Source organism: Nylanderia fulva, unplaced genomic scaffold (assembly GCF_048542155.1).
Source record: "Nylanderia fulva isolate GAGA-0341 unplaced genomic scaffold, ASM4854215v1 Scaffold226, whole genome shotgun sequence".
Taxonomy (NCBI): Eukaryota; Metazoa; Arthropoda; class Insecta; order Hymenoptera; family Formicidae; genus Nylanderia; species Nylanderia fulva.
In genome coordinates, this window is record NW_028190290.1 from 73117 (window position 1) to 145205 (window position 72089).

Sequence of the window (72089 nt, forward strand, 5' to 3'; positions counted from 1 at the left end):
ACGAAACGAGAGGGAACCGCGCGGCCAACACACTAGAGGCGTGCGCGCCACATAAGAGCCATTCGGTCTTGCGACACCGACTCGTGGCAATGCTGTGTTCGTAATAAATAAGTGTGCGTTAATTTTACGCGCGTTCGGCGACGAACGAAAAGAGCCGCACCGTAATCCCGGCGAAGAGGAATACGAGACGACGCGAGAGTCGACGTACGTTCTCGCGAGACACGCAACCTCCAAGCATGAGAGATTTGGCGGCGGCGCGTTCTGCGACAATCGTATATTATTTTATATATTCGTGTTTTCCATCAAACATTTTATATAAATGTTCTCTCCGTGTCAGAGTCGCGACTCGACAAAGTCCGTTCTCGACCCGTTCGGGGCGATTCTTCGTTTGTCAACGTCGAGAGCGCGACACGTATAATATCTCCTCCTTTTATAGTACCCAACCGACCGGCCAACCAAGCGGTCGGCGACGGTACGGAGAGCGGTCGAAACACGCTCGAGAGGCAGTTTCAACACGCCGAATTTTAAAAGATAAAGAGCCAGTATATCAAAAAGCTCGACGTTTATCTCCAAAAAAGAAAGAAAAAGTAAATGAACACAAACACATGGGTTCAAGAGGGTATTGCGCAACCTTCCCTCTCCGATTACGCGAGTCCAGTAGTACTAGTCAAATAAAAAGATGGATGTACTAGACTCTGTGTCGATTATCGACGATTAAATAAAAAAATTGTACGAGATAGATACCCGCTTCCACTCATTAAAGACCAATTAAATCTTTTGCAAAACGCAATCTTTTTTAGTACACTTGACCTTAAGAACGGATTTTTTCCAATTGATAAAAACAGTCGAAAATATACAGCCTTTATCGTTCCTGATGGCCACTACGAATTTTTAAAAGTACCCTTTGGTCTATGTAATTCCCCATCAATTTTTTTTTTCAAAGATTCATAAATATAACTTTTAAAGATGCAATACGCGATAAAAGAGTATTAACTTACTTGGATGATTTAATAATACCTTCCAGAGATATAGATACTGGAATACAAAATCTCGAAATAATACTGAAAACCGCGAGCGAAGCAGGATTAATAATAAATAGGAAAAAATGCTATTTTCTGCAAGAAAAAGTAGAATTTCTTGGTCACGTGGTAGAGAATTGTCAAGTATACCCATCCCAAAATAAAATCGAAGCAGTACGTAAATTTCCAGAGCCAACTAATATAAAACAAATACAAAGTTTTCTCGGATTAAGGGCTACTTCAGAAAATTTGTATTTAAATATTCAGTCATAGCACGCCCATTGAGTAATTTACTGAAATCTAATACAAAATTCCAATTTACAGAAAAAGAGAAAAAAGCGTTTATCCATCTCAAAGAAATATTATGTAACAAACCCGTCTTACATTTATATAAACTAAACTAGGCGCACAGACAGAATTACACACCGACGCGTCAGCTGATGGATATGGTGCAATCTTAATGCAAAAAAGCGACAAAGATAATAAATTTCACCCGATATACTATTCTAGTGGTAAAACTTCTCCAGCAGAACAGCGTTATACGAGTTATGAGCTAGAGGTACTTGCAATTGTCAGAGCATTACTTAATTTTCGTGTTTACTTGTTAGGAATATCATTTAAAATAATAACAGATTGCCGCGCATTTACTCTAATCATGCACAAAAAAGATTTATGTGTACGTGTAGCCAGATGGGCTTTACTCCTCGAAGAATTTAATTACACTATTGAGCACCGACCAGGAAAAAACATGTTACATGTAGATGCGTTAAGCCGCAATCCTCTTCCAAAATGTATGGTAATAAACACTAGTGATAGTTTAACTATAAAATTTAAACGAGCGCAACAAGAAGATAACGATATAAAAAAAATATATGATAGCGTCAAAGAAAATAATATAGAAGGCTATACTATCAGAAATAATTTGCTTTTTAAAACACATAATGGAGATATTCTACTAGTTGTTCCAAAGTCGATGCACACACAAATCATTAAGCAAGTACATGATAGAGGTAATTTTCCCATTGCAAAAACTGAAGCATTATTATTAAAAGATTACTGGATGCCCAATATAAAATCAAAAATACAAAAAACATTAAAAAACTGCGTAGCTTGTATCTTAGCTGAGAAAAAACAAGGTAAACAAGAAGGATATCTAAATACGATAGAAAAAGGTGAATTACTATTAGACACTTATCATATTGACCACTTAGGACCCTTACCTCTCACAAAAAAGAGTTACAAAAATATCCTTGCAATAGTCGACGCGTTTACAAAGTTCTTATGGCCATATGCTACAAAATCGACTAACGCGAGCGAAGTCATAGATAAACTTAAAAAACAATCAGATATCTTTGGAAATCCAAGACGAATAATTTCAGATCGAGGCGCAGCTTTCACATCAAAAGAATTCGCAGAATATTGTGTAAAAGAAAATATCACTCATGTATTAATCACCACCGGAGTTCCACGAGCAAATGGGCAAATAGAGCGCGTAAATAGAACTTTGATACCATTATTAACTAAGCTTACAGACTCTAAACGCGAAGAATGGTTTAAATTCATTAAGTTAACTCAATTATATTTAAATTGTATCCCACATAGGAGTATCGATACGACATTATTCCATTTATTTTTCGGAACTCATGCGCGTATACGAGATGATCCTCAAATTCGAGAACTTATTGAAAAAGAGTGGATCGAAGATTTTCAAGATAACCGAGACAATTTACGTAAACATGCAAAAGAATGTATTTTAAAAATTCAACGTGAAAATTAAGCAACTTTCAATAAAAAGCGTAAATCAGCAACAAAATACAATGAAAATAATGTAGTAGCAATAAAGCGTACGCAATTAGGACCTGGTCTTAAGTTAGCAAATAAATATCTTGGTCCATACTCTGTAACAAAAGTATTGCGAAATGATCGATACACTGTACAAAAAATAGGGGAACATGAAGGACCTCTTACAACATCTACATCTGCGGATCATATGAAACCGTGGGTAGATTATGCGAGCAATAATTCAGAAAAATAAAATAATTAACATTTGAGGACAAATGTTCGTGCAGAATGGCCAAGTGTGGGAATGTATAAAGTACATATGTAGTATGCGTGAGTGAGTGTGTGCACGTGATGGATGAGTGATAGAAGAGAGCGACAAGAAAAGAACGCGAAGACAATTTTCAAAACAAGATTCCAAACTTGAAAATAAGCCAAATAATGGATATGTATGTGTATGCGTGATGAATGCGTGTATGAGAAGCGAGCTCGAATATAAAAGGCCGATGCCGATCAAGCAAGCATTGATTCGCGAGTCGAACAGAACACTTCGCAAGCGATCTGTATTATTTGCTGTCCTTCAATAAATCGTTATAAATTCAACATCCTACATATATTTTGTCTTACAGATACAACAGAAAACGATATTACAAATGAAGAATGTGATATTACAAATAAAGAATGCACAAACGAAGAAATTAAAGAAAAAGTGTTAGAAATGACAAACAAAGATAGTAAGCATCTTTATAATACATACATGTATATACAATAATACAATTAAATAATAATAATAATAATAATGTTTTAATACTTGTAGAATTTACTAATGAGATGACATCAGGAGACGCGGTAGTGTCGCCGGCCATGTTCAAACCCTAAAAGACCTTAAAAGACACTACAAGTCTCTTATCCTGCACCATCAAAGTCCATTTTTTGGGGGTGCAGAACTACTAAAATATAAAAAATTTTGAATTGGACGTAACATAACCTGAAAGACGGCATCGACACGAGTAATTTGAGCCAAGAAGAAATAAAATCGGTCAAGCCGTTCTGGACATACAAGCGGTCAAAAAGTGACGTTTTTCATGAAAAATTAAGAAACGTTTTCTTCTTCTCTGTCCGCGTCCGATGACGTCATCAGGATTATATATATAAATCTCTTCTCACCTTTCACTCACACCTTCCTCAACTTCCACGTACCCCTTTCCTTCCCACATCTCGTCCCCCCGCCCTCACACCCACCCCCACTCCCACCCCTCTTTCGCCCTAACTCACCCTCTTTTGTCCTATTTCAGTCTTTTCGTTCTCTCTCACCCTCTTTTGTCCTCTTTCACCCTCTTTCGTCCTCTTTCACCCTCTTTCGTCCTTTTTCACCATCTTTTGCCTCTTTCACCCTCTTTCGCTCTCTCTCACCCTCTTTTGTCCTCTAACCCTTTTTCACCCTCTTTCGTCCTCTTTCACCCTCTTTCGTCCTTTTTCACCATCTTTCGCCTCTTTCACCCTCTTTCGCTCTCTCTCACCCTTTTTTGTCCTCTAACCCTTTTTCACCCTCTTTCGCCCTCTTTCACCCTCTTTCGTCCTCTTTCACTCTCTTTTGTCCTCTCTCACCCTCTTTCATTTTCTCTCACCCTCTTTCACCTTCTTTCGTCCTCTTTCACTCTCTTTCATTCCCTCTCACCCTCTTTCGTCCTCTTTCACCCTTTTTCGTCCTCTTTCACCCTCTTTCACCCTCTTCCGCTCTCTTTCACTCTCTTTTGTCCTCTTCTACCCTCTTTTGTCCTCTTTCACACTCTTTTGTCCTCTTTCACACTCTTTCGTCCTCTTTCACCCTCTTTCGTCCTCTTTCACCTTCTTTCGTTCTCTGACCCTCTTTCATTTTTTTTCACTTTATTTCATTCTCTTTCACCCTCTTTCGTCCTCTTTCACTCTCCTTTGTTCTCTCACCCTCTTTTATTCTCTTTCACCCTATTTCGTCCTATCTCACCCTCTTTCGTTCTCTCTCACCCTCTCTCACCTCTTTCACCCTTGTATGACCTTTCTCACCCTCTTTCGTTCTCTTTTACCCTCTTTCGCCTATCGAATTGTTATTCAAGGTCAAACACAATGGGTATAAAAATATTACGGCAGCCTTTATACAGCGCCAGAGCAGCCGATGTTTTATTTCGGCGCTTACGGCAGCCTTTATACAGCGCCATTATTTAATCTCTTCTAAGGACAATATGTATGCCTCTTGTGCTCCTTTGGGCCATTTTTTCTTGAACACTTCCATATCATTAGAGTAATACCATTCCGATTTTGTGTCAGCTCTCAACATACACGTGTAGTGACCACGATTCATTTCTTTACTTTCGTGAAATATAGCGCTTATTACCTTGTACTTTTTTTTATTAATCGTGATATTACTCGTCGGCACGGCGTTAATCCGATTGTTGATAATTTTTTTAGAAGCACTGTTTACAAAAGTATATAAATTGAGCTGTATTACTACGACGGATAAAGTTGATTCGATTACGGTTTTTTTTTCAACACGGTACCCTTACATTCGTTACAATTGCCGTTTATCGTTTCCCATTTAGAAAATTCTACATTAATCAAACTTTAGTAGAGTGACACCTTTTTTCCTTTTTAATGTCGAATGTATAGGTAATATTAACAAACTACTGCTTTCCAGCTTAGTTACATTGTAATTACATTTGACATTCAAACAACATGTTACGTGCTTTAATTCGAAAAATGTAAGACACGTGTCTTACATCGAGAACATTGCATTTGCCTCTGCCTTTACAAGAAACATTGGATAAGGTATGTCCTCCGGAAGATCCAATAAATTTGAATCACGAGTTGCACATTCTCGTTTGAGGTATACCCAAGAAATCTAAAGTCGTTTGGGAAAATTTGGTAGATATTAATAAAGTGTATAAGGCTTTACAATGGTTGAAAGAAAATAATCCTCATTACTCGAAAATTCGTCTTCCGGCGTCATCTGATGATCTAATAAATGATAAGTTGCAGGTAACAGAATATCGGATTGTCGATGACGAAAGCGACAATGACGAAATAAATAAGGTGGTTGAGAAATTACCATCATTGAATTTGTACAATGTACAGCAAAACAAAGATAATAATGATCAAATTGTTTTAAAACGTAGGGTTTTCCTCACACAAATCACTGAAGATTCGGATATTAACAATCAGTATACAATATACCCAATACACGCTAAAAGAATCGATAACGAATCTGCATTGAAGCTTTATCAAATGATGAAAATTGAAGATTTTCCAATGGATAATTGTTATAAATATCTGGATGTCATGTGTTTCCCTGATTTATATCCTGATGGTGTCAATGGACAACGAGAAGATAAAAACTTTGCATTGCCGGAATATTTATTTATTAGAATACAATTGATGTCGAAACATAGTAGATTTAGGTTGAATCTGCAGTATCTGTTCTTCCTTCTCAATGATGCTAATTACCGACAGTTGAAAAGTGGTATCTATTATACGATGATGGTTACTAACCCACGAGAGAGATACACTGCTGGTAGATACTGAACGAATTGAAAGGTTACCAATTAGAATCGAATTTAATGAGTATTTTCGCAAAATTGAGAAATACGGATCAATTTTGGCGACAACCGTCCAATAATGTAAAATGCATGACTTTGCATTACGGTCCAACGACGTGGTTTTTGACTTTGAGTCCTAGTGAATAGAAATGGTCCGATTTGGGTGAATATTTACGAGATATGAATCCCGATAAAGAGAAGTTAGGCATCAGCGAACTAGTCGCATACGATCCTGTAAGTACTTCTAGATTCATGTGCATAAAATTCAAAGCCATGATTGATTTTATTTGTTCGTCCGATAATCCAATAGGAAAAGTTATTCATTACTTCTGGCGACTGGAATATCAAAGTAGAGATATCCAGCACATGCATTGTATGATTTGAACAAAAGATGCTCCAGTATTAGGAAAATCGCCGGATGAAGAAGTTGCTACGTTTATTCAAAAATACGTAACGTGTGAAATTCGTCAAAGAATACGTCAAAGAAAGAGAAAGATAATTTAAAAATTTTTAATATTTTTGAAAATGTTAAAAAAACAGTAAGACCAAAGAAAGATAATTTAAGCATTGTTTTGAAAGAGTTACACGAACAAGATACACAAATTGAAAATCAACGCTTCGAAAAGTTTCAGAGATCATTTTGCTAATAGAGCAAAATGAATTAAAAAAGAAAACATTAGAACAGGGTAAAGAATACATAAAGATTATGAAAAGTCTTATTAATTTAGAAGCACACAAGAAATCTAAAAAAAGGAAATATTCCTCTGATTCTGACTCTGCTTAATGTTTAAAACTTAATGCAATACAATTTTTTGATTACATTGATTATTTTGGTTAAGAAAAATATTGGATTTTATTTTTATTTCATTTTATTTTGCCTTGTTCAATATATCAATTTTTTGTTACTTAAACTTTGCAACACACACTTGAAATTTCGAGAAGAACTTGTTAAAACGAAAATCATGATCAAATGTCGCAAAACTTGGAATCTCAGACCAATCGTCTTACTCATTCATTGTTCATCAGCGAAAAATCGTTAACTTTGTATTTTAATATTTGAGTTTTATGTATTGAAGAAGACTGTAGTACAGTCGAAACGTTTACGTTGCATATTGTTTCTCTAATGGAATGAGAATTTAATTATTAATAAATCTTTAGATCTTATGTAATTTTGCTCGTTTAGTTGGCCTACAATATTTATTTCTTTTAATTTCGTCAATTTTATTAAGTTTAAGACTAAATTAGTTTTTAAGAAAAGAGAATTTTAAGTTCAAATAACTAATCTATACAATATAAAAATATAATAATATAAGACAATAATATTAAGTAAACGAGAATAATATATTTAAAAGCGCATTTTCTTTTACAATGTTTAATGCAATAATGTAATATTACATAGTTACTTTAGGCATAACAAAGATATAATAAAAAAATAATTATACAGTTGAATGTAAAAATAAATTTATTTTTTTTTCATTATTGCATTTTCTTTCTTTCTATTTTTACCTTTCTGACAATTGCATCATTATAGTATTTCTTTTATCAATTGCAATTTTTCTTCCATTATCTCTTCTATTATTTCTATATATTAAAAACTTGTGTTTTATCAATTCTTTCAATATCAATATCTACTAATGATTCAGCAAAATCATCATTTATGAGACAAAAATTATGTAAAGCACAATATGACATCACAATGTTTGAAGTTTTTCCTATTTTATACACTATTATATATTTGAGCCTTCGCCATCGTCCTTTCAATAAGTCAAAAATATTTTCAATTTTTACTCTAATCTTGCTTTAAATTTTATTATATGTTGTCTGCATACGTGTAACATTGCCATAATCTTTAAAGAGAGGTAAAAGCCATTCTTTTATGGGATATATTTTGTCACCTAATAAAGGTTGACCTGATGAGAAGTACTGAGAATATACATTTGCTTCAATTTTATTATATAAGTTTGAGTTACTTAATACTCTACAATCATTAGCTGATCCAGAATGACCCACATATACATTTGTAAATATATTATTTGCTGTACATATTCCTTGCAAAATTATTGAATGTGTACAATATCTTTTTTGATAACATCTTTGATGTATACTTGGTGCTAACATTTATATGGCAACCGTCAATTGCTCCAATTACACCTTAAATATATAAATTATATATAATTAGCAATATTTAATTAATTATACACGGGGTGAAATGGTAGACCAGTAGGTTAAGTCGTAAGACAATACACCTAAGGTCCCAGGTTCGAATCCAAGTAGGGCCAATCACCCCACATGCCGGCCAGGAAAAAGGTGAAGAAGGAGGAGAAGGAGAAGAGAGGAAAAGGAGGGAAGCAAACTCGACGGAAAGTAGAAGGAGAAAATGGAAAAGAGGAAGGAGAATTGGAGACAGGAAGTAAGGAGATGGAAAAAGGAGGAAGGGAGAAGATGCGAGTGGAATGAAAAGGGAGCATAGAGGTTTGGGAACGCTCCTATCAGAAAAAAGCGCCAGGGGGAATGGATATGGAATTGGAGAAGGTGCGAGTGGTTTAAAAGAAAACGTAGAGGTTTGGGAACGCTCCTATTAGAAAAAAGCGCCAGGGGGAATGGATATGGAATTGTAATGAGTAGTTAGAGGAGGATTGTAAAGGTTCGGGACGCTCCTATCAGAAAAAAGCGCCAAATATGTAACATATTGTAACAGATAGCTAGAGAAATGGAGGATGTAAAGGGTTTGGCGGTCCCTTGAAAACGCCCCGGCAACCTCTAGGGGAGTCCGGAATAAACTTGAATGAATGAATGAAATAATTAATTAATTATACACTTTATGTTAAATGCAATAACATTAATAAGTCGCACCTGAAAAACTAGCAATATTTCTAAATTTTTCTTCAATATTAATTCGCTGACTTATAGTGGACCACTGTATTAATATTGGTATCAATTCTAAAATACATTTTATCCAAATATTAATGCAATTAGAAACAGTCGATGTTGCAATATTAAATTTGTCCCCAATTTGTGCCATAGCTATTTGATGTGCCAAATAATATAAAGCTACTTGTTGAATTTTTTGTGGCTCTTCACAGGTTCAAATCTTCCAGTAAAATCCTAATACAATTGCATTACATATATTGCTTTAGAGTAAATTCTAAATTACTAATAATATTATAGGTTATAATTATTTATACTTTTTGCATTTCTGATTGCTGCATTAGTGTTTCCAATAAATGTTGAAACGTCAACCGTTTTATTCTAAAAGTAAGAAAAAAGTCATTTTCGGTGTATAAATCAATCCACATTTTAGAATACTAGAACAACACAGGCGCGCGCTACGCGCGCGCTACTGAGCTTTTTACGTGTTATATATGATTTTATGTTATACCAAGATAAATATACAATTTAAGAACATAAGTTTTATTTTATTTTATTTTAAAATTTATTATATAATATAAATAAAGATATAATATAAAATAAAGTAAGTATTTATTATTTAATATTTAAAAACATTTTTTCTAAGATTTATTTTTATTTTATAAAATGTTTTATTCTGTGATATTATAAATATACTTCTTTATATACATAATTTTTGACTTGTCTATTATCGCGTTGGCTACCAAGATAAACTTTTAATGCTTGCCAAAAACGTACTCGTGAGAAAGCAACATAAAGTTGTCCATGATTAAAAATATCTTTACAAAGATCTATTCCTACTTTGTCAAATGTTTGTCCTTGTGACTTATTAATTGTCATAGCAAATGCTAATTTTAATGGAAATTGTCTTCTTTTAAATGTAAAAGGATATATATTTTCACAATATAATGTTATCCTAAAAAAATCATAAAAATGAAAAGGTCAGGCCATGTTCAAAAGAAGGTACACAAAAATTTAAACCTTTCAAAATTTAAACGATCTAATAATAAATTATCACGAAAAGTAACTGATATGTTATTCAAGGTGCCAGTTCAAAGTAAACATACGTAAAGTGTATATTATCTAAATTTAGTAATAATATATTACCATCAAAAGTAACTGTGATATTTTATTCAAGGTGCAAGTTCACATTGAACATACATACATATAAGTAAAACTGATTACAATTTGATTCTAGAAAATAAGTGCGATATGTTATTCTTAGTGCACAAAATATAATAGTCGTTTATAGAGATTTGATTTGAAATTCATACTAGCCCGTACAATGAAAAATAATTGCTCGTAATTCCAGAGTACCAATTTGTTAATGACTCAGAAAAATAACATGGCGGCCTGCTCTCGAAAAACTATAATGTTTTTCGATGTCCATTTAGAAATAATGTCGAAGCTCTTACAGAATAATTACTACAACATTAGAAGTACGAAAAGTAATTACATTAGAAGAAGATTAGATTAGAATAAGGATTCAACGTATTTTTAAAAGCTTTACACACAACAAAGTAAATATACAAATACCTTTTTCTTCTGTGTTTCTGAAGAAAATTGTAAGTCAAATGAAACCTTGCTATTCAAAACCTATTCTTCATGATCGCAAGACACTATTTTCTATTTAAAAGACGTCTGCTAAAATTTTAATAAATAGATATTATTTATGATAGAAATGAAAAATTTGTGCTTTACAGTATATGGATAGTACATGGTTATTTCAAACACTGAATCGATGCATACAACAAAACTTTTCTCTGTCTATTCAATAAATTACTGATAATGTTAAATCCCAATCACATATGCCACCTTGCCTAGGTTAATGATGGTCATTAACGGGAAATTTTACTAAAGAAAGATTGGAGATTTTTAATTTATACAATTTTCACAACTCTTATTTCAATTATTTATTCTATCCATCGAAAGTTTTTTGAGAGCAGGCCGCCATGTTATTTTTCTGAGTCATTAACAAATTGGTACTCTGGAATTACGAGCAATTATTTTTCATTGTACGGGCTAGTATGAATTTCAAATCAAATCTCTATAAACGACTATTATATTTTGTGCACTAAGAATAACATATCGCACTTATTTTCTAGAATCAAATTGTAATCAGTTTTACTTATATGTATGTATATTCAATGTAAACTTGCACCTTGAATAAAATATTACAGTTACTTTTCATGATAATATATTATTACTAAATTTAGATAATATACACTTTACGTATGTTCACTTTGAACTGGCACCTTGAATAACATATCAGTTACTTTTCGTGATAATTTATTATTAGATCGTTTAAATTTTTGAGTACCTTTTTTTGAACATGGCCTGACCTTTTTATTTTTATGATTTTTTTAGGATTTAAATATTCTGGTAGTAAAACTTCATTAAAGTCACCGTTATCACAATTTTCAGTACTGTCTATACTTGTGTAAATTCGTTCTTCAAACATATCTAATAATTCAACAACTCGTTTATTAATTTCATCAACATCAATATTTCTTGCAGAAAGTATTGCACATTTCGCCATTTTATTGAATTTTTTATTTCGTATTAAATCACCATATATATCTTCTACAATATCGGCATTAATGTTTGTAATACAATAATCTGGAAGTTGTATATTATCATTAGAATCATTTAATATACCATCTCCCATATTTAATAAAAATTTTGCAAATTCAGTTTCTTCTGGAAGAACTCGCATGTTTTCTATTAAAGAGAAACTTAAAAAATGTTTCCATGTAGAACTAAACTTAATCGAAAGATTCACGACTTCACTCCGAGTACCATGTATCTTAATAGGTAGAAGTTGTCTAAAATCACCACCTATCACGATGATTTTTCCACCAAAAGGTAAATCATTATTCATGATGTCACGTAATGTTTGATCCATAATTTCTAAAGCATATCGTGGTGCCACTGGCGCTTCATCCCAAATAAAAACATCTATTTCTTTTAAATATTGAGCTTCCTTTGATTGAATTTTAATGCTAGATGATGAATCAGCAAATAATGGAACTGGCAATCCAAATGTTTTATGAACCGTTTTTCCTGCCGGCAATAAGGTTGCTGCAATGCCTGTAAATGCCATCGTACATACTCGTTTATTACGAATTTTAGCTAAATGATAAATAGTTGTATATGTAAAAGTTTTACCTGAACCACCTGGTCCATCGATATAAAAACAATTATTGTGATTATTATTGTCTAATCTACTTAATACAAGATCTACTATTTCTTTCTGCTTGTTATTTAATTGTTGATATTGTTTGGTACCAACTTCCATAGCTTCTTCAAATGTTACATAATCTTCTAGTTCATAATTTTGTGTTAATTGTTCCATTTGTGGAAAATCAGCAAAACTTTTACCTTCAATAGAAAGCATAACGCCAATTTGTGTATAAGCTTTCTTTTGTCCTTCTATTATACCAAAATATCGAACATAATCTTCAGACATTGCTACTTTAAAATTTTCCCAAAGTTCTTCAGGATGTAATGGTTGACAATGTAATAATATACGTACAAATAATTTTCGAAGTTGTCGGGGCATCATCCATTTAACAGCTTCAATCATAGCTCGTTTCCATTCATTATCATCTTCAATTAAACTAAAGCTAAACATGCTGTTGAAAATGATTGACATATTTCGCCATTTACAGTTCTTATATCATCAAAACTCTTAGCTCCTTTTACGGTGAGTAATAATAATCGTAAATGAAATAATTTTGTTTGTGTTGGACTAACAGAATACATTCGTCCTATACAATTATAATGACTTTTGCGTTTGATCCAACGCGATATATTTTTTCCATTGATTTTTTTCTTTTTTAAAGGTATAATAACGTGGAATTTCTATGTATAAATATTGTCTACGTCATCTTAAAAATTGGGTATATATACAGCGCGCCGACATTGTAAGATACAGATATCGATTTGTTTTTTAAAAAAGTACACATTGTGATTATGTTAAGTAAAAAGAAATAATTTTTTTAAAAAAGTGTTATGTTCGTTGACAAAAAAGTAAGTTAATACTATTTATTAAAAATCTAAATGTAATATTTGAGCGGATATATTAATTTGTTCACAGTGTCGTTACATAATATAACAGCATCTGACGCTCTAACTCATGCCAACAAACATGAATTTTGTACTGCGTTCGTCATATAATCTCATAATTGTTGTATTTATAATAAGGTCGAAATGACTAAATTAATTTTTTAACATATTATTAGGATATTGAGAAAGACTGTCATACAATCGAAACGTTTATCTTAACTTTTGTATAGTATGACGTAAATTAATAAATAAATTTTTCAATTAATAGCATATAAGCTCGTTAAGTTGGCCTTTTATTATATCACATATTATAAATATTGTTTTGCTTCTTCGTCGCGAGAATTTAAAGAAAAATAATCAATTAACATTGTAACTTGATTTAAAACCTCAGTCATTGCTTCTTCAATATTTTCATTTTCAATTATAATATTTTGTTCATTAGGAAGATGGACTGGTAAACGTACTATAGTATGACTTTTATCTTGTAATTTTTTTCAAGAATACGCCAACTGGCTTCTACAGGTCCAACATAACGAGTTTCTATAAAATTGCGTATCTCATTATGATCAATAATTACATTTTCTGTTATTGGTTCAATTGTTATAGCAGCAACATCATGTTCCTTATAAATATATTTATATAAATATTTAACTGATTTAATACTTGAAACTACTTCCACATTTATGTGACAATTAAAAATAATTGATAAAATAGGACAATACTAAACTACATATCGATTATCAACTATATATCCTCCAGGACGTTCAAAATTCCTGTCATTATTTCGTCGGCGATAATAAGGATAAGCACCGTCATCTATTCTAGTCTCGTCAAGATATGGTTTAGGGTAATTTTTTGAACATTTTCCATTTACCAAACACCAATCGCCACAAGGTCCATGAATCATATGTCTCATAATTATGTCATGTAAAGTACGATTTTCACATGGATCAGGAATTTCAGCAGAAATATATTTATCAACGATTTGTGGAGTTGTTATTTTACAATTATATTTTAAAGTTACTAACAAATGGACATGTGGTAAACCACGTTTTTGAAATTCAATAACATATACAAAAGTTGCTACTTCTCCAAAAAATTGTTGTTTAAGGGGATGCCGGAGGTCTACTATTATCGGCCGAACCGATTATATTTTCCAACACCAAGAAGTTTTTATTGCGTTAATAGAATAACAAATGCTTTTCCACGATTAAAGTTAATACAATAATAAACTGCGAAGCTGTCTCAATTTGTGATAAAAAGACAAAAAATTTTTAAATACGAGTTTTTTTTCTGGCTTCTCGCGTCACGTCATAACAATATTTGCTTGTATAAAAGTTTCACAATTTATACGTACAAAATAAGACCACTTCGCGGAAAAGATTGCATAAAGGAATATTAGTGAGCTTGCAGCAATAAGTTTAGAAGTCTAATAAAAAAGATCTTGGTTATGGAATATTTCATTCACATGTGTATGTGCGAAATGACATTTGGGAATAATACAGAGCACAAAATTAGTTGCGCAATGTCGCGATAGATGGAGCTGCAATCGTGCAGTTAGACAAGGACAGACAGTCATATTATCTTCGTCTCTCTCATGCTGTCTTGTCTTCTGACCACGGTGTGTATACGACCGTGCTTCTGACACTCTCTCTCTCTCTCTCTCTCTCTCTCTCTCTCTTTCAAATTGCTCGTTCATAATTGTATGCGAGTGATTTGAAAGAGAGAAAATATGCTTTCTAAAAGTATTTAGATATAATATGCCAATATTATATATATGTGTATATATATATATATATAATATATATATGTGTATATATATATATATATATATATATATATATATATATATATATATATATATGTCTAAAGGCAGTTTTGACGACATTTTGCAGTATAATTTGGCAGTTTTGACGACTATTGGCAGTTTTCACGACCGTCGTCAAAGGCACCGCGATATAAAGGCAGTTTTAACGACAGTCGTCAAATCTACCTTTATATGGCTGTATGCCTATATATATATATATATACATTCAGTAAACAATGTAGAAAAATGCTTGGTTAAAATATTTTCATATTTAAATGTTGTTATATTATGTATATCTGTGTTTTACATGTTGTACTGTTTAAAGCAATTAATAATTATATATGGTGTTTTTTTGCACGTAAAATCTCACTGCCGTGGCATGAAATTTTAAGCGCCAAAGAATATAGTACAGTTATTAAATGTTTACGTACAGTATATTATACGTAAAACAACTATACAACAAAATAAAACTGCTTATAAATAATAGTTATTTCAACAAAACGTTTTTCTACGTTGTTTACTATGCATATAGTATATATATATGTCTAAAGGCAGTTTTGACGACATTTTGAAGTATAATTTGGCAGTTTTGACGACTATTGGCAGTTTTCACGACCGTCGTCAAAGGCACTGCGATATAAAGGCAGTTTTAACGACAGTCGTCAAATCTACCTTTATATGGCTGTATGCCTATATATATATATATTTGTCTAAAGGTAGTTTTGACGACATCTTGAAGTATAAGTTGGCAGTTTTGACGACTATTGGCAGTTTTCACGACTGTCGTCAAAGACATCGCGGTATATATAAAGGCATTCTTAATGATCATATGCACTTTTTTAAATATGCATGTAGCTGCATTTAATTTAAAAAATAGTAATATTTTTTTTTCTATTATAAATATATATAGAGAGGAGTAAAAATGTTTATATTACCATTCAAAGCTTTAATATTTATTTCAATGCTTTTCCTTACAAAAGATTAATTTAAAGCTTAGTCTACAATAGAGTCGTAAATCATAATGGCTCCTGCACACCAGCGCGATGACGCGACACGCGATGCGCGATATCCAATGAGCGTGCAGCTTTTCCGCATGTCTAGTCTATATCGTCTATATACGATTTCCGCAAACTCGTTTAGAACATCAATATCATCATGTAGATGAGCAATACATATATTGCAATCGAGTTATTTTATATTAATAGATCGTATTTTTATGTAAGTGTATAATTGATTATGATTATGTAAGTGTATAGCCATTATCTTTTGATATTCGCATTCACACTCTTTTTGTGATATATCATTAGGTTAAAAATAAAATAATATGTTAACCTCATAACCTAACCATACGGATGGCTCGATGACGGAATAAATATTATATTCTCGATTTTGTTTCTGCGCATATTTGCATTTGTTGCAGTTGTTTATACACACACACAAAATGTTTATATTAATATTTGCTAAAAGACGTTATACTGTGTGTTCAAAAAAGAAAAAAGTAAAAAAATCTCACATTATCGCAGTTCATAGTGAGTATATGTATTAATATATAATATCTATAATAACCTTTTCCAGAATTATAAAAAAATTATTCAGAGAATATGATTTGATATTGTCTTGCATATCTTTTGCATTTTTTATATACATTTGTGTACATTTTTATAAACAGATTTTTTTTATTTTGCAATATTTATGTACAGTATTGTGGTATCTAAAATTTTATAAAATTATATTTATTTTTAAATATATTTATACACATGTATGTTATTCACTGTCATTCTACAGATATATTGTAATATTATTTATGCAAAAATAATATTGAAAAATATCTATGCAATAATATTGCATAGCAATATATGTGTATAATGTGTCCATTTTTTATTTTCTTTTTTATGTATAAATTTCAGCAAATAAATCTGTTTTACAAGAAATTGCAGACAATTTGAATAAAGCAATTCCAGCTATAGAATTATTAAATATTTCATCAGGTAATGTTAGAATATATGCATTATTTATATATATACATATATATTAATTTAAAAAATTTATTCAAAATTATACTTATTTAATATATGTACAATAAAATATTATTCAAATTTCATTTCTTAGATGTATCGCTAACTTCTGATACTAATAACACATCAAATGATATATCAAATATGCCAAATTCGAATAAGAGTGAAGATATTTGCGCATCATCGAATGATTCCAATAATATTGAACAATGCACTAAAAGTGACAAAATTGGTAACAGTTTACCGCTGTTTGATATAACACACAGCAATGATAAAAATCCTACATTTTCGTCTAAAAATGTTCCTACTCTCTCTAGTGATGGCAGTCCCAATAAAGTAGTTAATAATAAAATAGCTAATGATAACATGATAAATGGTAAGTCTTTGATATGTTTAATCTATTTGTATACATAATATGTATTGTGCAATTATGTAAATATTTTTTAAATTATAGTTATATTTATTTTTTATAAATTACAAAACTAAATTAAAAATTAATAAAAATAATCTAGTAAATTTTGTTTTTCTATAAATTATGTTTGCGATACAATATTTTATATACATATTTTTTAACTTATTTAATTATTTTTCAAATGCATTATTAACTACAGATACAAATGTCACATTAAATATTAATACATCGGATATGAATACATTGGATATGAATACAAAAAATATTTGTACATTAGTTGATAAAAACTGTGATATATAATGCAACGTGTGTGATAAAAGTGAATAATACAATGCTTTGTGATGATGCAAGTGCGAATAATGAAATTAAAGATCGTGCATATTTGCATAACGATAATCCTATTACCAATAAAAATTCTAATGAATTAACTAATAATATCAATATAATGAATGGTAAGATTTCTGCATATATCTAATTGTATATGTAAGACATTTTAAATACATTCAATGTATATTTATTAGACATTTTCTTTTTTATGATAATTGTACGCATTACTTTTTATAAAATATTTACAAAATGAGTATTATGTACGTACTTTTAATAAATTGTTATCAGAATAAATAATAAATTGTTATCAAAAACAGATAAAGGGGTTAAGGATATGGAATCTTAATTGTGAAAAGAATAGATATTTTTAAATGTTGGTGTATGATTTTGAAGAATTTATTTATTTAAAACCAAAACGCCAAACGTTTTGATTCAATTCTGATTCTTTTCTTTATCAATAGCAGTACAAGAAACTAAAATACACAAATATCATAAAGCCGATTAAATGTACAAATATTAAAGTTGCAGTGGATACAGCATGTCAGAAATATAAAAAGGTGTCATAAAATCAAATCAGCAATGATTTATGCAATAGCAGATATAAAATGGCTGTAAAAATATATAATAACTAAAAAGGTTAATTATTTTAAAATTAATAAAGATAAACTATTTTAAAACTAATAAAGAGAGCAAACAAAGTCAACATGTGCAGGTATTCAAGCAAGAAAAATCAGCTCTTAGTCGTTTCATTTTACAAGTTATTAGTTTGATATTACAATCTTTTTTTAGCTTTCTAATTTGCATATTGCATAGACTTAATTATTACGTAACTGCTTTTAGTATTAATTCTCTATTGTGCTCTTTGTTATTAATAACTTAGTTATATGAGATATTGATTTTATGGATCTGTGTGTGAATTGCACAGAGTTGAAATATTTGGCATTTTATTTATAAATAAAAGTAAATTATATACAATTGATACCAATATCTGCATTAGTCTTTTTTTTTAATTATACATTTTTCTTTTTAGATTCATCATTCATTGATACTGATGCTATATTAGATATTAATACAATATTAAACATTGATACATTAAATGTAAATTCGAATATAGAAAATGTTTGCACGTTTTTTGTTATGGAGCAATGCAGCATGGATGATAAAAATGATAATATAAGATCTTGCGATGCAAATAAAATTAAAGACCTTGCGCATTTACCTAAAGATATTTCTACTATTGACAAAAATTGCAATAAATTACTTAATACTAACAACATAATAAATGGTAAGATTTCAGCATATGTATACTGAATATGACTATATACTATTTAAAACAACATTTTAAATATATTTTGCATATTACTTATATTTACAATAAAAATATACATACTCTATAAATTTTTATCAAAAATGAATATAAAAAAAATTCAAAGATGTAGTATCTAAATAAAGTAAAAATATCAATTGAAAGCAATAGTTATTGGTACATTAAGTTTTGAAAATCTTATTTTTATTTTTATTTCTAGATTCATCATTAATTAATGCTGCTGTATTACCCATTGATACTACATTAAATGTTAATGCATCAAATATAAATTCGAATATAGATGATATTTGTTCATTATATGACAAAAACGATATTGAACAATGCAACATATGTGATAGAAATGATATTTTATATGACAAAAACGCCTGTGATATTGAGCAATGCAATATAACTGATAGAAATGATATTGTATATGACAAAAATGCCTGTGATATTAAGATATGCAACATAAGTGATAAAAATGATATTAATATAACGCTTTGTGATGCAAATATAAAGGCAATCGATAAGATTAAGACTATAAAAATTATATCCAATGTAGAATTTAATAATACTTATAAAATTATTGACGAAGGAAATATTTTAAATAAGACTTGCGTCATGGATAATAACAGTTTAAATACTATGTTGGTAGATTTTGCTCCACTTGCAGAATCTACATTAACAAAAGAAAAATCAACATCAGAATGTATGAGTATTAATGCTAATATTGAGTCTGATAATTCTCTTACATCTGAGCGTAATATGGATGACAGTTTCCACACATCAGATTGTTCTGTATCAGAAGATTCAGATGAAGATGAACTTAGCGATAATACAAATCATACAAGTATAAATAAAAGTAAATTAAATAAAAGTAAATTAAATTTAACAAGTTCATTAAATTTATCTAAAGTAAATATATGTGACGATAAAGATATGTACGTTGAAACATCTGATAATCGCAAATTAAAGTTGAGTATGTGTCCATACTGTAAAAAATTGCAATCACAATTTGCAAGGCATTTAGAATCAATACACAATACTGAAGAAGATGTAAAAAAGTTTTGTTTCTTACCTAAAGGTAAATAATTATATATTTTTAATATCTAAATTTTATCATTTTTAATAATCTAAATTTTATCAAAGTAGTAGATTAAGGACTAATCGGAGCTAGGAAACGTAAGAATAAGCGTCGAAATTTCTAGAAATGCTAGAATTTCGACGCTTATTACGTTGCGTTTCTTAGCTTCAATTGGCCCTCAATCTGTTACTTTTATATTTACTATTGAAGCCCTTTGCAATTTCCTAAATTTTATCATTTTTATTTTTTTACAAATTTTAGGTAACCCAGAACGGAAAAAAATTATTGCTATAATTAGACGAACAGGAAATTTTGTATATAATACAGATCCTAACGTTAATAAAGGAAATTTAATTGTATGTCGTCGTCCGGCAAAAAAATTAAACAAGCAAGCGGTCGATTTTATTCCATGTGCAAAATGTAAAGGATACTTTTCTAAGAATAACATTCGACATCATTTTAAGTTATGTACACAAAAGACTGAGTCTCGTCAAAGAAATGTAAAAGTATTAGGACGCACAGTAGCTTGCCGTATACATTATAGTGCAAGTACAGTATTAAAAAGACTAGTATTTCCAGTGACGAGAGAAGATACTATAACTCAGCTTATTAGATATGATGAGTTATTAATTGCTTATGGAAATAAAATGTGTCTAAAGTATCGTCTTCAACACCAACATGACATGATTAGAGCACGATTAAGACTACTAGGACGATTTCTGGCTACTATGAAGGAAATTGATAATACTGTGGTAGATTTTACTTCAATATATAATCCAAAGAGATATGATTATTGTGTGAAAGCTGTTAATAATCTTGCACAATTTGATGAAACAACATGGACATACAAGGTATCTTCTGTAGCATCATCGTTAGGAACTCTCATAAAGCAAGTTGGACAAATTTTAAGGAGCATATGCATAAAAAGACAAGAACTCGAGAATCAAGTTATAGTAGAAAATTTTTTAAAATTATTTGAAGAAGATTATCCTATCAGCGTAAACAAAGTTGTACATGAAACTTAAGGCGTCGAATGAGACAAAGAAACATAGTTTTACCGTCTATAGATGATATTAAAATATTGAATTCTTATTTGAAAGATGAACGTACGAATGCTCTAAAATTATTACAAAACGATGGATTTTCAATTCAAACGTGGCGAAGACTAGCTGAAACGACATTAGTGTCTACCATGATGTTCAATAGAAGACGTGCTGGCGAATTAGAACGCATTTTAATAGAAGATTTAAAAAATCCTGCGGCAATTTCAAAAGACGAAGCACCTGAGTTACAAAAATCCTTATCGAAATATGTGCGTGTAACAATACGTGGAAAATTAGCAAGAACAGTTCCCGTTTTACTTCATGAGGAATTATTGTCATGTATACAAATGATCGTCAAGTATCGTAAACAAGCTAGTGTTCCCGTAGAAAATCCTTATGTGTTTGGTATAAACTCAACTGATAAAAGAAGACACAAATATTTAAGAGCATGTGTCCTAATGCGCAAATTTTCTGTAGCCTCTGGAGCAGAGATACCAACTTCTCTACGAGGTACAACATTACGAAAACACATTGCTACAATGTGCATTACATTAGATGTATCTGATAATCAAGTTAGTGATTTGGCAAACTTCATGGGCCATCATGAAAAAATACATAGATCACATTATAGGCAATCTGTTATCACAAAAGATTTGGCTATATCACGATTGTTAAAATACGCTCAAGGAGAAGAGACATCCGATGAAAGCAATGAAAGTCAAGAAGATGATAACATAGAATCAGATAATGAACTTAACACAAATATATGTTTAAAAACTACTAATACGTTACCTATATCAAAAAATATTAAAAAATTTCAACAATTTAGAAATGGCGATCAAATGAATAATATATTAGAAAAAAAGAAGAGAAAAGGTATGTTTAAATATATATTTACATTTAATACAGATTCCAAATGTATGTATACATATATATAACCTTTGAAATATATTTATACTGCTTATTAATACAAGTATATAATGAGATAAATAATTAATTAATGAAAGGCTCGTATAATTTAACAAAATTAAACAAATCATATATAGTAGGCCAACTGAACGAGCAAATAAATAAGGTGTAAAAATTTTTATTAATAGTTAAATAATTAAATTAACATTCCGTTACAGAATCGATATAAATTGTAAACGTTTCGACTGCACTACAGTCTTTATCAATACATAAAAGTTAAATATTAAAATACAAAGTTAAATGTTAAAAATACAAAGTTAGTTAAATATTAAAATATAAAATTGAAACGATTCTTCGCTGTTGACCAATAGATATGCAAGGCGATTGGTCTGAGATGCCAAGTTATGCGACATTTGAGCATGATTATCGTTTTAACAAGTCCTTTTCCCCGATATTTCAAGTGTGTGTTGCGAAGTCTGAATACCAAATGGTAAGAGATAAATAATAATATGGAATCTATAATTAACATAAAAAGCATTGGATATAGGCATATGTTATAATATTGATATTTTATAGTGCATTCCTTCGATTCTACAAAGAAAATTTTAAAAAAATCAAAAAAGGAAACAGTTTATGATAATAAAAATGTGATAGAATCTAACGATGAATATGAAGATGACGATGAATATACAGATTTAAGTAAAAATAGTTTAAGTAATCAATCTACAAGAATATTAAAAAAACCGGAGAAATGCTTAGCAGGAAAGATAGTATAAATAGTAGTACAGAAAAAAGAAAGAAGAGAAGTATGTTTAAATAATGTTTATATATAATACATTGGTATAATTTATTCTTGATATAATTGTATATAAAATTTGCTTATAAGTATATTAGTACTTATAAGCAAATTTACTAACATAATCTTCATATTTCAGTATCTCCTTTTGGTCCTAAAAGAAGACAAGCTAATAAAATCCGATGGACTGATAATGAACGCGAAGCGGTCTTATCCTCATTTTCAGTCAATATAAAAAATAATAAATTGCCATCTTTTAGTCAAATAAATGAAATAAAAGTCAAGTATCCTATATTGAAAAACCGCACAAACGCTCAAATAAAATCTTGGATTAGTAATCAAATAAAAACAAAAAGTTAATTATTTTAAAGGTATTATTATATATATTTAAAAGTATAACTATTCTAAAAATTTTATACGTTCAATACAAAAAGACAAAACAATATTGAATGTTTTGTTTTTTTTTTATTTTATTATATTAAAGAAGAAAATTACTATATTTAAGTTCTGATATATTTTACTTAGATACAAATTTAAAATATATTACAAAAATTCTTTGAAAATGATGAAGAGTAGATTCATATTAAGACATATGTATTATTTAAAAGAAAGAAATTATATAGAAATTAAGATTTCAGTAATTATATAAATATATTGGATTGGATGTTTCGTTTTGTTTCTTTAATTTTTTATATTCAGGAAGAGAATTACTATATTTGAGTTTTGTTTTGCTTAGATACATTTTATTATATTCAAGAAGAAAATTACTATAAATTTTGTTATATTTTGCTTAGATATAAATCTAAGATGTATCACAAGAATTCTCTAAAAAAGATAAAGATTGATTTAATATTAAGACATGTATTCATTAAAATAAAGAACTTATATAGAAATTAAGATCTCGGTAATTATAAAATACATATAAAGCAATATATTCAGTGCATTATTAACTATAAACGTTATGCGTATTTGTGATTATATATGTTATATAATGTGATTTATATGTATACCATTCAGAATTAAATTAAAAAGATTATTACTCAATATAATACTAGAAATGTTCTCAATAAATTAAGAAATAATAATAAATATGATATTTTTTATTCCAAGCAATCTAATCGCCCATTAGTGAATAGAACATGCAATACTAAATTAGTATCGCATATACGTATAATTCAAAAACAGGACGTATATGAACGTAGCCTATAATTGGGTCCTTAAAAAATTTTAAATCTTTATATCTCAAAAATTACTACTTTCCTTAAAAACATCTAAATCCTTACATCTCAAAAACTACTGCACAAATTCGTTGTAAAGTATAATTGTAAATACTTTTATTTTTTAATTTTACAAAAACCTTTTTCCTATGGTGTTTTGAGTCGCAAGTTTCAACATACACTGGAATATGTTAATAATTTAAGACACATTTTCCTAATTATATATTTAACAAAAATTATTAAATTATTATAGTTTAATTAATTAACTTCAGATTCTTTATAATAAAATAGTTACTTAAAAAAAAATAAAAATTATATACATATATCATAAACTAATATGTGAAAATATCCAATGCATAAAGAAATTAAAAATTTTTCTGTCACGTAAAACAATCAAATTAAGTAAAAATATTAAATTTTGCTTATATACTAAAAATTCTCTATTGTGAATTTTTCTTTATACTACTATTTCGCATATAAGTCTGATTTAATTTTTCCTACATAGGACATTAGTTGGTATAATATAAATCCGATTTAATTGTCTTATTACATATATTGTAGTAACAGATGTAATGTTCACATTCCTGTAATTTGTGCAGAGTATATTGTATATGTATATAATATGTATACATGTGTATATATGTATAATATAATATAATATATATATACATATATATATATATATATATTTTTTCATCATATATTTTATATATATATTTTTTTATCAAATATTATCAAAATATTTTTATTATGTACGTAAAAATGCGCGTCAGATCTTTCGTATTCGCGCGGTATCAGTAGTATGTATGTACCACAGTAATCCGCGCGTATTATACGTTGATATGATCTACTGTGCGACGCCTCACTCACGTCGCGCGGTGCTATGCACGTTCATACGCGTAAAATGCAGCGTATACTTGAGTTTGTGTGTTGTCCACACCATGGGACGAAAATATGACGCCAAACATTTGCCGCTTTCGAAACGTAGAGTTTCCTTCAAGAAGGGCTGGATGTACAGGTTAGTTTATTTATATACATTTTCTATATATGCATACATACACATACATATATATATATATATAAATATAAATATATACATATATATAATATATACACATACCTATTGATTTATTTAGCAATCTGTCTATCTATCGAACTATCTATCATCTATCGATCAACCTATCTATCTATCTATCTATCGATCTATCTGTCTCTTTTCTCTTTTCTACATTGCATTCTTTTATATATGCACACGTATATAATAATTTTTTAAAAATATTGTACATTACAAAAGTAAAAATAATTAAATTTATAATCTAAAAATATATAAAAATCTTTTATGAATATAATAATTACAAAGTTTTAGTAGATAATTTTTTGTAATAAATAAATGATTTATATAATTTATTCTTATCTAACTACTGCTCTGTTTTGATAATAATAGTATTATTATGTATTCAATCTCTAAAATACTTTTATATAAATCATTTATTACAAAGAATTATTTACTTTATAATCAATTATAATTATTATAGATAGGCCTGTTTATACACATACACATATATATTGTGTGTAAGTGTGTGTATGTGTATAAACAGGCCTATCTATAATAATTATAATTGATTATAAAGTAAATAATTCTTTGTAATAAATGATTTATATAAAAGTATTTTAGAGATTGAATACATAATAATGCTATTATTATCAAAACAGAGCAGTAGTTAGATACAACTAAATCATATAAATAATTTATTAATTACAAAAAATTATCTACTAAATCTTTGTAATCATTATATTCATAAAAAATTTTTATATATTTTTAGATTATAAATTTAATTATTTTTACTTTTGTAATGTACAATATTTTTAAAAAATTATTATATACGTGTGCATATATAAAAGAATGCAATGTAGAAAAGAGAGAAGAAACAGATAGATCGATAGATAGATAGATAGATAGGTTAATCGATAGATGATAGATAGTTCGATAGATAGATTGCTAAATAAATCAATAGGTATGTGTATATATTATATATATATATATATATATATATATATATATATATATGTATACAGGGTAATAATTCAAAAACAAATAAAAAATAGCAAAAGATGCAATTAAAAAAAAAGAAATTATAAGAATTATAGACGATATACACATATAGAAATAAGGGGAATAATAAAAAGAATAAAAATATCGCGTAAAAGTGAAATATAATTATTAAAACAATAAGTTGTAAGAATAAGATAATTACAAAGAGAATATTTAACAGGGTATTTTACATCTTTAACACATTACTTTGCATGAACGTAAGTATCTCATAAAATATTAATTTTTCGTCGATCTTGTTTTAAAAATTTTGTTTATAAAATATTGAGAAAAATCAAAATTTTTGAAAAAAACTATATAGTTTATAAATTTATATATCAATATAGTTAGAAGCAAAATCGTCTCCCAATTATCTCAAGAATCTTCCATTAACAGGTTTACTACTAATTCTGTGATATCCTGCATATATATTCTGCATATGTACAATATAAATTTAAATATTAATTAAAGAATATAGATATATACGTATCAACACACGGACATAAGCGCGCGTGAGTGTGTGTGTGTGTGTGTGTGTGTGTGTGTGTGTCTGTACTATTATAAAATTAATATTTAATTATAAATCCAAATATATAAAGAATTAATTATCTTATAACTTTACACATTAACTTCATCAACATATTCACAAATTTATTTATACTAAATATTTTGATACGTACAATATAAAATCATTACCTGATTAAAGCAGCGATTATTTCGTCGCACCGAAAATTGTCGAAAACATCGATGATATGAACACGCGGCCAAGAACAACACGTGTGAAACGCGTGGCATCGAACATATCATTCTAAATACCAGCCGCACGATTACGCACCCCTGTCGCGCAGCCTGCGGTCTAATCAGTTTGTGGTCGTGAGAAGAAAGACTAACATCTCAGCAACTAACTTCGGTAAGTCATATACATATAAGATTCTGTAAACTATCGTTCTAACATCATCATCGTCTTTAATGAAATGTAGAATCAGTTAATTAGTAGTCAGCATGTAGCATTCATCATCCACACCTTTCATTTACACTCTACACTTTTATTACACCTTACACTTTTCACTGCACTTTTACACTTTTTTACATCTTTATACATTTGTAATAACTTCAATTCATTAATATACATAATGTTTTTAAGAAAAATCAATATTTCCATAACAACACATTCATTCATTTATTTGTTACATATTAATTCTTTTTGTTCTTTCGCTTTATACTTTCAATGAATAAACATTACTTTTTCAAAGATCTGGTGAATTTATTTATAAGTCGCTACATTTTTGGTGACCTCGACGTGATATTAAAGCCGACGTGATATTAAAGCCGACGCATTTTAAAGGCTGATGCGGAATAAGTGCCAAGTGATCGTCGTATTTGAAGTCTGCGAAATATTATCATCGCTTGGAAGAATTGCTGGATATTCTGATTTTAAGAGATTCATTCTCCGGATCTTTGAAACATCAGAGGCGGATTAGTCCTTCACGGAAATTCTCAAATCATTTTATCGGATTCCTGAAACAAGAGGAAAATGCCAATCGATAGATCACCAGTTAGACCCTGTTCGGATACACAGATTGATATGGATTTGGCGAGCGGATCAAATCAGGTTGGATCAGAAAATATTAATATTTTACCTTCTCAAACTGGACATCAGGTGAGTGATCCTATGTTACAAATTCACTCAAATGAGTTTCGTTTATTAAAACTACCGACTTTCTGGCATAAACAACCTAAACTCTGGTTTGCTTCTATTGAAAGTGAGTTTACGGTTTATCGAATTCGATCAGATGATATTAAATATAGTTCTGTCATTCGTCATCTTGATGAACAAGCCTTAGTAAACATTTCTGAAGTCATTGAAAATCCACCTAAAACAGATAAATATAATTATTTAAAGAAAATATTAATAAATCGCTTTACGGATTCAGAGGAAAAACGTTTGAGACAAATATTAGCTGGAATTGAACTTAATGATAAAAAGCCTTCGGAATTACTTCGAGAAATTCGTCATTTATCTGGAGGATCTTTAGCAGATAGTGTTTTGCAAATGATTTGGCTTCAACGCTTACCACATAGAATTCAAACGACTTTAGCCGTAGTAGAGGATGTTCCTCTTGTTAAACTTGCGGAATTAGCCGATAAAATTGCTGATCGGGACGGCGGTTTGCAAGTCGCGGAAGTTTCCAATAATACAAGTAATAAATCTTCGGATTTCGCGGATTTGCTACGAAGAATCGAAGCTCTTGAAGTTTCTCGTCGTCGAGATCGTTCCAAAAGCCGGTCTAGAGAGAATAGAAGATTTAGATCGTTATCGCGTAAGAAAGACAAATCAAATAAAGATATTAAAGATACATCAATTTGTTTTTACCATAAGAAGTTTGGTGATAAGGCCAAACGATGTACTTTACCTTGTTCTATGTCCAAAACATTCTTGGCTTCACAGGAAAACTAAAAACGCCGCTTAAGACTGAGGCTGCTTACGACGGTGTTTCTAACAATCGCCTCATTATTTTCGACAGACATTCAAATTTGAATTTTCTTGTTGATACGGGCGCTGATATATCGTTGTTACCTAAAAAGGTTTTATTGAAGCCGTGGCATACTAATTTAAAACTTTTTGCCGCAAATGGTACTCAAATTAATACTTACGGTTCTAAAACTTTAATTTTGAACCTCGGTTTAAGGAGAGAATTCAAATGGAAATTTTGTGTCGCGGATATTCAACGTCCTATTTTAGGCGCCGATTTCCTTTGTCATTTTAATCTCCTAATTGACATTAAAAACAAGAAATTGATTGATAATGTTACCGGTCTTACGAATACTGGAAAAATTCAAGAAGTTGCACATTTGTCAATTTTTACCACATCTCCTGATTTTGTGTACCACAAATTTTTAACCGAATTTCCAGGACTCACCCGTTTTTCTCCAATTTCCTCGGTAAAAACACATGGTGTTGAACATCATATCGTTACGGAAGGTTCTCCTAAATTTTCGACTCCCAGAAGACTTACTCCTGAGAAACTTAAATGTGCCAAGGAAGAATTCAAGTCTATGTTGGAGCAAGGAATTTGCAGGCCTTCAAGCAGCTCCTGGGCAGCCCCTCTACATACAGGGTTTGTCCGGAAAGTAATGCGTCGCATTTTTTTGTGACGCGACTATACATCGCAGAGCGATGGGACCGGTTGGGGAGGAAGGGGGGTACCCTTAGCTTTCCAACGGTAGGTCGCTCAATTGTTTCCATGCGCTTGGAGGGTTAGGACGGCTTATTCTGTGAACCTCTGCTTAGTGGTCGCGTCGAACTTGTGATGGAGAGAACGATAGAGCAACGCTATGCGATAAAGTTTTGCGTGAAGCTGGACAAGACGCCGCTGGAAACTTTTGAAATGCTCAAGAAAGTTTTCGGGGACGATTGCCTTTCCAAATCGCAGTCAAACAGATGGCACAAGATGTTTAGAGAAGGTCGGAAGGAGGTCGCCGACGAGGCCCGCGCAGGACGCCCGTCAACATCGCGAACGGACGACAATGTGACTCGTGTGCGCCAATTATTGAATTCAGACCGTCGAATGAATGTTCGCTTAATGTCGGAATTATTGAACTTGCCGAAAACGATTGTTCACGAGATTGTATCGGAAGACTTGGCCATGCGGAAGATTTGCGCAAAACTTGTGCCCAGAGTGTTGACCGATGCGCAAAAGCAACACCGAGTGGAAGTTTGTGAAGAACTCAAGCAGCCGCCCTACAGTCCCGACTTGGCCCCGGCGGACTTTTTTTTATTTCCTCGGCTGAAAAGGGAGCTCAAAGGACAACAGCTCGAGTCGGTTGACAACGTACAAGCTACTTCGACGGCCTCCCTGAACAGCATCCCAGTCAAGGAGTTCCAGAAATCTTATGACGCATGGAAATCGCGTTGGCAAAAATGTATTGACGCAGAAGGGTCATACTTCGAACAATTTTAAGTTGTTTTACATATGCGATCAATAAATTCTTTTTTAAAAAAATGCGACGCATTACTTTCCGGACAAACCCTGTATGGTACCTAAAAAGGAACAAAATTCTTGGAGACTGTGTGGTGATTATCGTGCACTCAATTCAGTGACTATCCCGGATCGTTATCCCTTACCTCATATTCAAGATTTTTCTTCTTCACTTTTTGGTAAGAATATCTTTTCTAAAATCGACTTAGTTAAAGCGTACTATCAAGTACCCGTCGCTAAAAAAGATATTCACAAAACAGCTGTCACTACTCCATTTGGGCTTTTTGAATTTGTCGTAATGCCTTTCGGTTTACGAAACGCAGCCCAAACTTTTCAACGGCTCATGAACTCTTTACTTAATGATTTGAGTTTTGCCTTTTGTTATCTTGATGACATTCTTATTGCTTCTAAAGATGAGAAAGAACATATTGCTCACTTACGCATTATTTTTGATCGTCTTCAACAAGCTGGAATGACAATCAATGTCGCTAAATGTCTTTTCGGTCAAAGCGAGATTTCTTTTCTTGGTTACTTAGTTTCTAACCAAGGAGTTAAACCTACATCCGAAAAAGTGAAATCAATTATTGATTATCCTAAACTTAAGACACTTCATGAATTATGCAGATTCTTAGGAATTATCAATTATTATCGTCGCTGTCTCAAGGATGCTGCAAATCATCAAGCTCTGTTAACAGAATATTTAAAGGACAGTCGCAAGAGGGATAGAAGAATTATTTCTTGGACTAAAGAAGCGGAATTAGCTTTCGAGTCATGTAAAGAAGAACTTTTACAAGTTACTACCCTTTCTCATCCTGCTCCTCATGCTCCTCTTATTTTAACTTGTGATGCTTCTGACTTTGCTGTTGGTGCATCACTTGAACAGTCTATTGACGACGATATCAAACCAATAGCATTTTTCTCAAAGAAACTAGACAAAGCTCAAAGAAATTATAGCACTTATGATAGAGAACTTCTTAGCATTTATTTGGCTATTAAACATTTCAGGCATTTTGTTGAAGGAAGACAACTGTTTATCAGAACTGATCATAAACCTTTGATTTTTGCTTTCCGTCAGAAATTGGATAAAGCGTCACCAAGACAGATCAGACAATTGGACTTTATTGCTCAATTCTCTACAAATATTACCTATATTTCTGGAAAAATGAATTCAGTTGCTGATGCTCTGTCAAGAATTGAATCTATTTCAATGCCTATTATAGTTTCTTTAGAAGAACTTGCTAATTATCAGAAAGAAGATGAAGAACTTCAAGTTTTACTTTCTTCAAATTCTTCACTTCTGTTGAAGAAACTTATTCTTTCAGGATCAACCATACCTATTTATTGTGATTGCTCTTCGGAATTAATTCGTCCATATGTTCCTAAACTCTTACGCAAGAGAATTTTTGATGTTGTTCATGGACTCGCTCACCCCAGCGGCAGATTGACATGTAAACAATTACTACTGAAATTCATTTGGCCTTCTTTGAAGAAAGATGTGAAGGAATGGACTCGAACTTGTCTTCCATGTCAACGTGCGAAGATTTCAAGACACACCAAGAATTCTCCAATTAAGATTGCAATTCCTGATCAACGCTTTCAGCATGTGCATTTAGACATTGTTGGACCACTTCCTATTTGTCAAAATTACCGTTATTGTCTTACTATGATTGATCGTTTTTCCAGATGGCCTGAAGCTGTTCCTATTTCTGAGATTTCTGCTGAAACTATTTCTACAACATTTTATTCACATTGGGTAGCACGTTTTGGTTCTCCTATCAGCATTACAACAGATCAAGGTCCTCAGTTTGAAGCAGCTTTATTCAAAGCTTTAACAAACCTAATTGGATGTCAAAGGATTAGAACTTCTGCTTATCATCCTGCTTCAAATGGAATTCTGGAAAGATGGCATAGAACTTTGAAAGCAGCGATTATGTGCCACGAAACAACCAACTGGGTAGAATCTTTACCTTCAGTTCTTTTGGGATTACGTTCGTGTTTCAAAGAAGATTTAAAAGCTTCACCTGCAGAACTTCTTTATGGATCCACTCTTCGTATTCCTGGAGAATTTTTCATTGAAGAAGATTTTCCTGCAGATCCTGAAATCTTTCTTGAAAAACACAGGATTCATATGAGGAATATCAGATCATCTCCTACAAGTCATCATTGCAAAAGATCACCTTTTGTTCACAAGAATCTTTTTGATTGTACTCATGTTTGGATTAGAGAAGATACTGTTAGGAAGTCACTACAACCTCCTTATTCTGGCCCTTTTCCTATTGAGAAACGTATCTCTGATCATTTATTTGCAGTTAATGTTTCAGGAAGAGTTGTCAATATTTCGACAGAACGTCTCAAGCCAGCCTTCATTCCTAGAACTTCAGATTCTACTGAACTTTCTACCAGATCTTCAGCTCCTGTTCCTGCTATTTCAACTCCTGTTCCTGCTATTTCAACTCCTGTTCCTGCTACTTCAGCTCCTGTTCCTGCTACTTCAGCTCCTGTTTCTGCTACTTCAAATCCTTCTTCTTCTTCTACTGTTGGAAAAGCTTTACGCACCTACCCACCAAAGAAGAAGAAAGTCCATTTCGCAACGAATATCGTCACTTGGGGGGGAGTACTGTAGCATTCATCATCCACACCTTTCATTTACACTCTACACTTTTATTACACCTTACACTTTTCACTGCACTTTTACACTTTTTTACATCTTTATACATTTGTAATAACTTCAATTCATTAATATACATAATGTTTTTAAGAAAAATCAATATTTCCATAACAACACATTCATTCATTTATTTGTTACATATTAATTCTTTTTGTTCTTTCGCTTTATACTTTCAATGAATAAACATTACTTTTTCAAAGATCTGGTGAATTTATTTATAAGTCGCTACAAGCAATTAAGTTCGTTTATTATTAATAATTTATTTCGCGAGAACGACTAGCATTAAGCGACGGAACATTGTCATTTTTATGAACTTTTCGGGATCTTTTCGTGAATTTTTGAGATATTCGCATCTTATTTATTGGTTCCGTGATTATAATTATGATTTTACATATAGTTTTGCAATAGATATATTTCGGACGTACTTTAATGTTACTCTTGTCGTTCGCGCATAAAAACTTGTTTACGCGCATCGACTCGTTATATCAGGTGTTCGAAATATCCAGATCTTATTTCATTTTATTATAATTCCAGATGTACTCAAACACCGAAATGGCAGATGTAAGTATATTATTTTTCATTATAAAATACTATTATTTTTTATTATAAAAAACTAATACTCTTTATACATTTCAGATACCGATGAATGAAGCCGAGCCCGTCGCCGCCGGCCCCGTCGCCGCCGGCCCCGTTGCCGCCGACTATCGTAGAGGTTAGTTAAATTTTAATTTAATTAAATTGATATAAGCTAGATTAATCGAAGATCGTTTAATTAACAATTAATATGATCGAAATCAATTAAAGATTATTTAATTGACAATTGATATAAACGAAATTAATCGGAGAACGATCGATTAACAATTAATACAAGCTAATTTAATTAAAAGTTTTTTAATTAACGATTAATATGAGTTAATTTTAATTAGAAGTTCTTTAATTGACGATTGAAAAAAACAGATTCAATCGAAGACAATTCAATTGACAATTGATTTGAGCAGAAACAATTAAAAAATATTTAATTGACGATTAAATATAGCAAATTTAATGCGAATCTCTTCCATTAATGATTGACTTAAGAAAATCGATATAATTTCTCTATTTCCATTAATTAACAATGTGTAACGATTAATACAATTTAAATTTTAATCGAAGATGTTTGATTGATGATATTAATATGACTGAATTTAAAGAAATAATATATATCTTTTCCTTGATTCTAGCAAAGTTATTGTACGTAATAGTTACAATATAAATAATAAATAATTTACGTTTTTTAAACCATATTTTTATTCAGAACATTTTCAATTCATTATACATTTTATTATATTTAATTTATTTATATTTAATGTTAATATACAGGGTGATTCAAAACAACCGTTTGTCCTTAAAATGTCGTATTCCTGACTCAATTCTAAGACGATTTTTCCTTTGCCAAAATTTTATCCGAAGCTTAGTTTTTGAAATATAAAAAGAAATAATTAGCGAATTACAGCACGAGTACGGGCGGTAATCAGGAGCGGCGCAACACATTATCCGACGCGGGCAATTACGTGGGCGCTCGAAACGATCAGCTGTTTGTTACACGCGGCGTTTTGTGTGTGTGTGTGTGTGTGTGTGTGTGCGTGTGTGTGTACGCGTATACACACACACACACACACTCTCTCTCTCTCTCTCACTGATTCTTACCTTGTAGAGATGTTTGATGTCTTTTGACGAATAATTGTTGCCTGACTGGATACAATCCGATATTGACACACTGTGACACACTGCATAATGAAATCATTTTTTTGTAATAAATTCTATTGACACTTTGACTCACGCACTTGATTAAAAATTATTGTAATAAATAACTGATTACAAATTACAACACATAATCACAATCTGAGAGAATTTTCTCTTAGAATTTGCTCTGAAAATTGTGGTAATCGTAGGATAATATTGTATGGAAAAAATTTTATTAGAATTCCTCTAATTAATATTTATCACATTCAAAATAATAATATCTATCACAATAAAATATGAAACATGTTTTATTAAATATAAATTTAACATATATAAGATAGGCAATAAGAGCCAAATCGCGGATGACAGTGCGTTATTCTAAACGAAACTAAATTTTTTCGTTAGAATTAAATACCTGTGCACAAGGCACCAAATTTTTACTTGGACACGGCCAAGATATAAAATTGGAATAATCTCTACAAGAGATTTTTAATTCCATGTATCCCCTATTCCCCCTAAAGAAATAAAGTGCGAGAGAAAAATATAGATCCGAAAGTCGCAGAATCGGGAATCGAACCCGAGACCTTTCGCTTGCCGGGCGACTGCTCTTCCAACTGAGCTATTCAGATCCTTTCGATTCTATACTTTTCTCTGTTATATATATTAATGTTGGTAAATAAACGCCTTTTAAGCCAGCGTGTATAAATTAAGAGTTTAACTAGGCTCTGTAATATATAAATATAAATTTAACATATATAAGATAGGCAATAAGAGCCAAATCGCGGATGACAGTGCGTTATTCTAAACGAAACTAAATTTTTTCGTTAGAATTAAATACCTGTGCACAAGGCACCAAATTTTTACTTGGACACGGCCAAGATATAAAATTGGAATAATCTCTACAAGAGATTTTTAATTCCATGTATCCCCTATTCCCCCTAAAGAAATAAAGTGCGAGAGAAAAATATAGATCCGAAAGTCGCAGAATCGGGAATCGAACCCGAGACCTTTCGCTTGCCGGGCGACTGCTCTTCCAACTGAGAATCGAAAGGATCTGAATAGCTCAGTTGGAAGAGCAGTCGCCCGGCAAGCGAAAGGTTAAAAATTTGGTGCCTTGTGCACAGGTATTTAATTCTAACGAAAAAATTTTAGTTTCGTTTAGAATAACGCACTGTCATCCGCGATTTGGCTCTTATTGCCTATCTTATATATGTTAAATTTATATTTATATATTACAGAGCCTAGTTAAACTCTTAATTTATACACGCTGGCTTAAAAGGCGTTTATTTACCAACATTAATATATATAACAGAGAAAAGTATAGAATCGAAAGGATCTGAATAGCTCAGTTGGAAGAGCAGTCGCCCGGCAAGCGAAAGGTCTCGGGTTCGATTCCCGATTCTGCGACTTTCGGATCTATATTTTTCTCTCGCACTTTATTTCTTTAGGGGGAATAGGGGATACATGGAATTAAAAATCTCTTGTAGAGATTATTCCAATTTTATATCTTGGCCGTGTCCAAGTAAAAATTTGGTGCCTTGTGCACAGGTATTTAATTCTAACGAAAAAATTTAGTTTCGTTTAGAATAACGCACTGTCATCCGCGATTTGGCTCTTATTGCCTATCTTATATATGTTAAATTTATATTTAAATATTACAGAGCCTAGTTAAACTCTTAATTTATACACGCTGGCTTAAAAGGCGTTTATTTACCAACATTAATATATATAACAGAGAAAAGTATAGAATCGAAAGGATCTGAATAGCTCAGTTGGAAGAGCAGTCGCCCGGCAAGCGAAAGGTCTCGGGTTCGATTCCCGATTCTGCGACTTTCGGATCTATATTTTTCTCTCGCACTTTATTTCTTTAGGGGGAATAGGGGATACATGGAATTAAAAATCTCTTGTAGAGATTATTCCAATTTTATATCTTGGCCGTGTCCAAGTAAAAATTTGGTGCCTTGTGCACAGGTATTTAATTCTAACGAAAAAATTTAGTTTCGTTTAGAATAACGCACTGTCATCCGCGATTTGGCTCTTATTGCCTATCTTATATATGTTAAATTTATATTTATATATTACAGAGCCTAGTTAAACTCTTAATTTATACACGCTGGCTTAAAAGGCGTTTATTTACCAACATTAATATATATAACAGAGAAAAGTATAGAATCGAAAGGATCTGAATAGCTCAGTTGGAAGAGCAGTCGCCCGGCAAGCGAAAGGTCTCGGGTTCGATTACCCGATTCTGCGACTTTCGGATCTATATGTTTCTCTCGCACTTTAGTTCTTTAGGGGGAATAGGGGATACATGGAATTAAAAATCTCTTGTAGAGATTATTCCAATTTTATATCTTGGCCGTGTCCAAGTAAAAATTTGGTGCCTTGTGCACAGGTATTTAATTCTAACGAAAAAATTTAGTTTCGTTTAGAATAACGCACTGTCATCCGCGATTTGGCTCTTATTGCCTATCTTATATATGTTAAATTTATATTTATATATTACAGAGCCTAGTTAAACTCTTAATTTATACACGCTGGCTTAAAAGGCGTTTATTTACCAACATTAATATATATAACAGAGAAAAGTATAGAATCGAAAGGATCTGAATAGCTCAGTTGGAAGAGCAGTCGCCCGGCAAGCGAAAGGTCTCGGGTTCGATTCCCGATTCTGCGACTTTCGGATCTATATTTTTCTCTCGCACTTTATTTCTTTAGGGGGAATAGGGGATACATGGAATTAAAAATCTCTTGTAGAGATTATTCCAATTTTATATCTTGGCCGTGTCCAAGTAAAAATTTGGTGCCTTGTGCACAGGTATTTAATTCTAACGAAAAAATTTTAGTTTCGTTTAGAATAACGCACTGTCATCCGCGATTTGGCTCTTATTGCCTATCTTATATATGTTAAATTTATATTTATATATTACAGAGCCTAGTTAAACTCTTAATTTATACACGCTGGCTTAAAAGGCGTTTATTTACCAACATTAATATATATAACAGAGAAAAGTATAGAATCGAAAGGATCTGAATAGCTCAGTTGGAAGAGCAGTCGCCCGGCAAGCGAAAGGTCTCGGGTTCGATTCCCGATTCTGCGACTTTCGGATGTATATTTTTCTCTCGCACTTTATTTCTTTAGGGGGAATAGGGGATACATGGAATTAAAAATCTCTTGTAGAGATTATTCCAATTTTATATCTTGGCCGTGTCCAAGTAAAAATTTGGTGCCTTGTGCACAGGTATTTAATTCTAACGAAAAAATTTAGTTTCGTTTAGAATAACGCACTGTCATCCGCGATTTGGCTCTTATTGCCTATCTTATATATGTTAAATTTATATTTATGTTTTATTAATTTTACTAAACCGTAAAGTAAGATTAATGAAATATATTTTATATTTTATTGTGATAAATATTATTATTTTTAATGTGATAATTATTAATCAGAGAAATTCTAATAAAATTCTTTCCATACCATATTCTCTTACAATTACTATAACTTTTAGGGTAAATTCTAAGAGAAAATTCTCTCAGTGTTTTGATTAATTATTAAAAATTACTTGTAAAAACGCGCGGCGCGCACAGCACACGTTACTCGATGCGGACGGCAATAGTTTACACGGCAAGGAGACGACAATCATAATCACAATCTAAGAGAATTTTCTCTTAGAATTTACCTAGAAAATTATGGTAATCGTAGGACATTATGATGTGGAAAGAATTTTATTAGAATTTCTCTACTATTTATCATATTAAAAATAATAATATGTATCACAAGAAAATATAAAATATGTTTGATTAATTTTACTATACAGTTTAGTAAAATTAATCACACATATTTCATATTTTATTGTGATAGATATTATTTTTAATGTGATAAATATTAATCAGAGAAATTTTAATAAAATTCTTTTCATACCGTATTGTCTCACAATTACCATAACTTTTAGGGTAAATTTTAAGAGAAAATTCTCTCAGTGTACCGATTAATTATTAAAAATTACTTGTAAAAAGGCACACGTTACTCGATGCGGACGACAATTGTTTACACGGCAAGGACACGACAACAGACTGCGGCGACGGACGACGCGACGCGTCGCGACGCTTCGCGACACGTCTAGACGATAACAATCACGCGGCGTTGCCGAACATGTGATTGACGCGAGACATGTATTAAAACGTATAATAATTATGTTATTAAAAAGGCATATTATAACGTATTATAATTTTTTACGTTATAATACATTTTTTTTAATGAACTTAACATTATCCGCCCGTTTTGCCCTTTCTTTTTAAGCGAGACGTGAGAAAAATAATTATGTTTTGCGAACAAGATGTTCCATGTATAAATGTATTGGTCGCTCTGAAAAGAGCGGATTGACTTTGGTCGCTCTGAAAAGAACAGTAGTTATACTAGGGGGGTTCTAACTCAGGGGCAATGAGGGGGGTGCGGGGCGGGGGGGTTTTTGGAGGCGAAGGGGGTATGACGTCACGCGGGCGGGGGGTCTTATCAGCAGATAAGCTTATCTATGTTTATAAACAAAAGATAAACAATATCTATTACAAAGGGTTGCCGACAATCGGGGGGGGGGGGGGGGTTGCGTTTCTTCTCCTCATACGTTTATGTTTATAAACAAAAGATAAACATTCCATCAATATCTATTACAAAGGGCTGCCGACAATCAGGGGGGGGGGGGGGGTTGCGTTTCTTCTCCTCATACGTTTATGTTTATAAACAAAAGATAAACATTCCATCAATATCTATTACAAAGGGCTGCCGACAATCAGGGGAAGGGGGGGGTTGCGTTTCTTCTCCTCATACGTTATCTGTATATTTCTAAGAAATATAATCAAATTTAAGAAGGGCCACCGCTTGGCATGCGCCGACAATCAGTTCTCTGAAAATCTAAGATAATCAAATTTTAAGAAGGGTCACCGCTGCCAAATCCGATCTTCGATTATTACACGAGTTAATCGACGATATTAGCGTCACCACCAACGAAGAATATTACGATATGCTAATGGCACTCGGCGAGTGTCATGGGCAGTATCACGTAGCTGCAAGAAGATACGCCGAATTATATCCAAATCGAGCAAAACATCCATCGGCTCCTGTTATACTTCGAGCAGCTCAGAGATTACACGAGACTGGCAGGTCCTTCCGGATAAACACGATACTGGAAGAAATCGCAATGCAAGAAATTTGCGAAATACGGAGCGAATTGTACGCGTGCTTTCGAAGATAATCCTGAAACGAGTATTCGAGTGGTTGCTCGAGAACACAACTTTTCTTACTCGACGGTACAAAGAACGCTCAAAGAAGAAAAGTTGCACGCGTTTCATTATGCACGCGTGCAACATTTACGAGCTGAAGATTATCAGGCAAGAAGAACATTTTGCAAAAATTTTTTGAGACAAGTGGATCGAGATCCCAGATTTTCTTCCCGTGTGATATTCAGTGATGAATCACTATTCACACAAGAAGGTATTTTTAACTCGCACAATATGCATTATTGGAGCGAAGAAAATCCCAGAGTAACGCGGCTCAAAAATTTTCAAGTACGTTGGAAAATAAATATCTGGGCTGGAATAATGGGTACCCAAATACTTGGGCCTGTTATTCTACCAGATATTTTAACTGGCTAGACGTACGTGGAACTTTTGAAAGAAAATCTGCCCGATTTTTTAGAAGAAGTGCCACTATTTGAAAGAAATAAAATGTTCTTTCTTTCAACAAGACGGTGCTGGACCACACAACGCCAGGATTGTAACAAACTACTTGAACGAGCAGTTTCCTGGACGTTGGATGGGTCGGTATGGCCCGATACGTTGGCCCGCAAGATCCCCGGACCTTAATTCTCTTGATTTCTTTTTATGGGGATACTGTAAGGAATCAATATACAAAACGCTTTCCGAGGACGTCGACGATTTAGAAACCAGATTGCGATATGTAATTTGGAATATCGAAGAGGAAGTAATGGAGAACGTGCAATTAAATTTATTTAAACGCATGAGAGCTTGCATAAGGATGGATGGTGGTCATTTTGAGCACCTATTATAAATTAATCCGCTCTTTTCAGAGCGACCAAAGTTAATCCGTTCTTTTTAGAGCGACCAAAGTCAATCCGCTCTTTTCAGAGCGACCAAAGTCAATCCGCTCTTTTCAGAGCGACCAATACATTTATACATGGAACATTTTGTTTGCAAAACATAATTATTTTTCTCACGTCTCGCTTAAAAAGAAAGGGCAAAACGGGCGGATAATGTTAAGTCATTAAAAAAAATGTATTATAACGTAAAAAATTATAATACGTTATAATATGCCTTTTTTAATAACATAATTATTATACGTTTTAATACATGTCTCGCGTCAATCACATGTTCGGCAACGCCGCGTGATTGTTATCGTCTAGACGTGTCGCGAAGCGTCGCGCAGTCTGTTGTCGTGTCCTCGCCGTGTAAACAATTGTCGTCCGCATCGAGTAACGTGTGCCTTTTTACAAGTAATTTTTAATAATTAATCGGTACACTGAGAGAATTTTCTCTTAAAATTTACCCTAAAAGTTATGGTAATTGTGAGACAATACGGTATGAAAAGAATTTTATTAAAATTTCTCTGATTAATATTTATCACATTAAAAATAATATCTATCACAATAAAATATGAAATATGTGTGATTAATTTTATTAAACTGTATAGTAAAATTAATCAAACATATTTTATATTTTCTTGTGATACATATTATTATTTTTAATATGATAAATAGTAGAGAAATTCTAATAAAATTCTTTCCACATCATAATGTCCTACGATTACCATAATTTTCTAGGTAAATTCTAAGAGAAAATTCTCTTAGATTGTGATTATGATTGTCGTCTCCTTGCCGTGTAAACTATTGCCGTCCGCATCGAGTAACGTGTGCTGTGCGCGCCGCGCGTTTTTACAAGTAATTTTTTAAAATTAATCAAAACACTAAGAAAATTTTCTCTTAGAATTTACCCTAAAAGTTATAGTAATTGTAAGAGAATATGGTATGGAAAGAATTTTATTAGAATTTCTCTGATTAATAATTATCACATTCAAAATAATAATATTTATCACAATAAAATATAAAATATATTTCATTAATTTTACTTTACGGTTTAGTAAAATTAATAAAACATGTTTCATATTATATTGTGATAGATATTATTATTTTGAATGTAATAAATATTAATTAGAGGAATTTTAATAAAATTTTTTCCATACAATATTATTCTACGATTACCACAATTTTCAGGGCAAATTCTAAGAGAAAATTCTCTCAGATTGTGATTATGTGTTGTAATTTGTAATCAGTTATTTATTACAATAATTTTTAATCAAGTGCGTGAGTCAAAGTGTTAATAGAATTTATTACCACAAAATGATTTCATTATGCAGTGTGTCACAGTGTGTCAATATCGGATTGTATCCAGTCAGGCAACAATTATTCGTCAAAGGACATCAAACATCTCTACAAGGTAAGAATCAGTGAGTGAGAGAGAGAGAGAAAGAGAGAAAGAGAGAGTGTGTGTGTATACGCGTACACACACACGCACACAACACACACACACACACAAAACGCCGCGTGTAACAAACAGCTGATCGCTTCGAGCGCCCACGTAATCGCCCGCGTCGGATAATGTGTTGCGCCGCTCCTGATTACCGCCCGTACTCGTGCTGTAATTCGCTAACTATTTCTTTTTATATTTCAAAAACTAAGCTTCGGATAAAATTTTGGCAAAGGAAAAATCGTCTTAGAATTGAGTCAGGAATACGACATTTTAAGGACAAACGGTTGTTTTGAATCACCCTGTATAATATAAGTTGTAGAAATCTATACTTATAAAATAGAATATTGTTGTTTCACATTGTGTAAGTAGATAGCATGGATGGCATATTATATATATATATATATATATATATATTATATATATATATATATATATATATACAGGGTGACCCATTTTAACTTAGGCAGCCAAATAACTCGAAAAATAAGCACACTACAAAAAAATGTTTAGAATCAAAATTTCGTCATTTCGAGGGGGACGTACAATGACGTTAACATCAGCCTCCTCACCTCTCCCCCTAAGCGGTGAGGGGGGGCAAGTTTGAAATCTTAAATGGAAGCCTCTATTTTTTATTGCATATTCGGAATCTTTGGCTAAAAACACATACAATTTGTCTAAAACATTTTTTTTGATTCATGATAGATGGTGCTGTAATCGACGAAATTCAATTTCTTTGATTTCTCTTACTGAGAACCCATGCTTACGATTCTGCAATACATTAACAATAAAAATACCACGTTTTCATTGTTAATACTCGAAATTAGTCTTAAAACAAACTTTTCATTATTTTTTATTACTCATTAATTACTTCTCAAGAAACTGCTTTTAGCGTAACCCAGGAACAACAACGTGGACGTAGCAGTTTTCTATTCCCTTCGGGGTGCTTGATTAACGTGAGTCCCCTCGCCTCTCACAATTCGGGGTGCTTGAACGTGTGGTAACCCAGCCAGTGAAGGCAAGGTCGAGTGGTAACCCAACCAGTTAAGGCAAGGTCAAATAGTTACCCAGCCAGTAAAGGCAAGGTCGAGTGGTGACACAACCAGTTAAGGCAAGGTCAAGTAGTGACCCAGCCAGTGAAGGCAAAGTCGAGTGGTGACCCAACCAGTTAAGGCAAGGTCGAGTAGTGACCCAGCCAGTGAAGGCAAGGTCGAGTGGTAACCCAACCAGTTAAGGCAAGGTCAAGTAGTGACCCAGCCAGTGAAGGCAAGGTCGAGTGGTAACCCAACCAGTTAAGGCAAGGTCAAGTAGTGACCCAGCCAGTAAAGGCAAGGTCGAGTGGTGACACAACCAGTTAAGGCAAGGTCAAGTAGTGACCCAGCCAGTGAAGGCAAGGTCAAGTGGTGACCCTGCGACCGACCACTAGTCGCGATCTTCGAAGCTTGGTTGCACTTAATCCATTTACGCGACGACACTAACGGACCAACAACAACGAGATGGGACATCGCACAACAGTCCACAACACTTCCCAGAACATCCGACGGAAGGTAACGTTGGACAGCCGATAAGTACCCAGGAGACTTCGGCGAGTCCAAAGAAGGACGTTGGACCAAAGATGGACATCCCACCTAGTCAGGAGTAAAAATTCCTAAAGCTATGTACATAGATGTATATAAAAGGTTAGTTGATATAAGTTAGGTTAAGTTATAATTGTCCAGGATAGATATTTACCCAAAACATCGATGGAGCAAGGGTATTGATGGTTCTGCACTCGAGATCAACACACGAAGCAGTAAATGCTATAAATAGCATCCCAGCACTAATTTGGGTTGCAAACCTAAATTTCGTGTAAAATCCCTTAGAGAGTGATTACGGGTGCGGATCGATCAATAATACTTCTCCAACTCACATAATGGGTAAAATCAATAAATCATGATAGAGTCAAATAATAACTTGACATGGACATATTTTACTATTTAAATATCTTATATAGTATGCGTTAAAGAATAAAACAATAAATAAAAATAATCTAAAAACAAAAAAGGATCTAGCGGATGTCTGACGATATAAAAGCATCTGGATCAATGATTTGTGTTGAATCAGATCATTAACGAATCTCTAAGTCATCTGGGAGATAATATGAATGTCTAACACACTTTGGTCAAAACCGAGGTCAGCGACTTAAAGTGTCTATATATAAAATCATCTAATAATGACAAACACAAATATCATGCAAACAGAAGCCTAGCATCCGGCTTTGGGTAATTATGATCCATGCATCGTTCGACACCCGTTACATTAAACAAAAAGATCACTAAGTATAAGTTCTATATATAATCTTACTTTTTAACAAATGTATAGTTTTATTAGGATAAGTATGTACAGCGACTTTGTCTTGACATTGTGATTCGAGTTGAGGCCAAAGTTGGCAATACGTGAGTGTGATAAGTTTATTTTATCTTATTTTTAGTTTATAGAATTAATTAAAATCAAGAGGTTGATTTTCCTTTTATCAATCCAACGGCTCGACTCGACCCACTCTGTCAAGACATCATTTTGTTTTAAAAATAGATATAAACATCTTAAGTTATTTTAATTAATATTATTTTATTTAATTTACGGCTATGGGTAACAACGATAACCAATTACCAGCCATAGCCAAATAATATCATTTTTAGTAAAAAGAGGAACTCTAGTTGAGTTAGCTTTATACTCAAGAAATGCGAAAACAAGAACTCTCGCGCAACCTACCTTAGAGCCTAGCGCAGCGATTCGTTCGAAGCTCCGCGGTGGGGCGGCGCGCTCTGATTGGCTAGCGGGCCAAGAGAGGGGCGAGCGCACAGAATCAGTATATAAGGCGTGAGCGACCATCACTCGAGACAGTCGGGCTTATACTCTTTGCGGGATCGTCAAGTTCGAAGTAACAGTCGGACTTATACGCTTCTCGTGATAGTTGGGTTCGATTCGTCCGAGACGAATTCTAGTCTCGTAAAACGAGGAGACAGATCAAACGCGAACCCTCATAGGTAATACGACGCGTATTACAAGCGACAATAATCACGAGTGTTTGTTCTGTAACATTAGTAACGCCTAATGTAAATCAAAGCGTTAATTATAATCCCGCGTGCGGACTCAAAACGTTTGTAAACCGTGTTTGGTTGTATTGAGACGAAGCTGAGGACACTGAGAAATAAACCTCTTTAGTGAAACCTAAAACCACAGTGATTAATACTTACCCACGTATTCCGTTTCCCACGCTGATCATCCTCCAGGTGTGAATCCTTCAGGGCGTCGTAGACATCCATCGGTAACCTGCGAACAAGGAGAGATCAAGGATAAGTCGATTCCCTGCGACATTTTATTGTTTGCAATCGCCAGACGCAGTCTCGTTCTGCGCGACAGCGGCGGCCATCTTCAAAGACGGCGCGGCAGCCATCACAAAGGACAAAGGAGCGGCATCGTTCTCTGACATCCTTGGCACAAAGGGACATCATCGACGCACTATATCTTCTTGCTTATTAGGTCAAAGCAAGTGGCGACCATAAAGGTGAAAGCGGGGCGTCTGGAGACCGCTAAATCGAAGCGAGGGATACCAACCCTGATTCCCGTTCGGTCACAGTGAAACAGCGTACCTATCGCAACGCTGCCGTGAGTATTGCCTTGTGAATAGCCCGTGATTTCCAAAATACCGGGAGTCCCAAATCCCCACACGTGGCGACCGTGACAGCCGCCGAAACATAGTTCGACGGTTCTTATGGATAGAATCTAAAATCTTCGGATAAGATTTGCGTAAAACCACGTTCGATTTACAAGCCACGATTGCCAAATATCACCAAGCGGCAAACCGTGACTGTTGACGCGAGAAACACGTCAATAAATCTTGGATAGGGCTTGCAATCTAAAACACGAATCTTTTTGATAAAAACTGTCGTAATATAAGAAGCGGGAAATTACGCCTAGTACGCGAAATAAATGTAGCGTCTGTAACGTACCATAGCTTCAAGCGCGACAACAAAGACCTATTCACGCGTATAATTCTTTATTCAAAGTATCGCGTACTTTCGCGTTGATTAAATTCAAACGGAAGTAGACAATCGAAACATTGTAAAACTAATTCAATCGAAATATTGTAAAACTATTCACGCGTATAATTCTTTATTCAAAGTATCGCGTACTTTCGCGTTGATTAAATTCAAATGAAAGCGGTCAATCGAAATATTGTAAAACTAATACAATCGAAATATTGTAAAACTATTAACGCGTATAATTCTTTATTCAAAGTATCGCGTATTTTCGCGTTGATTAAATTCAAACGAAAATATTCAATCGAGATATTGTAAAACTATACACGCGTATAATTCTTTAGTCAAAGTTTCGCGTATTTTCTTTCGTAAAGATTAAATTCCGAGCGAAGAAAAGAGTTAGACACCCTTGCCTGAAATGGTGCTGCATTGATTTTAAAATTTCGGGAAGATTAAATTCAGAACGAAATAAGATAGTTAGACACCCTTGCTTTAAATGGTGGTGCATTAGGAAATCGTTTCGTGCGGAGATAAAAATCCGAAACGATCGTTTCCGTCGGTAGATTTTATTCGCGTAGGTTAAGTCCGAAACGAATTGAATAAAATCATATACCGTAATAATAAATAGGTCAATAACAACGTAGTGGTTCAAATAATAATTTCTTTTTTACGTGAATCATAAGACGCTTATCGATTAATTTCTTTAATTCGCGAAAAGCAAACGGGTAAGCTCTGAAAATACGTGAAAGTTATGTAGCGACTGGGACGTACCGTAGCGAAGTAACGAACAAAGAAAACCGCGTTGTGCATGGAATATTTATGTGTCTTTATAAACACTTGCCAATAAAAGAAGACGAAGCAAACTGTGACGTCGGGCATTAAGTGTGACGCATGCAAGCAAAATATCCCATTTCCTTGTTTTTTCCTGAAAATACACAAAACGTTGGTTCTAATTCTACCAGGCGAATAAAAGAAAGCATTGAGTTGCTTAGCCATTGGTACGAATTAATTGTAATTTCAATTAATAGTTGTTATTACAGGAATTATAATAATTTCAATAAAAAATTCCGATCGAGTAAAAAGAGCGGACCACGAAGAGAGCCGGTAAAAATTCCATTCTTCAAAAGCGCATAAAAAGCGCGGACCACGAAGAGAGCCGGTAAATTTCCATCCAACAACGGCGCTCGAAAAAGCGCGGACCACGGAGAGAGACCTACAACCAATTCGCGACTCTAGCGCTCAGCCAAAGCGCGGACCACGAAGAGAGCCCATCTCATTATTCGTCGGAAATCGCGAACGCGCATCCTAAAGCGCGGACCATGAAGAGTGCCTCTAACTGCACTTAATATTTTAATTCGGTTTTGATCAATTATTCGCGCATCATACCGAGTAATTCGATTATAACGATCCGTTTTAATAATATATCTCTTAAATAATCGTAGAGTACACATCAAATAAATCGGGAAATCTCTGAAATTACGCGAAATTTATGTAGCGATTGGGACGTACCGTAACAAGTTATTTATTATTACTTAACTCGGGTTTAATAATAATAACTAAAGCTAACGCGTTCGTTAACGTAATAAAAGCTTAATAACCGGCAATTTTAAGTAATATTCTGCGGCACCATGGACAAAGACGAAGACAAGAAAGTCTTTAAGGGAGTGCAACACTCACCCGTCTCAACCCTCAGATCCGGAAGGATGAGGAACCCATTGCATAAGTCCGAGAATAATCTTCAAGGACCTTCATCAACGAAGACACCTTTGGAGATCGCCGAGGAAAGAATCAGAACCCTCGAAAAGGAACTAGAAACCGTTTTGACAGCATTAAGGAACGCCAACGCCTTGCGTAGTCGATGCGATTCGCAGTGCTCTACGGAGCCAGACGATGCAAAAAACGTAATCGATGCAGGACAGTACTTTGCACCAATGAACGGGATTAGGTTACCGAGAGGCGGATGGTTGAAAAATCCCTTCGATGAGATCAAGTTCAACGGAACACCGACTTGAATCCCATGCGATTCATTAAAAAATTCAACTCGATCGCACTCTACGAGGAGATCGACAATCGTGATCTTCTTCACTTCTTTGGAAGATGCCTGAGAGACCAAGCATCCAGCTGGTTTGAGATTCAGGACTTCGCGCACATCAACGAAGCTCGTGATGCTTTCATACAGCATTATTGGGGCGAAAATCAGCAAGCTAAATTTAGGGAAAAGCTATACATGGGACAGTACAACGCTAAGAAGACACCAAACATGTCCGATTACGCGTTGGATCTAGCAAGACAAGCCAAAAACCTAAGTCCACCCATGGGTGATATAGAGATAATCCGCTGTCTAAAGAGACATTTCGACAAGGAAGTCTCACGCGAGATTAAGTGGTCAACCACGAAGACCATTCCCGACCTTACTGCAATTTTGGAGGAAATCCAGGATGAAAGGCAGACAGCTGCTGAGACAAGAACTGCAAGATCCACGGACAAAGCAGCCAACAAAAGCGCTCAGAAGAAGACACCAAATCCAACATCATACAATCGCAGACCGCAATGGAACGCGAAAACGAATCCATATACCCCAAAGGGAGAGCAAAAAGCACTGCCCTGGTATGGCCAAGGCCAAACGAGAAAATCAAAACCTCAAAGTGGAGTTTCCTGAATCTGACTGTGATCAGATTCGTAATAACAACGCAGCGAAATCAAAGGGAGGCAGCAATGCACTAAAAAACTCGAACTTTGAGACGAAAGCGCCGGGAAAAAAGGGAATTTCATCAATACGGCAAAGAGAAGTATCGTCAACGGATTCCATTTCCTCATCGGACGAAAGCCGACACAGCTACGAACCGGAGGAGAAATACGAAACTAAACAAGTTTCAATAATGAGAACGTCAAAAATTCTCAAAGATCTCAGTGACGACGATGTCGAATCAAACGACGAAGATCAATGTCACCCGATTATCGACTTAAAAATCGGTAATACACAAATCAGTGCTCTTGTAGACACTGGGGCTGAGATATCAGTCATGGCTACAAATACGTTAGAAAAGCTAACAAAAGCCGGGGAGACTCTAGATAGAATCCCAATCCGCAAATGCAAGTTAAAAGGTGCATTTGGAGAGCAGGAGATGACGATAGCCTGCAAAATTCAAGTCACTCTAGACATCAACAACACGCAGCTTGTACACGAATTCTACGTTGTGGACAGACTGGCGTTCCAGATGGTTCTAGGACACGATATTTTGACTAAATTCGAAGCGACAATAACTTGTCAGAATGACAACTTCAACGTCAAATTTCAAAATATCAGATCGTCAACTAAACTAATTTCTTCAATTAGTAGGGAGGAGAAAAATAAAATAACAGAGCGCAAACAACAGCTCAATAAGCAAATTAGACAGCTACAAAAAGAAAAACAAAAATTCAACATCAGAATTGCGAAGAAACAAGAGAAAATCGCCAAATTGGACGATAGACTCCGCAATCTTAATAAAGTCTAATAAAGAAAATAACCAAGAACAAAGAAATTCCATCACAGAAACCCCATCGACAATACCAACAAATTCAAGTTCGAATGAAAAAGGAAACACTCAAGAAAAACAAGTGCAGAAGAAACGAAGATGGAATAAAAAGACGAAATATAACCAAAATACGACAAAATCACACAAAAATCAAGGCAAACCAAAAACGAAATAGATTCACAGCATCTCAAGAAGAACCAAAAGAAATCCTCTAGATAAGTCAGATCTAGAAGGGGGCAACACAAAAAAACAAAAGCCTCAGAAAACAACAACTTCCAAAATGGAAGGGGGCAATAGAAGGCATCCCGTTCGGTCACAACCCAACCAGTTAAGGCAAGGTCGAGTAGTGACCCAGCCAGTGAAGGCAAGGTCGAGTGGTAACCCAACCAGTTAAGGCAAGGTCAAGTAGTGACCCAGCCAGTAAAGGTAAGGTCGAGTGGTGACCCAACCAGTTAAGGCAAGGTCGAGTAGTGACCCAGCCAGTGAAGGCAAGGTCGAGTGGTGACACAACCAGTTAAGGCAAGGTCAAGTAGTGACCCAGCCAGTGAAGGCAAGGTCGAGTGGTAACCCAACCAGTTAAGGCAAGGTCGAGTAGTGACCCAGCCAGTAAAGGCAAGGTCGAGTGGTAACCCAACCAGTTAAGGCAAGGTCAAGTAGTGACCCAGCCAGTAAAGGCAAGGTCGAGTGGTGACACTGCGACCGTCCACTGGTCGCCATCTGGATCAGCCCGTGCAACAAGATACCTTATATCAGGCATCTCCGGACAACATCCTGAACTTGTCCCTAGACGCGCAACTGCCTACAAGCATATAATTTGTAGACAACCGATAGTCGCGTTTGTACATATGTAAATAGTCCATCTTGGAGTCTTAGTTAATATTGTATATAGGTAGATGCTCCAAGTCGGGTAAAAACTAAAAATCATAAAAAACATATATACAGATAAAATATGGTCATGTGCGAATCCATTGCATCACGCTACGTGCGTTAAGCACATAACGGAACGTCCATCTGGTCCGGATCAAGTTCGTCTTGATAACACTTGCTGAGCCTAAGTTATGGCCTGCAATGGATTCACACACGCCTAGCAAAAATATATAGCATTAAGTTAGAGAGCTATCGATTGACTAGTCAAAGTTTAGTTTGTACATAGTTAGAAGCCGTCAATCGATTAGCTGGTAAGCGTTCATTTATTTCTGATCGATCCGCGATGCGTGCAACATTCTACCATCCGTATTTTAACATCTTAAGATCAAATGTCAATGGAGGCCTAATAACACCATAGGTCAATGCGGAGGCACCTAACGGTACCATCCGGCATAATATAAACACTCCAATAGAGTTAATTCTATGGGTGACCATAAACGGATGTTGGATGTGCACGACTCGCGTGCCGATCCCTTTTCTTTAGTTTGCGCATAAAGCGAGAGGTCGTTTATTTAACTTTTTTAGTTCGATTCGCAATCATCTCTCGAAGCGTCCAATTGATTTCCACAACTCGTAGAAATCGTGATTCCGAGTGACCATTGTCATTTTCTGACATACTTAGAAAGATCACTAACATCGATCTGGATCATACGCAAATGACTCATAAATCACTCCAGAATCACGATCTCTCCGACCCGCGAAACATATGTGGAAATCGATATGTAACTCATCCGATAGTATTCCGACAGTCGCGCGAATCCGACCGTAAACACTTTTTATTTTGAGCGATCGAGTTCCCAAGTGTCGAATCTTACGTGTACAAATCAATATTTCCTCACCCAGTACTCCTAGCGGTGAAATGATACTTACCGTAATGATTATATATCATAATCAATGTAATTGAGCACCCCTGTGATGATCTAAAAGGAATCGTGAAGAAATACTGATTTAATAAATGTAGGAACTCTTTATGAATCGACCTTGCATGCGAAAAATCGAAAATGGGAACTCTTGAGGAGTCGACTCTATACCCGCGCGCCGATTCGCCGCCGCCGCCGTAGTGGGGCGCGCGACGCTCATTGGCGGAAGACCTCGCGGTGGGGAGACCACGTAGCCCTAGTATAAAAGCCCGAACACCAGGCGACTCTTGATAGTCGAATCACTCTCGTTAAGTACGCTGCGTTACTTCGAGGTCGCTTTACGAACCGTCGCGACGTGGTCGTTCTATCCCTCACACTTAGATAAAGTTTGCGTTCGCCGGGTAACATTCGGTCGTGTCCATCTGGTCACTTACGTGCAGGTGAAATTATTATGTAGCCAGAGGCATATCTGTGATCGGTACGATCGGAAACTTCCTAGCGTCAACCCAACGGTTGAGCGTATCCCTTAATCGGTCGAGACGCGAGTAAGCAGAATCATTGTGTGTTGTAAGTGCCCGTACAATAGAGACGTTCCTTCGCGTTTGTCAGAATTGTAATAGTGATAGGGGGAGTGCGCTCCCTGTGGAATAAACTCCTTGTGTCCCAAAAGAACCAAGTGTGTGATTTATTCGCTCCTTGCATCCACGTTTCACTAGACTCGTCTTGGGCAGAGTCAGATTGTGCTGTGCATGCCACTCAGCAGAATCCAAAACGGAGACACAGACGCAGCAGACTGAGGGAGATAGCCAATCCTGAAGTCAAATCAACCTTGTCCTTTGGAGGCGAAAAGGACTGGCGACCGTTTGGAGTGAAAGCAGTGCCTCTGCGGCCGGGAAATCAGAGGAATAGGTGGATCCTTGAGTGAAGCCAACGGATGGCCGCTGTCCGTCCGGTCACAACACAACCAGTTAAGGCAAGGTCAAGTAGTGACCCAGCCAGTGAAGGCAAGGTCGAGTGGTGACACAACCAGTTAAGGCCAGGTCAAGTAGTAACTCAGCCAGTGAAGGCAAGGTCGAGTGGTGACCCAACCAGTTAAGGCAAGGTCAAGTAGTAACCCAGCCAGTAAAGGCAAGGTCGAGTGGTGACACAACCAGTTAAGGCAAGGTCAAGTAGTGACCCAGCCAGTGAAGGCAAGGTCGAGTGGTGACCCAACCAGTTAAGGCAAGATCGAGTAGTGACCCAGCCAGTAAAGGCAAGGTCGAGTGGTGACCCTGCGACCGACGGTAGCTCGCGACCCGGATTGCCCCATCTCAGACCATCCATTTATCTTCGTTCCAGCAGTCCAGCAGCAGCTTCCCGAGATATCGAGAAACTCACCGGTGAATGCGAGATAAAAAGATAAGTTGTAACAATGTAAATAGTATATATAAATATATTAATCATAATTTTAAGTCTTAACGGATCGTTTCTTGGCCTAAATAATAAACTACGCCTTAATCCTGCAACGTATCTCCTATTCTAACTGATTTGTGCATAAAGCGTTGATGCGAACTTACAAGGGGACACTACACCCAGTACATCGAGAATCAGGATGCCAATTTTTTTGGTGATTCTACAGGTCAAAAAAAAGTATACGTGTTTCGGCGTTTTGTCGAATGCTCCGTAGTTTTTGAGTAAAAAATTTTTAAAAAATCGAAAAGTGCAGCAGCGATTAAGAGCTAACTCGTAGGTCGTAAGTTCGAGTCCGTGTCTTGTTACTTTTTTTTTTGTTTTATCTTACTAGTTTTGAAAAAGTGTTGTTGTTTAAATATATTTATTTATTTATTTAATTAAATTATTACGTTAAAAATTTTTTTTTCAAATATTTTGTTTTTATATCTTATTTTTATTTAAATTATATTTGTCATTTATTATATATTATATATATGTATATGTATATATTATTTAAATTTTATTTATATTTTGTAATTTTATTATTTTCAATACTATCTGCGTTTGCTCAATTTGTTTGTTTTATTTATTTCAAACACATATTCGGTAAATATTTTTAAAAGAATTATTAGTTTAATTAATTGTATACAGTACAAATACATTGGGAAAGAGAAATAAGAAGAGATAAGAATTTGTTTACAAATATTTACTGATTAACACTTGTTGCAGAACATTTACTGGGGTGATATACATCGTAAAAACAGTTGAAACAAATAAATCGGCGACAATTTGCGCAATGAATAAAAAAAAGTTCCCCACATGTACATTTATTTTTTCTTACTTCCGGTGGAAAGCAGATCTGATTAACGTTTGCGAATACGTTTCTCGTCGGAATTAATTTTGACGCAAACCACGCGTACTCAATCATTTCATTAAATAAGTTTGAAGAAAGTTGCGAGTGAATTAATGAGTGTATTTTGATAGCATCTTCGCGCGAAGAGAGCTGTCGGTTACTTTGCAGAACTTCCACAGAATTTTGAATTCTTTTGATGAAATTTTTCACCTGCCGAAAAAAGTACACGTCACATGGTTGGCAGTATGGCGTACAGTGTGGAGGAATAATTTCCACCGTTGAAGTACAATTGCCTTCATCATCAGTGAAGACACTGTTGAAGTGTGCTGTGTCTGTTTGTCCTCCCCACGAATCCAAAATGAGCAGGAACTCCTCTTGATTACAATAGGGTTTGATGATGTGATTGACGAATTCAACAAAGTGGGCTTTCGTCAATTTTCCTGATTTTGAGGCGGTAATATGTACATTGCCATAGATTTCTGATATTATTTTAATCGCCTCCGAGACACGAGGCCCAAACGTTCCCTTCGGTTCCTGCATACACAAAAATACTTGTGGCAAAATTTTTCCTGAAGCAGTTATTGCATATTGGGCCGTATATGAATGCGTAATTTTATTAAAATCTCCTAAAAAAACTTCTGTAGTTTTTTCGCCTTTATCGGAGAGAATTCGTCGCACATCAGCGCGGTACTCGCAACCAGTTTGATCAGTGTTTATAATGAAGTCTCTTTGAAATTTTACAATTTGTTTAGCGATGCGATTTTGAAATATTTTCGCTTCATTTAATATTTGTGATATATCTAATGCATTTTTTGATTTAATGTATCGCGTTACTTTTCTTTGCCGAATCCTAAATGTTGATTTAAATTTGATTGCCCATGACTCGGATGCTGCAAACTCGAAATTTTCAAATTGTACTGCTGCTTGGGAAGCCCATTCTCTCAACATCCTCGTTGTTACTGGCTTCTTTTCCTTTCTGGCTTCTCGAAAACGATCAAAAGTCCATTTGTTTATTGTATCATATTTTTCTGTATTGCCACCACCACGCTCGATGTCTCGACGCCATGCAGTTAACTGACTTTTACTTTTAAGCGCTCTTCCTCCACGTTCATGAATGGTCTTCAAATTCCACTTGGGGTGTTCTCTTACCATATTGACAATTCATTTATGACATCTTATGTAAAACAAGACATTACGGACGGTTTGAAAGTTTGTGTTAATACGTTAAAATCCTTAAAAATTTGTGAAGAAACTCCAAATGATATCATTACTAGCAATAAAGCAATATTACTGGGGAAGAAAATGGCCGAAGCCTGTATTAATGTTATGAAGGACTTCGATTTTTACGAAGATCATAATCTTTTTCTTTCGGAAAAAAATGTTTCGGCAGACGAATTAGAAGAATTGGAACCATGCAATTTATCACCGGAGGAAGCAGATACTTGGAGCACATGTTCATCCAGTACGTCAGTTCTCTCGCAAGAAGAAAGTGATTACGAACCGGAAAAAAAGAAGCAAAAGATTGTGAATTTTATCCCATTAGAAACAAAAATAAAAATCGTCAATATGGTAAGAGAACACCCCAAGTGGAATTTGAAGACTATTCATGAACGTGGAGGAAGAGCGCTTAAAAGTAAAAGTCAGTTAACTGCATGGCGTCGAGACATCGAGCGTGGTGGTGGCAATACAGAAAAATATGATACAATAAACAAATGGACTTTTGATCGTTTTCGAGAAGCCAGGAAGGAAAAGAAGCCAGTAACAACGAGGATGTTGAGAGAATGGGCTTCCCAAGCAGCAGTACAATTTGAAAATTTCGAGTTTGCAGCATCCGAGTCATGGGCAATCAAATTTAAATCAACATTTAGGATTCGGCAAAGAAAAGTAACGCGATACATTAAATCGAAAAATGCATTAGATATATCACAAATATTAAATGAAGCGAAAATATTTCAAAATCGCATCGCTAAACAAATTGTAAAATTTCAAAGAGACTTCATTATAAACACTGATCAAACTGGTTGCGAGTACCGCGCTGATGTGCGACGAATTCTCTCCGATAAAGGCGAAAAAACTACAGAAGTTTTTTTAGGAGATTTTAATAAAATTACGCATTCATATACGGCCCAATATGCAATAACTGCTTCAGGAAAAATTTTGCCACAAGTATTTTTGTGTATGCAGGTAATGTGTAATGACAAATATAATTTAAATAAAAATAAGATATAAAAACAAAATATTTGAAAAAAAATTTTTTAACGTAATAATTTAATTAAATAAATAAATAAATATATCTAAACAACAACACTTTTTCAAAACTAGCAAGATAAAACAAAAAAAAAGTAACAAGACACGGACTCGAACTTGCGACCTACGAGTTAGCTCTTAATTGCTGCTGCACTTTTCGATTTTTTAAAAATTTTTTACTCGAATACTACGGAGCATTCGACAAAACGCCGAAACACGTATACCTTTTTTTGACCTCTAGAATCACCAAAAAAATTGGCATCCTGATTCTCGATGTACTGGGTGTAGTGTCCCCTTGTAAGTAGTAACATAATTATATTCTTTATATAAAACATAACATAACATTCTTAAGATATAACATATTTTTTTTGTATTTGCTTATATTTATAGATATAAAATTAATATAAAGCGATTGTTTGTTTATATTTTACAAACTTACTGAATTTTTATTGGAGTACAACAAAATATGTGATTGTTAATTATGATTACTACTTAATAATGTTGATCAATTATAATTGACAAGGAAAAAATTAGTAAAATACAATACGAATCTACATTAATATTTGTATACATGTTACTTTTTAAGTATTTTAAAAAAATTATAAAACTAACTGTAGAACAAATATGTAATTCTTTAAAATAAAAATTAGAAAGATATAATTAAAATTGTTCTTACATATATATGTATATAATAAGGTAGTAGATATTAAACTGACTACACTGGCTGTCTATTCGATTTGTTAAACTATATTTATTGACGTTTCGACCATACGGGTTGTGGTCCTTTTCAAAATTACAATAGAAGCATTCTAGAAATTAATGTACATGCAATCAGAATCAACATTTAAATTGAAAACGTGAAATGTAACAAATGAGACTTACAATGAGTTACTGCATATCGTTATTGACATTTAAAAGTACGCTCCGGTGAGACTTAACTTAAGATCGGATGGTAAATTAACTGCGTTTCACTTGTGTCATCTTGCTACGACTGAGCACACTGTACTAACGAATAAACACGCCGAAAATTATGTCAAAGTTAAAAGTTAACAATATTTACATTCTCGCTAAATTGTGATGTACCATATGGCAAATTACTAAAATAAAATATAAAAAATGAAAAATAAAATATAAAAAGTATAAGATAATAAAAAGACAAATAAATAAATAAATAAATATATTCGGTTCGCTTATGTCATCTTGCCTTAACATACCAATAATAAACTACTAATAATAGCTCCCAACAATGTATGTTAAAAATTTTTTACTTCAATTTCTAAACAAACTGTCATATATCGTACTAAAGCTTTCAGTGTCTTTCTGTAAATTGATAGTGGAATTCAATTTCTTGATAAAGTACATTTCGGCTATTTCTCTTTTTCTTCTATTGTTTTCTTTATGCAGAATTAAAGGATTCGACCAATCAAATTCATGTCCTTGATTAATTCTGTGCTCACTAACAACAGAAAAATTGCTCGCTGAATTTTTAATATTACGTCGGTGTTCGTTAATCCTAGTAATGAGATGTCTTTTTGTCTGCCCTACATAATTAGAATCACAATTGTTACAATTAATACAATAGACTACGCCGGTTTGCTTATTAATATCTAAATTATCTTTCCCCGATTTTATTAAACAGTTCGGTTTTTTGGGGATGGTAAAAATTACGTTAAGGTTCTTTTTGTTTAGAAATCTATATATGTCATTAGTGAACCGATTACAATATGGAATGACGATGAAATTTTCCCTCGAAACATCCGTCGAATCTACATTTATAATTTTTTTATCCTTATTGTTTATAGGTTGTGACAGCTTGTGGGTTCTATCATTGACATATTTATTAATGAGATTCTCCGGAAAGCAATTATTTTTCAAAATATTCTTTACAATTTTTAAATTAGAGTCATGAAACCGTTTGTTAGATAAATTTATTGCATGGTCAACTAAATTGGTAATGGTGTTAATTTTATATTTCGTCGGATGATTCGAGAAAAAATTGATGTATCTTCCTGAGAATGTTGGTTTTCTGTACCAGTTAGTTATGAGCTTATTATCATTCCTGTGGACAATTGTATTCAAAAAGCTGAGAGAATTATTAGTTTCAATCTCATAAGTAAAAGTTAGTCTTGGGTGATAGCTATTAAATACCTCGCTCACCTTTAACAGTTTATCGTTAGGAAGGATCATGAATATGTCATCTACATATCTATAGAAACAAGATGTTTCGAAACCAAGCAAGGACAAACAATCCGTTTCAAGATCCTCCATTACGATATTTGCGAGTATGGGGGAGAGAGGTGAGCCCATTGGACTCCCATAAATCTGTTCATAAGCTATCCCATTAAACATGAAACTAGTTGAACACAATATTGCATCAATCGCATTTCTAGAATGCTTCTATTGTAATTTTGAAAAGGACCACAACCCGTATGGTCGAAACGTCAATAAATATAGTTTAACAAATCGAATAGACAGCCAGTGTAGTCAGTTTAATATCTACTACCTTAGTATTTCATTCCTGGCGAACGAAATTTAATATTTTATTGTTATGTATATAATGTTAGGTTATAAAACTTATTACATTTTTAAGAATTAAAAACAAAATATTTTAAATGTTCTTACGTTATAATAACACATACATTATTAATATATATATTACAAAATATATTTCATAATGTAAGAATATTTTAAATATTTTGTTTAATTCTTTTAGTGCATAGTATATGCCAAACATCGAATAAATCAAACATAGTTAAAAATAAAGAAAAACAATTACGATTTTAAAGCTCTTTGCTTCTGCCTCTGATTCATTAGCCACGCTTTTATTGTAACAGCAGTTCTGTGTTTTAAAGCGATTGGATTCTTCTTAATTAATTCTTGAATTTCGTGTAACGTAGGTAACTTTTTTGAAATACAAATATAATTTAAATAAAAATAAGATATAAAAATAAAATATTTGAAAAAAAATTTTTTAACGTAATAATTTAATTAAATAAATAAATAAATATATCTAAACAACAACACTTTTTCAAAACTAGCAAGATAAAACAAAAAAAAAGTAACAAGACACGGACTCGAACTTGCGACCTACGAGTTAGCTCTTAATTGCTGCTGCACTTCCGAAGGCATCCAATACAATCTTCTTTTCGGTTTCATTCCAACGTACTCTTTTACATTTCCCATATGGTGATGCTAATTGTAAGTAGAAAATAGAAAATGATAAATGAAATAAAAAGCAGAAAAAAATATACAGGGTGTTCCATTTTAACTTACACAGTCAAATATCTCAAATACAATGCGTTAAATCGAAAAATGTGTTACACATGAATTAAATGGCTTGAAAAAAGCTATAAGAGGGTGGCAGTAATTTGACCTTGAATTGTCATTTGTAGATTACGTTAAGGTTACCGTCAATTTTTGAATTATTAACCCCCATTTTTTATTGCATATTCTTATAGCTTGTCTCGAGAGCTTTCCAAAACACTATAATAAAATATCTTTTTATGGAGTACTCTTTGAGTTATAAAGGTTTGAAGTTTACAATTTTTTGACATAAAATGTAAAATATCTTGTAAAATATTCAGTTTTCGGTAATCATACCTTAATACTTTTTTGCACAGTATAATAAGATCAATCAATTGGTATAAAGAAAACAGATAATTGTTTTAAAAAAATATATAATATTCAACATGCAGCTGCACTTTTTTTATGAGCAACTATGTGTTTTTTTACACCAATTGATTGCTCTCATTATTCTGTGCAAAAAAAGTATTAAGGTATAATTACCGAAAACTGAATATTTTACAAGATATTTTACATTTTATGTCAAAAATTGTGAGCTTCAAACCTTTATAGCTCAAAGAGTACTCCATAAAAAGATATTCTATTATAGTGTTTTGGAAAGCTCTCGAGACAAGCTACAAGAATATGCAATAAAAAATGGAAATTAATAATTCAAAAATTGACTGTGACCTTCACGTGATTTACAAATGACAATTCAAGGTCAAATTATTGCCACCATCTTATAGCTTTTTTTAAGCCATTGAATTCATGCGGGATACATTTTTCGATTTAACGCACCGTATTGGAAATATTTGTCTGTGTAAGTTAAAATGGGACACCTTGTATATATTATAATATCAATTCTTACACTGTATTTTTTTATAAAACTTACTAGAACGCTTCTTTTTCTTAGAGATATATTTTTCTGTATCAGTATTACTGTCGCTTGAATAGGAATTATTCAAATCTAAAATTTTATATTAATTAAAATTAATAACATTAAAAAATAATAACATATAAGTCTGTATTATGTAAATTTTTCTATTATTAAAATTATATTTGTACATATTATAATTTTTAAAAGGCAAACTATTATACTTTTTTCTAAATTTCTTATTTCGGTCATTTTATAGAAATGTATAATGTATAGAAATGTATAAAAATGTTATAATGTAAAACAGATAAAAATTCATGAAGATAACTCATATTTTAATATTTTATATTTATAATTTGTTGACACATAAAATTTATTAATAGTTCGATTATTTTAATTATTACAAGTTAAACCTTTTTGAACATAAATATGTAAATAACTATGTAATATTTTAGATTATAATTAATTTGTTTAAGAATTAAAAATCAAGAGACACGGTAGTGTCTCGCGTCAAGTTCACAATAAGCATAGCTTTATTTATATTATATTATAATATATAAGCGCATATATATAAACTACTTACCACAATTTGAAGTACTTGGAATCATATCATTTTCGAAAATATTTATATCTTTATTATTTTCTTCCTTATCATTGAGATTATTTTCATTTTCATTTTTGCCACTTGCAGATTCTAATAATTTGGACATTCGTAAAATTTCTTGATGAACTACTGGCATTCTATAATGTTCACGATGAATTTTTTCTTCATGTCCCATAAAATTGGCAAGATCCGTAATTTCAATATCCGTTAAGTTTAAGTTGACTCCTAAAGTTGCTACATGTTTACGCAGAGTAGTACCTCGTAAAGTTTCAGGCTAATTAGCTTCACATTCAATTGAAAATCTGCGCATTAGATCACATGCTTTCAAGTATGCATGTTTACGACGATCCATATTAGGAATACCAAAAACATAAGGATTTGATGAACTAACACCGGCTTTATTTCTATATTGAAGAATTAGTTCTACACATTTTTGTAATTCAGAATCCAATAAAACAGAAACAGTACGGCTCAGCTTTCCACGGATTGTAAACCGCACATATTCCATCGCTATTTTTTGGCATTCTAATGAAAGTGCATTAAAATCATCTATATTCATTTTTGGATCAATTTTTTGATAATTCTTATAATCTTCAATTAAGGCCCTTTCCATTTCTCCTGCTCTTCGTCTATTAAATAGCTGTATTGATACGAGTCATCCGCCGTACAGCCCTGATTTGGCACCCAATGATTTCTTTTTGTTCCCATCCGTGAAGAATAAACTGCGTGGTCAACGATTTTCATCGCCCGAAGAAGCTATTGAAGCGTTCAAAAATCATGTTTTGGAGATACCTCATTCGGAATGGAATAAATGCTTTGAAAATTGGTTTAAGCGCATGCAAAAGTGTATCGATCATCGTGGCGAGTACTTTGAAAAACAATAAAAATATATTCGCAGCTTAACTATTTGTTTTTGTTCCTATTCCCGAAATATAAATAGTGACCCTATAAGGAATAGCTTTTTTAAATACAGAAATGCAAAATATTATTTCTCTAGTTTTTTATGCTAAATACTATGCCGGTTTCAAAAATCGTCATCACAATTTTGAAAAATTTTAAAGTCAAGATTATATAAAAGGGGTTTTTGATGTACTTTATTATATTAAAACTGACATAAAAAAATGTTTTCTTTTTTAAATATAGTTTATTATTAAGACTTCTAACTTTCAAAAGAAATTTTTGCGTACATTACTATGTTATATATATATTATAGGATTTTTAAGATTAATTTAATAACTTAAAAAAATTTTTCTAACACTATTACAGTTATAAAAAAAATTAATGATAAAGTGCGTCTTAATAGTTCTGTTTACAATTTTAATTTTTTAAAATTGTGTGTGTGTGGGGGAGGGGGGGCATGATAGAACATTTTTGAAGCCGACGTCGTATTCAGCATAAAAAATTATAAGAAATGATAAGAAAAATTACAAGAAATTATAAGAAATAATCTCGAATTTTTACGTTTCTCTTTTATGAAAAAATTGTGTAATATACTTTGATTATTATAAGTGTTTGTGTGTTGTGTAAAAGATACAAAACTTTATTTACCCTTCATTCAAAGAAGTTTCTTCTTTTTTCTTAGCTGGTAATATTAATATAGATGTAGAAAAAGGAACATTACTAATAATTTTAGGTCCATTATTTGGAACTATATCAAATACATTTTTTACAATAGTATTTCTATCTATAATATTACCTATAGTATCATCATATATATTTTCTACAATAAAAATACATTTGGCATTTAAGTTAGAATAATTGACATATGTAATTACAGATAAAAATTCAAGATAGAAATCTATTTATAATTTCATGTAACAGAAAAACTTTTTAAATCGAAAAGCGCACGTATTAAATATATATCTGATATTATTGGATATCTGATATTATTTGATATTGGTATATGTATATATTCTGATATTTCTAATGTTTTTTGTGTTACATATGCCACATAAAATTATCAATAAAATTCTATCTGGAATTTTGTCACGAATTATAAACCTTCTAGAGTGATCTTGAAACCGTATTATTATTAATTCAATGTTTTTAAGTTGTAAATAGTATAAAGAAAATTATATTATTCGATTAATAATGTACCTTTATCTAGTAAATTTGTGTTCCAATTTATTATCAAAGATTCGTCGCTATTCTTGTACGATGCTGTTCGAACATTATTATGTGCACTTAATATGCATTTTGTAGACGAGCTCTTAACAATTTTATAGCTTTCCAAAGATGTCTGAGATTTATCTAACTTTTCCTTATCTTTTAATACATCTTTCATCATCTTGTCTTCTTTTTCTACTAAAAATTGTATATAAAAATTAATTAAAATATACATAATAATAATATTACGATAATATAACTATTTCAATTAATTTCTTTTAAGAATTCTTTTTTAGAAAATGATAATAAATAAGTTCATATTTAAATTGTAGTTATGTGTATAGCTATTATTTAAGATATAAGTTTTTAATATTATTTATTGTTTATAAATATTTTTACCACAATTGTGATCTAATTAATATATATATAATATAAACATGTACAGAATAGAAATGTTATTACAATTTGCTTAACATTTAAAAATATTTCTTGTTAATAATTATCAATATTGTAAAATTAATTTTTAGTTTATAGAGTTAATTCAAAATTTTACTTGTACACTTACTTTCTGATGCAACTGGTACGTTAATAGAACTTGTAATACAAGCTCATGAAACAAGTTGCGTTTCTGATACGTCAGTTAAAACAGAAGATTGCATACTAAGATTAGAATTATCAATTTCTTTCAATGAAGTAAACGTATCTTTTTTAAGATCTTTGATTTTTACTTGCGAAACAATAGATTCCAAGTTTTGTGTCAATGCATTTGAAATTTGCTAATCACTTACAAATGTAAATATACATACTGTATTATAACATAAAATTCTTTAATAATGAAAATACTTATTAAGTCAGCTCTTTTAATTTTTAAAGCCACAATCTCCACTTGATTCCTCTCGACCAATAGAGCCAAAACGCGATGTTATTGCGACAATTATGAAAGAAAGAACATTTGAAAAAGGAATTTGAATCCTATGGTTGGGATCTCAAAAATTCCCCTTGTTCCTTCTCTTAACACATCCTGTAAAGAAATAGGCGAGAAAAATATTGGTCCGAAAGTCGGCTGAATCGGGACTCGAACCCGAGACCTTTCGCTTGCCGGGCGACTGCTCTTCCAACTGAGCTATTCAGACACTTACGAATAAATATTCTGACGTTGACACGTCAATAAAATTTGTAATACAAGCTGATGAATCAAGTTGCGTTTCTGATACGTCAGTTAAAACAGAAGATTGCATATTAAGATTAGAATTATCAATTTCTTTCAATGAAGTAAACTTGTCTTTTTTAAGATCTTTGATTTTTATTTGCGGAACATTAGTCTTCAGGTTATGTGCTAATTCATTTGAAATGTAATTATCACCTGCAAATGTAAATAAAACATACTGTATTATAATATAAAATTCTATAAATATAAACACTGATTTATGTTATTTAAGGTAATTCAAAATTTTAATTGTACACTTACCTTCTGATGCAACTGACACGTCAATAGAACTTGTAATACAAATTGATGAATCAAGTTGCGTTTCTGATGCATCAGTTGAAACAGAAGATTGCATACTAAGATTAGAATTATCAATTCCTTTCATAGAAGTAAACTTGTCTCTTTTAAGATTTTTGATTTTTACTTGCGGAAGATTAGTCATCAGGTTATGCGTTAATTCATTTAAAATTTGGTAATTAGCTGTAAATGTAAATAAACACACTGAATTATAACATAAAATTCTTTAAATAAAAATCGTATTATGTTATTTAAGGTAATCTAATGTTGTTTAACTTACAATGAACAGCAATAAGTTTCACAGTCTCCTTATTAGATTTTTTGATAAATAAACATTTATCATGCTTTTTCTGCTTTTTCTTCTTAAGATCACTTTTTTTGCAAACTTTATATTGATCATTATCTAATAAAATAATAGCAAACTTTTTTTAACCATTTTATACAAGAGATCTTACTTTTTATATCATATATACTGTATAACCTTATTTTCTATATAAAGGTTAGGTACACTGCGATATACCGCGCTGCGGAGAGAAGGTAAACGAATACTCATGGCACCATAAACCATATATTTTATCCTTTAATTATATATATAAAATATATATATATATATATATATATGTGAACCGTACATTGTAAGAACGCTTTCAGTGAACATTTGTACATTATGTAGACGAAACGTCATTATAAGGACGGTCCTTATAATATTTTATACTCAACGTATATTATGTAGACAGGTCATAACAATTTCTTTATCAATTTTTGTATATTATGAGTATCATTTATACATATAATTATAGAAAACGAGCATTACGAGGACTTCTTTCTTTTTATGTTTTGTATATTGCAAGCACCATCCCATTTAATTTGCTATAATTGACATACAGGGTGTCCGGTAACTAACAAACCAATGATTAAGGACGGATTCTCTGGCCAATTTAGAGACGATTTTTTCTTGGCAAAAATGCTGAGAAGTCAATAATTTTCGAGTTATAAGCGATTGAAAAAAATGGGTTTTTAGAAAACTAAATGTTTTGGAGTTAAAAGTCTAACATAATTACATTCTTCAGTTAATTTCAGGTAGATTTTACTGTAATAAAATTTTAATTTGAGGCTTAGTTATAAAGATATATAATGACAAATATTGAAAAGTTGTAAAAAATAATGACCTTTTTCGACATTTTCGCTAAGGAAAAATCGTTCCCAAATTGACCAAAGAATCCATTTGTAATCGTTGGTCCGTTAGTTACCGGACACCCTGTATAATAAAATAATAGTCCGTTTCGTGTAATTTAATGCACGTAAAAAATGTTACATAGAAAATGATATTAATATGATTATTTTTTATTCATTTATACATCAGAAATAATTTAAATAATTCAAACTTGAAACAGTGATTTATGGAATAGTATTATTTTGACTCGAGAAATTAATGATTCAAAAGATACATCATTATTTAACATTGTTTTAGTATAAAAAACATGCCATTTCTTTTTAGCAATAGATCGATATTAAAATAATATATTATCTAATTTATACCTAAGAACTTGAAATTTTAATCTTTTTCATAACTTGAGAAATTTATGAAATTGTGAATAATATTTATGGCAACAATATTAATTATAAAATAAATTGTATATTTAATTATCACATCTTTCTCCGGAATTATTTTTCATATTTATAAATGAATTTATATTATTAAAAAATAAAATGTTAATGTAAATACTGGATAATTCTTGCCAAATGTGTGGTAAATATCTTTTAAAACATTTATATATCAATTCTAATCTTTTTACTATATTGTAAATCTTTTTACTATATTGTAAATTTTTTTACTATATTAAAAAATTAAGAAAAATCGTAATTTCTTCAATTATTTTTTACTACAACGTTTTTAATTTTTTATAATACTTATAATAAAATTATGTGGTTAAACTAATAAAGTAAAAAAATGAAGATAAGGAAAAAATAAGAAATAAGTTAAAAACAAAGAAAAAAAGAGATTTTAATCTATAATCTATGTCATTTGCAAAATGCTCCTTTTACTGTCTTGTCGCGCGTCTAGTATCAAGTAACAAATGGGAGGCTTTTTCGCGCCGCGCGCTTTTTTTAGCACAGATTGGCCGATGTTTTTTAATTTATTTCTCATTAATTATTACAAAAATCACAAAAATGATAAAAGACTTTTTTATTCAATTTAACACGTTCTATATGCATACGAGATGATCCGCAAATTAGGGGACACCCTGTATAAAATTAAAAAATTAAGTTCTCATAATACACGTTTCGTATAATTATAAAAATAGTACTCATAAAGTACGTTGGTACTCATATCATAAACAATATAAATATAAATAAATATATATATAAGTATAAATAATAATATTAATGTAAATTAATATAAAATTATATGTATAATAATGTATATTAATATAAATAAATATTAATATAATGTTTGTATGTGACATTATTTCTTTTAAACTGTGAGCAAAATTCTAACACTTTCAAGTTCCCGCTATTCCCTCAGCTCACCGTTACTATACTAAAAAAGGATTCAGCACAGGCGCGAAAAGGATTTACAGATTAATTATGAGATAAACAATTTACGACTCGTAGGCTTCGCGCCGTATACAGCATGCCCGCTTGTTCTGTTTTATCCGCGGACGTATTCATTGATATTATTGACACGCGTATTTCTCGACCGATCGGACCCCGACGGGATAGGCAACCTGTCATACTGCCGTGTATTCAAGTGCAACACCCTGTATATGATGCTTGGTCTACTTAATGTACGATTGTTCAATGAAAGTGTTCTCACAATATACGTTTCTCATATATAATTAATAAAGTTCTGTCTAATTTATTTTTAAATAGCTTGAGATAGCGATTCACAAATTTTTACCGAACCACAAAATTTAGAATGAAGACAATCTAGAAGGAACAATAAGGATACTTATGTATGTAAATTGTATATATTCATCTATTGGGCCTCACAATAAACATTATTCATTTTTTTTTACTTTTAATGATATTTTATATTTAATAATGAATATTTATAGAGTTAATTCTGTCAGGAGCTCTAATTTGTATTAAAGATACTATGTATACAAAGATATTTCAAATTGAAAAGTATAATTTTATTTTATTATAAAATAAGGTATCGGTCCTCAATTTATACGATCACTGTATAAAGACAAAAATGCTTAGTAACTTCGAAAAATAAATGTACATATATAAAATTCTATTGACGTACTCATCTACATGTCGATGTATATCTATGTATGCGAAAAAATATATGTGTTAGTGTCGGTCCTCACAATATACCATTCGCGCGCGCGCGCGCGCGCGCGCGCGCACACACACACACACACACACGCACACGCACACGCACACGCACACGCACACGCACACACACACACACACACACACACACACACACACACACACATACAAATATTTTTGCTTCGCAGCGCGTGGCCTTATATCCTCACTTAGCGGAATTCTAACTGCGAGAAAAGACGCCGCGTAGCGGCAAAGGTACGAACGAGTGCACGACTTTACGGACGGGAAAATTTTCCGCGAGTATTTTCGCGCGCAGTCTTGTCTGGTGGTGTAGCATATGTTACAGGTGTTTTACTGTGGAAATTGTAGCTTAAACACCATAATTATATTTTGTGTATATATTAATTTAAATTTTTCATTTATAAGAGTCGTATTATACACTTTTTTATTTTACAAAACATTGATCTGATATTCAATAAATCGAAAATTAAATATTGAACTAATGAAAACAGTTTCTTTCAAATAATTAAATTGCTCAGAAACATATATATAGTGCTTGCGAAATATAAAACTACACTGACTTCTTTCTTAAGGATTTGAACGGCCAATTTTTATATTCATTCGACACATGATATGCCTTTTTTATTTTTGTGCTCTCCAATCCTCAAGTTGCAAAAATATATTTTTTAATAAATTTTTTTTATAACATAACTCTTTTAATCTCACAACGCAATAATTGATTTAACATTTCCACATAAAAAAATATTCATGTAAATATATGTTTAGAAATATATGTAAATATTACATATATTTAGAAATATATGTATGTATATTTATATTTTTTTATTTGTTATTGCTTTATAATCATTACTATATTTGCAAAATATAATTTATATGTATAAATTTATATTATATATATAAATTATATTATACAAATATGTATTTATATTAAATTTTTTATCTGTTATTATACTTCAGTAATAACTTTCTCAATAAAGTAATAACAAATAAAAAAATTTATAATTTAATTTTATTATTATTCGACACATTCGGATAAAAAAATAAGAAATTCTAGAACAAAAGAACATTTTACTTACAGACAAGTGACGCAGTTTACTAAACTTATATTTTATTAACGCTCGTATTTTTATTTCTGATAATAATTCTTTCTAATTTGATAATAGATTTGTAATTAAGTACAAATATGTTAGAAGAAATTCTGCTCGAAATTCGTGTGACGATTTTACATAATAAAAGTAATTTAAAAAAAAAAGAAATTGGAGAAATGATTTTTATTAGGAAACACAGGAACTCTATTAATTTGCAACGAGATACGAAAAATATAAATGTAATTTATGACAATATTTTAAACTTAATTTAACAACTTTGACTTTCTTATATGTTTATTTATTTTTGTTCAGTTTGCTTCTTTTTACTTTATCCTTCAATAATGTCTCTTTTCTTGTTATCAAGGCCATTGAAACTAAATGGAGCGACATCGAAAATAATACTAGTTTTAGTTTTGATCAATTTAAATACGCAGTGGAGTTAATTTTAGATTCGACTAGCTTTTCTTTTAATGGGGTATTTTATGAACAAACCTTTGGTACACCAATAATTCACCTTTGTCACCCATACTAGCAGATATCGTTATGGATGATTTGGAAACAAAATGCCTCGATAAATTAGATTTTCGTATTTATTTATATTTTAGATACGTTGACGATATTTTAACAGTGATTCTGAATGAAATTGATGTCATTCTTAAGACATTTAATGAGTATCATGATCGCTTAAAATTCACATATAAAATCGAAACTAATAACAGGATAAATTTTCTAAATACTACAATAATAAGAACACAAGGAAGATTAATTACCAATTGGTACAGAAAACCGACGTTTTCAGGTAGATACATAAATTATTTGTCAAATCATCCAGAGAAATACAAAATTAATATCATTATAAATTTAATGGATTACGCGATTCTACTGTCTAACGACAAATTTCATAGGCAGAATATTGTGAAATTGTGAAAAGAATCTTAGTTAACAATTGTTTTTCATTGAATATTGTCAACCGCATTGTTAATAAACGCCTCAGATTTTCAAGACACAATAGGAATAATAATGAACCGCGTTGTCAACAGAAATTTGACTTAAAATCTTGTTTTACATTGTTTTACATAAACCATCTCAATATAAATCAATATAAAAAATTCTCTCTCAAAGTTTGGTTTAAATGTAGTGTATTCAATCCCGAAAAAATTAAATAGGATTATCAATCACGGTAAAGAAAAGATTTTAAAATTGAATAGAACTGAAGTAATATACAAAATTGTATGTAAAAATTGTGCTTTTTTTACATCGGACAAACAAAAAAACACCTGAAAACCCGCATTAGGGAACAAAAATAATATTAAATTACATAAAAGTAATTACTTTGTAGTGAGCAAACATAGAGTTAAATTTGAACACGATTTTGACTGGGATAATCCGATAATTTTACATCATGAGAAAAATACTAAGAAAAGAGAAATAGCTGAGATGTTTTATATAAAAAAGTGTAATAATACATTAAATTCTTAGATAGACACTGAAAGGAGAATGTCCAAATAGTGCGATTTTTTGACCTCGAGCGGAAAGTAAAATTCGAGTTGTTTTAGGTCTCATACATCTAGAATATTGTAAAAACCATAGTGGTTTTTCCTGGAAATGCAGGGAACATTTAAATATCATTAAACAAATCAAATATAGTAGGCCAACTGAACGAGCAAATAAATAAGATGTAAAAATTTATTAATAGTTAAATAATTAAATTAACATTCCGTTACAGAAACGATATAAATTGTAAACGTTTCGACTGCACTACAGTCTTTATCAATACATAAAAGTTAAATATTAAAATACAAAGTTAATGTTAAAAATACAAAGTTAGTTAAATATTAAAATATAAAATTAAAACGATTCTTCGCTGTTGACCAATAGATGTGCAAGGCGATTGGTCTGAGATGCCAAGTTATGCGACATTTAAACATGCTGCGGATATAATACGCGAATTAAATCAATGTCAGAGAAAATTAAAAAATCTTTCAACTTACATTATCGTTTTAACAAGTCCTTTTTCCCGATATTTCAAGTGTGTGTTGCGAAGTCTGAATAACAAATGTCGAAATAAAGAGCGTGATGTATTTATTTATTACCAATGTTTTTTCTAAACTATGATTCAGCAAATTTTTTAAGTATGTCAAAATAACTACTGTCTAACAATTCGGTGTCTTTATTTAAATTAATTCCATTTTTCTGTTCTTTAATGTGGATCATTTCAGATATTAGCCTTTTATGGTAATTCTTTTCATGATCCATAATTTTAATATTGTCCCAGTCAAATGTATGTTGTTTGTTTAGAATGTGTTCCGTGACAACCGAGTGTTTAGCAGAGTCTAATTTAATATTATTTTTATGTTCTTTAAGTCTCGTTCCTAACTGTCTTTTTGTCTGTCCGACATATGTGGCGTCACAATCGTTGCAATTCAAATTATAAATAACATTAGAATTCGTGGAGCAATTATTTCTGTCCTTTTGAACTTTTATGAAGTCATTCAATTTTTTAATGCAACGATATCCTACCACTACGTCAGGTCTTCTTATTGCTGAAGCAACTTTCTCAGATATTGATTCTATATATGGCATGACAAAATATTTAATGTTAGTATTAGTATTATTAGTATCTGTTATATTGTTATTATTAGGCTTGTTAAATTTCTTAGTTGAGAGATTTTTTAATCTGCGTTTTATTTCTGTGAAAATTAGATCAAGAGGATAACCGTTGGATAGCAAAATGTTAATAGCTTTCTCTATATTTTTTTGTGAAATTGCGGATGTGATAGTAATAAAGCTCTATCTACCAAGTTATAAATTGTTCCTATTTTATGACAAGTCGGATGATTTGAAAAAATGACCAATCTAAATAAATTTTATTATCTATTACTTTGATCATTATGTCCAAAAAGCTTATACACCGATTATCCTCTTTTTCCAATGTAAATTGTAGTCTATCGTTATAATTGTTGAATTCGTTCAAAACATATGTAATATTGTCAGCGGAAGTGCATAAAATAATGTCGTCTACATAACGAAAATAAAAAGTCATTTCGCAATTTAAATTACTAATTACCAATGTTTCCAAGTCCTGCATGACTATATCGGCAATGAGCGGAGAAAGTGGGGAACCCATAGGAGTCCCATAAATTTGTTTGTAAGTTATGTTATTAAAAGTGAAAAATGTAGAAGTTAATATAAATTTTATCATACCTATGAATTCATTTT

At 32.2% G+C, this 72089-nt stretch overlaps 2 protein-coding genes and 2 long non-coding RNA genes across 4 annotated transcripts; 1 reads left to right on the forward strand and 3 right to left on the reverse strand.

Moving 5' to 3' along the window:
* The first annotated feature begins 16089 nt into the window (after positions 1-16089).
* On the forward strand, positions 16090-23404 carry LOC114930778 (uncharacterized). Its single transcript, XM_085482998.1, is given in 11 exon segments — positions 16090-16367; positions 16457-16678; positions 17057-17137; positions 17259-17540; positions 18934-19188; positions 19430-20293; positions 20555-21319; positions 21322-22212; positions 22822-22964; positions 22967-23051; positions 23181-23404. Coding segments are annotated over 10 exon segments (3675 nt in total). The 5' UTR covers positions 16090-16367; positions 16457-16590; the 3' UTR covers positions 23402-23404.
* Positions 23405-27921: 4517 nt separating this feature from the next.
* Positions 27922-28904, reverse strand: LOC146723158 (uncharacterized). The gene is made up of 3 exons (XR_014924722.1): positions 28762-28904; positions 28423-28635; positions 27922-28221 (listed from the first exon to the last, which is right to left on the reverse strand). It is a non-coding gene; the product is annotated as an uncharacterized LOC146723158 (long non-coding RNA).
* Positions 28905-53715: 24811 nt separating this feature from the next.
* On the reverse strand, positions 53716-54402 carry LOC146723159 (uncharacterized). The gene has a single exon (XM_085483002.1). It carries the CDS (start codon positions 54400-54402, stop codon positions 53716-53718), a length of 687 nt encoding a protein of 228 aa, XP_085339128.1.
* Positions 54403-56840: 2438 nt separating this feature from the next.
* On the reverse strand, positions 56841-57299 carry LOC146723160 (uncharacterized). The gene is made up of 2 exons (XR_014924723.1): positions 56992-57299; positions 56841-56918 (listed from the first exon to the last, which is right to left on the reverse strand). It is a non-coding gene; the product is annotated as an uncharacterized LOC146723160 (long non-coding RNA).
* Positions 57300-72089: the final 14790 nt, after the last annotated feature.

Coding starts and splice junctions, on each gene's coding strand:
- LOC146723159 (XM_085483002.1), bottom strand. CDS start 54,402: ATGCAGGAACCGAAGGGAACGTTTGGGCCTCGTGTCTCGGAGGCGATT.